At 34.6% G+C, this 72,089-nt stretch overlaps 2 protein-coding genes across 2 annotated transcripts; one reads left to right on the forward strand and one right to left on the reverse strand.

Annotated features, from left to right (window-relative positions):
• Positions 1 to 17,965: 17,965 nt before the first annotated feature.
• Positions 17,966 to 19,135, reverse strand: LOC128128881 (phosphoribosylformylglycinamidine cyclo-ligase, chloroplastic/mitochondrial-like). Its single transcript, XM_052767641.1, has 3 exons — positions 18,938 to 19,135; positions 18,725 to 18,856; positions 17,966 to 18,013 (listed from the first exon to the last, which is right to left on the reverse strand). The coding sequence occupies exons 1-3, from the start codon at positions 19,133 to 19,135 to the stop codon at positions 17,966 to 17,968; spliced, it is 378 nt and encodes a 125-aa protein (XP_052623601.1).
• Positions 19,136 to 45,072: 25,937 nt separating this feature from the next.
• On the forward strand, positions 45,073 to 47,078 carry LOC111881158 (protein SOSEKI 5). The gene is made up of 3 exons (XM_023877555.3): positions 45,073 to 45,658; positions 45,883 to 45,952; positions 46,067 to 47,078. The coding sequence occupies exons 1-3, from the start codon at positions 45,415 to 45,417 to the stop codon at positions 46,965 to 46,967; spliced, it is 1,215 nt and encodes a 404-aa protein (XP_023733323.1). The 5' UTR covers positions 45,073 to 45,414; the 3' UTR covers positions 46,968 to 47,078.
• Positions 47,079 to 72,089: the final 25,011 nt, after the last annotated feature.

Below are 72,089 nucleotides of genomic sequence, written 5' to 3' on the forward strand. Positions count from 1 at the left end.
TTTCATTAATGCCAGTGTAAGGAAATAAACTAAGTACACAAAAACTTCATTTTATTGCTATAAAGAAAATTGGAACTTGTCCTTACAATGCACAAAATGAAAAACTATATTTATAGGCATCTCCGAAGAGTAATATCAATCTATTAAATTATCCTAACTCCCTAGTAGTAGCTCCAAATTCTGACCATCGAACCATGTGACTAATAGTCTATTTCCCACTATCAGATTTAGCTCACTACGCTTAAGCTTCCTTCGTTCTTTTAGATCCTACAATACCATCAAAATGTGATCATCACATTATGTATTAAGAGTCTAAGAATCGGAACTTATGGAGTTAGATAATGGATGTACATGAAGTAGAGTCACACAAATTGAATTTACTATCTCTAAGATCATTTAGGTATTTTAGGCAGCTTTGTTTCCAATGTCCATTCAATTGGTAATAGAAAAAAATAGACTCATTGGGGTCAATATGTGGAATGATCTCAAAACGAGCATTTATCTTTACCATACGATCAAATGGGTTGACCTTGGCCGATCCCTTTTCATGTCATGGTATTTTTGAAGATTTCATCGAATTCTTGTAGCATTATTTAGATTCTTGTTGATTTCCTATGATCTTCACTGTCCCCCATAGGGTGGGCATCTACACACACTGATGATATGTCAATGGGACAACCTTCATTTCGTGGATACATGGTCTACCTAGTATAACATTATAATAGGATAATGTATCAATTACACAAAAACGTTGCGTAGAGTTTACCCCTTCTATGTAGATAGGTACATTTATCTTGTCGACTATGTGTTTGGTTTCGCCGCTGAATCTAATCATCACTAAGGATCTCCTAACTATTTCGGACTCCGAGATGCTCATTCTTTTTAACGCGTCCAGTAGTATAATGTTGACTAAGGATCCTCCATCGACAAGGATCCTTCTGACGAAATGTTTGGTGATGTAAAGAGTGATCAACAACCAGTCATGGTGAGGATCCTGAATGTCTTGTCTATCTGCTTCGTCAAAGGTGATCTCTTTCTCGTTTGTGATTGACGTATTCTTCCATGGCTCGTATTCTTTTTCTATTTTTGACACCTTGGCATACCTATTTGTTGCAGAATAAGAGGTACCACAAATGTCAGATCCTCCGTAGATAACATTGATTACGTTGCATCAACAGGAGGGGATCCTAGTTTGTCGAGGATCTTCTAAGGATCCTGATCTTTCTCTTTGGATCTATCCTTTCTTCTTCCAAGGATTTATTTTAGGTATCCCTTGCCGAAGAGGTAGTTGATCTCCTTCCTAAGAGTTATGCAATCCTCTGTGATATGACCAAATTCTTCATGGTACGCACACCATTTGGATTTGTCTTTCCAAGTGGCAGATATTTCTCCCTTTCTTGGCCATCTTGCTTTGTCTCTAAGATCTCGCATAGCAAATATTATACCTAAAATATCCACAGAAAAGCAATAGTCAATAATCTTAAGAAAATCTTCTTCGTCTCATTCATCTTCAAGGGCATTAACCCTATGATGATCAGGTTTGGAATATGGTTTGGACATATAGGATATTTGGGTCGAGGAGTCGGCCTTCCTATTGGGGTGATCGTATGAGCTTGGTGGGTTGCTCATCTTTTGGATCTCCTTGTCTTCTTCGAGCCTTATGAACCTTAGTGCTCCGCTCCTAACTTCGTCCATCCTTTTGCATGAAGTCATTACGAGGACTTCGTAGAAAGGAGAGTCTTTCTTTAAGTCCATTTTAAAGGCTTCAACTACAGTCGCGATGTCAATGTTGGGGATGCTCAGAGCTTCCCCGCCAAACCTGTTCAATAAACTCCTAAGGTATTCCTTAGGATCCTAAACCACTCGATAAAGATCACTAGTGATCTTTTCGAATGTTCCACCATAAGAAAATTGAATGTTAAATAAATTAACTAAGTGAGCAAGTGAAGTAATATAATAAGGAGGAACGTTAAGAAGCCATTTTAAAGCTGATCTTGTGAAGGTCGAACCAAAACCCTTGCACAGGCAGGCTTCCTTTAAGTGTGTGGGAATGGGGGATGATCTCCATTTTTTCCCTATATTGCGCCACGTGCTCCTCAGGATCTGTAGTCCTATCATAAGGCTTCATGTTAGGGATTTAGAAGCGTTTTAGGACTTTGACATAAGCTATTTTCGGAACACATCTTGAGATCCTGTGGCTTGTGGGGGATACTTCTGGTATAGGTTGGACCACTCCGGGAACGCTCGAGATCATTCGCCTTAATTGTTGAATTTCTTTAGCCATGATCGGGCTTAAACCTATATCAAGGTCCATAGAGCCAGTGTTAAAAGCATTATTATTTATGAAGTTACTAGGATCTTTAATATTAGGCGTAAGAGAGGTTTCATTGGGATCCCAGGTCACGTGAGTTTGTTCGTCAATACTATCATCCCAGACAGGAGCGGATGTTGGTAGTGAGGATCCTTTCTCTCGGCGATTTTCTGGAGGATCTCGCGTAGTCGAAGTTTAGGATCCTGGTTTGTAGGATCGAAGGTGCAGCTCCATGAGGTTTGCGGATCTCTGCCCTCATTATTTCCACTTCCTTGAGCACTGTCTTGTTATCCTCTTGTTGTTGAGTCACCTGTTGTTCCAAACTCTTCATCATGTAAAAAATATCGTTTTTGGAGACTAGTACCGGAGGATCCTGGGATCCTGGACTAGTGATTGGAGGAGTGTTTTAATTCGGCACATCATGAGTCTTTTGGGACCTCCAACTGGAGGTGGTGGATGGTTTTTGGGGGAAATGGGAGGAATTTAGGAAGAATATATGTTCGATTACGTAGACATGACTTTACGAAAGGTTTTGAAAACTACAGCCCCACGGTGGGCGCCAAATTGTTTTGGTCAAAAATTACACAAGTGAAACTCCACCAAATTGTATGAGAGGTTGTGATGTTCAGGATAAAGAAAGTATAAGATGATGATCAAAGTGACACAAGTGGTTTACAAGGAAAGCCCTTGATCCTTGCTAGGATCTCCTGCACAAAACATTGGGAGGTGATAATGATCACCTGCCTTGATGATTTTATTGATTAAAAATGTTGATTACAGAGATGAATGTGTAAATGTAAGTACAAGTGTCATGGATGAGCTAACCGTGTGTTTAGTGTGATGAATACAAGTGTTATTTATAGTCTAATGCTAATAACAAAGTCTGATAATTCAGGGATCCTCTGAGAATCAGCATATGCACGTTGTTTGACTTGGTATTCCGAATCTTTTGCCTGCTTGAAACGATTCTCTATTGAAAATAAGTCTTTTAATGACTAATTCTACACATGTGTCAATAAGAAATGGTATTATACTGTTATAGGTGTTAGTAAATTATAACGATAATAATCAGGGTCCTGAGATGTGTTTAAGAATCCTGAGGCTTTGAGAATCCAGAATGTGATTTGTGACATCCCCAATTTTACGGCCAGAAAAGACCGGTTTAATTTATGCTTTTAAAATGATTTCAGAGTAATCCTTTGATTTAAAGAGTTGCGGAATTTGTTCCCAAACAAAATATGATAAAATTTATCAAAACGATTCTCAAAGAGAACGTATTTTCATTAAATAATAAAACATCGGGATGTCATGTTCCGATACAGACCAAAAGCATAAACAGTATAAAATAGACCTTACAACAGTTATTTCTAACTACTTATCTATATTCCAAAATCTCTCGTCAAGTCCACCAACTTATAATCTTGTGTCATTACCTGTAATGCAAAGAAAACTGAGTGGGTCAGGCTTGGGAGCCTAGTGAGCATATAGGGTTTTCAACCCACAATAAATAATTAATTTAATTTCATCAACCAATAATAACCCAATTACCCATTCCTGTTATTCTCACTTTACGTCCCTAAGACAGCTAACATAAGGGACCTAGTCTAAGAATATTTCATCGGGGAGACAACACATGCTTCGGGGGTTCCTCAACAATATAAGTCAAATAAGGTAACCATGAGGGGGATGGAATACAGCGAATGAACACCCAAGTTCATTAACACCTACAGGTTATGAGCCTGCTAGCGTTCCACTGGATTGTTTAGAAAAGTCCGTGGTCGTCATCTAAATTCCGCTAGATGACTGGATTACAATGACATCGATGCCTCTCGTCCTTTTATCATAAGACAACTATCTACCCATGTTCTACCCAACATTTTATTAGATAAAATATACATTTTTAGACACAGTTTAAAACCTGTATAGTATGTTCATTCAAAACACATTCCAGATAAAAGATGAGGCACATAAACATAACACATATTTCATAGAGAATAAATCATATCTATGAGATTAGAAGATAACATTGATACACTCACATAACACATATACTTAGTACGTTAAATCGATACTTGTATAAAATCGTGCATTTGAAAGAGATTAGGTATCCCCTTCAAATCAAGACCAATATATAAACACATAACACGTATTTCATAGTAAATACTTAATATTTATGCGTTAGAAGAAAGTAACTACACACTCACACCAAACATATACTTAATACATTCAAACAATACTTGTATTAAAATCGTGTTTATGAAAGGGACTATACACTCACTTGATCAGAAGATGATCAGACGGCACTACGGCTCTAAGAGTAGTACTTCTTCAGTGAAACCGGGATCACTTCACACACCGGGTTTCTCGCGGACAGAGCTTCGACTCGGAAACTCTTTTTCTTCTCGGGATCTTCGGGCTTCGGGACTTGCTTCGGGTCTCGGGATGATACCGGGGCTTCGGGGGGTTAAAATAGGGCTTAGAGAAGGTATCGGGAGTGAGAGAGCAAGGGAGGAGCAACCAAAATCGGCTGACCCTTGATTTCTATTTATAGGGTGAGATTTTAGGGTTCACGTCGTGAGTTTTAAGGCTCACGTCGTGGGGATTGATCGTCACTGCATGCGTCACTCATCCACTTGTGTCTGACAGCTCCGGAAGGTCAAATCTTAAAATTCACGTCATGAACACAGTGTTCACGTCGTGAACTCTGACACAGTACCGGGTTTCGTGCCCCGAACTTCAGAAATTCATAACTTTCGCATACGAACTCCGGTTTCGACGTTCTTTATATCGCCGCGAAGGTGAGATTATGATCTACAACTCTCGTTTAGACTCCATTGGCTAATTTTGACTTTATTTTTAATATATTATATTACTTTTAGTAGGTCGGGACAGGAAAACTCCGTTTGAAATTCATAACTCCTTCATCTAAACTCCGTTTTCGTCTGTCTATTTTATCGTTGGACTAATATTGATGAGATCTTCAATTCTCTTTGAGAAAGTTTTGGCTAAATATCACTCGACCTCAATCTCGAGTGTCGGGCTGCATACTACTAATGCTGAAACTTCGAAAAATCATAACTTCTTCATACGAAGTCAGATTCAGACGTTCTTTTTATGCACGCTCTCGGTTTAATGTATTCTACGACTTTCATTTAGATCGCTAAGGACAAATATCTCTCTAACGTAAATTCACTATTTACGTCGCGTTGTGTCGTGTCGGTTCTGTCGCGAAACTTCGACAGGTCATAACTTCTTCGTGATAACTCGGATTTCGGCGTTCTTTATATGCACGGAAACCTTGTGACATATACTACAACTTGTTTAAGATTAATCCTTCTAAATAATCTTCCCTCAAAAAGTCATTTTTGATGCTTATCGTCTCTAAATTGACTAGCCCGGATCTATGGGCGTTACATGATTCTAGGATCCTGGACCTAACAAGAACATGTTGCACTTTATGCTTTTATAATTCATTAGTTCAAATACACTCTTGATTATAAAACATTCAGATTCAAAGCTTTAATCAAAAATCTTTTTACTTGTATGTATTTTACAAGGGCCAACATGTTGCATTTTATATTTTTATAATTGATGAGTCTAAAAACACTTTTGATTACAAAAACATACATAGTCAAAACCTAAAGAGATCACCAACATTATTATTGATGTATTGTTTTCAAATGTATGTATCTTTAGGTACGTAGGAACTGGAAGACACACCATGTGTGTTACGAAATAATACATTTCTTGTTTAAATGGTTGGCATATCTGTTAGGCTTTTTTTCATTTTGACTCACGTTTGTAGAACTTGTTCTAGTATCTATCGTCATTTAGATTGACGACAATGTAATCCTTCATACCAGATTTTTGGAAGAATGTAACGTTTGTACTATCCAACATTTACGTCGCAACCCCGATGTTTCCATCGATGGTCTGGGTGTGACAAGGTGACCCAACAACTGCACCTTGTGCAACCAAAACTCACATTTGGAGAACTTTGCATAAAGCCTTTCCCTCCTCAAAGTTTCCAGAACCTCTCACAAGTGCTCTTCATGTTGACCCTTGGTATTAGAATAGACCAAGATATTATCAATGAATACGATCACACATCGATTCAACATCAGCTTACACACCCAGTTCAGGACATCCATAAACGTTGTCGGTGCGTTGGTGAGTCCAAAAGGCATCACCATAAACACGTAATGACTATAACGAGTCCTGAAGTTCGTCTTTTTCATATCATCATCCATGACCCTCATTTGGTGATAGTCGGAACTTAAATCAATCTTGGAGAACCAAGATACACCCTGGAGTTGATAAAAAATCGTCGATCCTCGAAAGTGGATAATGATTCTTCACTGTCAACTTGCTCAACTCTCGATAATTGATATACATACGATGAGACTCACCCTTCTTCTTCATAGACATAATCGAAGCTCCCCATAATGAACTTCTCGGCCTAATAAACCCATTGTCTAGAAGCTCTTGCAAATGTGTAGAGAATTCATGCATCACTCGAGGTGCTAGGCGATACGGTGCCTTGGCTATCGGGGCAGCACCTGAAACCAAATCAATCTGAAACTTTATCTGCCTCTCAAGAGTCACTCCCATAAAATCCTCGGGAAAAACATCAAGGAAATCTCGAACGATAGGTACAACATCCACCGTCTTCTTATCTACAACCTGAGTATCCATAACATACGCCAAAAATCCACAGCATCCCTGCCAAAAGGTACCTTCTATCCCTCGTAGTTGAGCAAAAAATTGATCCTTATTGAGTGACCTCGCCATGTATAACCAGTTATCCCCCACTAGGGTTCGAACTCACACCAAATGATGCTCGGAATCAATCATGGCCTCATTCTGGCTTAACAAATCCATGCCCACAATAATCTCTATCCCTTGTAGAGGAATAGGAACCAGATATATCCGATACTTCTCGCAAAACAATTCAAGAACGCATCCCCAGTGGATTCTCAGAGCACTCATAGTACGATCATCACCAATCTCCACCTCCAACGAGTAATCCAACGCTCCCAGAGCGTCATCGAACATCTTGCTAAGAACAAGAGACACAAAAAATGTAACATCCTAAAAATTGTACAGTAAAGTTTTCATTTTTAATTCAACCATAAACACCATTTAGCCTTTTTAATCAATCAAAAGTATATTAGAGTAAAAATAGTTATCAGAGTACAATCCCAAAATTATAAAGTTGCGGAAACATGGGCGGATGCAGTGCAGTCACGTCGGGCCCTTACCTTTTGTACCGGAAGTACCTGAAACCATAAACATAAACCGTAAGCACAAAGCTTAGTGAGTTTCCCAAAATATCACATACCATACATGTCATTGGACCTAGCCCAAAAATTGGGCCCAACACATCATAATGGGCCTATCCCTCATATAACTGGCCCAGCCCGACATACCATGCAAGAGCCACAGAGACAGGTAGCATCCTACATAAAATACATTGGGCCTAGCCCTTCCTGAACCATGGGCCTAGCCCAACATACAAATAGGCGTATCTTATCATATAATGGGCCTAGCCCAACATATCATGCAAGAGTCACAAAGACAACTAGCATAACATATCCAAGTGGGTCACCATTAGTGCCTTCGACCAACGAGTACAGTGGGGAGACTCACCTTAATCACAAAGTTGACCATAGCTAACTGCTCTCCTGCCAAAAGACGGGTGCTCGACACTTCCTATCAATCCACACAAGGTAAACCATAAGTCTACCTTCTCAAAATAGAATTTTGACAAAAGTCAAACCAAGCCAAAAGTCAATGGTCAAAGTCAAAGTCAACAACCCATAATGTCAACTATCCACCCTCACGGCAGCCCTTGGTCACGTCGTGAGATCTCACTCGATCCAATTCCAACTCATCCCGACTCACCCTGCCTAACTCAATCAAGAAAAGTCAACGGAGCTGACCTCACATCGTGAGAATAGTCTAAAACAAAGTTCTAACTTTTAAGTCCTTAATCCATTAAGCCTTGCACTCCAACTTTCCAAAAGGTCTTCTAACTTCTTAATACACTAGAAAGTCCATGCTTATAAGACATATATGTCCAATACATGTCTATATCTAATTTAGGTTAAAAGTTGAAGAAAAGACATCCAACTTTCATGCAAGGTTTCAAAACTCAGCCATTCTCTAGAAAATACGTCCTAAGGCCCTCATAACCCATAAAGTTGCCAAATTTATGGTTTCAATTCATTCAAATTTGCACAACCAATAAGAAAAGTGGGACAAAACTTAGATCTAGCCTCATATAAAAATAAATATGGAAGCTTTAACACTTATAATCGTCCAGAAACAACTTAAGGCGATGATGATGATGATTCCTTGCAAGCCTCCACAAAGATCACTTTCTTCTTCATCTTCCAATCCAAGAAAGGCTCCAAAATGACCATACATCAATCAAGGATGGAGACTAGAGTTTTTATGAGGCTAAAGAGTGTTTGGGGATGCTAAGAAACCCTAAAATGAGTTTAGAGGTGTTTAAATACAAAGGAAACCCTAAAAGATCATGGGCTTGGGCTGCAGCAGTTCTCACGTGGTGAGCCTTTATATCTCACATCGTGAGACCATTCCCGAACAAAAGTTTTCATATGACCCATCTCACGTCGTGAGTCTCTATGTATCATATCGTGAGGCTTCTTGTTCTTCCAAAATCCAACCTTTTGACTCCTTGAAACCCTAATTCTATTAATCTTGGAAAACGGGTGTTAAAACGATTGGGTAGCACCCGAGTTGAAGAGAACATGAGCAGTCATACCATTGACTAAAAACGTCCCTAGTAACAAGAATATAGAACATAAGAATAAACAATGAAAGTAAGAAAATATATGAGAGATATACATACCCGTGACAACGTCTGGTGCAACTCGGGCCTCCTCGGTCCTCAAATGAAAAGCTCAACTCTTCACTACAAGAGCCTCCGCCTTGCCCTGGTGGCCATCTATGATCCTCAAGGTAGTTAGGGAGGGTGAATTCAGTATACCACTAGTAAGACTCATACATTCAACCCTCCTATGACCGACCTATTTGTAGTGAAAACAAATCAACGTCCTGCTGGTGCAATTTATGCTAATGTGTTATGTCTAACCGCACTTGAAGCAGCCATAACCTCTTGAGCGACAAACCCTATCATGCTTCTTTTCACACTTTCCATACTGGATCCGACCTGGTTGGTCCCTAGAATGGGAATCAAAAGTCATAAGATTCTTAGTTGGGCCCTCTGTTGTCTATACTTGAGATGGCTTCCGCTTCGACCAAAGCTCCAACTCAATCTCCCTTTCTCGGGTCTGTTAATCATATCCTCTAAGGTCCTGTAGCTCGAAATGCTAACAAAGTCCCTGATGTCATCCCTTAACATGTCATGATATCTCGTCTTCTTCATCTCCTTGTTTGCAACATACTACGGAATGAACAATGCCCTCTACCTGAATTTGGCGGTGATTTTCGCCATAGTTATGTCGTCTGACAAAGGTCCTGAAACTCTCTCTCAAAATGCTACACCTTAATAGACGGTGCAAACTCAGATCTGAACCTGGTAGCAAAATATGCTAAGTCATGGCCTCCACGGCCTTCGCTACTAAAGCATCACCAACCTCCTCCCACCAATCGCGAGCTCGATCTCTCGGAGGACAAGATGTAAACCTCACTTTCGACCCCTCAGGGCAGAAGCTCATCTACTGAGCACTCTCCATATCTGCAATCTATTATCTACTAGCAATGGGGTCCTTCTTCCCGAAGAACTCTGGAGCTCCATAACATTTTAGAAGGCGAGAGTTCATGCCCTGAAATGACCAACTGCAATATTCAGACGAAAGGTCCCTAGGCGCTCATGCATTAACTCCATAATTGTAACGACCATAAAATTTCAACCAATTTAAACATTTTCAAAAAATGACCCATTTTCATAAAACTATTACAAAAAGGATTTCAATACAATATTTCAGAGTCTTCCCAGAATCACATCACAAAACATAATCATGAGGAGCGGTATGATCACGCCTTTGCCTTGACACCGTCTCCTGAAGAACTTGAAAAACATTAAACCACAACTGTAAGCCCGAAAACTTAGTGAGATACCCCCAAAATACCAACCACATATACCATACACGCATAACATGCAATATCATAACAGAACACAGAACAGCGATGCACTTCGGGTCTACTGTGTGACTGGTCCGCCGCACCGGCCTTCAGTCCACCTGGTCCACCCTCCGAGTCTAACCACATACATCGAGTCTATAGTGTGATTGGTCCGTCCGCACCGGGCCTTCAATCCACCTGGTACACTCTCTGAGTCTACAGTATGACTGGTCCGCCCGCACTGGGCCTTCAGTCGGCCTGGTCCACTCTCCGAGCCTCGGCACGTCTGGTCCGCCCTCTTGGGGCCTATAGCCTATCCGGACCGCTCGCTGGGCCTTCGGGATAACCGGTCCGCCATGGGTATGTTGGCCTATAACACAAAGCAGGTCCCGCCTCAACCCAACCCCAGTCCAACAACCATGTGCACATAAACAATCAATCATATAGCATATCACATCCAATCAAACCGATCTAATATATCACATAGCATAACATCATCCTAACCAGGATACCGACCTAACCGGTCACTAGCATAGCATCATCCTACATACCAGGATACCGACCTTAACCAGGTCCCTAACATATACCATCCTAACTACCAGGATGCAACATAGCAAAGCAATAACATAACAAAAATACCCGGATCACAATCCGATAAAGGGACAGCGTTGGTGCCGTAGACCCTGTTGATATAGTGAGGATAACTCACCTCGCAACTGCCGACTGAACTGATAAACCCCAAGCTGCTCTGACCCTCTGATATGATCTCCAACACTAGCCAACACCAAAACTTTGTACTCAAAACAAATGCCAACAATTACCAAAATGCCCCTGGAAATCAACTGGTCAACCCTTGATCAAAGACAAAGTCAAAGTCAATCCCTGACTGACTCTACTCGCCGAGTCAACCCGATGACTCGCCGAGTCCCCATGCACAGAACTTCTCCAATCCGCGACTCAACTCACCGAGTCACCCCGAGACTCACCGAGTCCAACAACTCTGAGTCCTTTCACACTCGACTCACCGAGTCATCCCTTGACTCACCGATTCACAGCTCAACCAGAAGAAAAATTAGGACCTCACGACCAGACTCGCCGAGTCCAAGAACAGACTCGCCGAGTCCAAGGCTATTTGCAACCAACTCGCCGAGTTCCAACCCATCTTCAAGCAAGTCGCCGAGTACACCTTTGTGACTCGCCGAGTGCCTCTAGATCTGAAACCATATAGAGGCTTTCCAAGCCATGCATATGCTCTAAACCATATATCTACCCTTCTACAAGCCATCCATCACGTAAAGTGGCAAACTTTACATGAATCCAAGTAGATCTAAGCATTTTACACTCTAGGGTTTGGGTTTGGGACAAAAGGGCTTCATCAACCATTCAAGAACAGGGACTTTAATGCTCTCTAGACCTCCTCCATTCCAGATCTGAGGTAGCAACCTCAGATCTAACCTTCAAACTCGAAATACCACAAGCTAAACTTTCCACACACTCCAAAATGATGAATCTAGAAGAATAACAGCCCAAGAAATGAAGTAATACCTCAAAAGGAAGCCCCAACAGGAGAGAAATCTGAATCTTCGCAAAGCCCCTTGCTCCAAGTCTCTTAACTCTCCAAGATTTCTTCCAAAGGCTCTTCACCAAGGTTCAAATGCACTCAAATCCCTCACAATCGCGTCTTAGGGTTTTCTGGACTTCAAGAGAGGGTAAAGAGGCTGGGGAGAGGGTATAATGTCCTTTATATAGGGCTCATCCTCCGAAATTAGGGTTTTCTCCACCCAGCGCCTACTCACCGAGTCCATCCTGCGACTCACCGAGTTGGCCACTTAACACGCGACCAGAGTCACGACCCTACTCGCCGACTCCACTCTTGGACTCGCCGAGTTGTCCTTTCCCATTTACACTTTTAGCCCTTCAACTCTACTCTTGACATTCCGGGATGTTACAATAATCCCCTCCTTGGTAGTACCGAACATTACATGGGTCACATCTAAGATCCCGCACGTGATCTCAGACATGATAAACTCTTGTATCCTCTCAAAGATTGGTTCAACATCAACGCTTGAACCTGAACCATAACCAGAACCTCAGTTAATCACCACCATACTGAAATGAAACAATACAAAAAATTAGAACATACCCAAAGAATCTCTGACGCTATAAGCTCCTTGGAATATATGTAACTTTCCCTTATTCGAGTATGGATCCTGTGCTTCCAGTGGTATGAGCCCAATACTACCCTCCACGCCAGTCTGTGCTTTCCTTAAGAGTCATCATGAATCCTCTTAGTCACTCCACCATGGAAACTATCATAAGTCCTATACTAAACAACATATACAACGTACTACAAAACTTCCTAGGCTCTCCTAGGAATCCTCCTCTCACTCGCTCCCGTATTGCTAGGTATCTCTACCAATATTATTGGTTGCCTCATGCATGCAAGTTCTACACAATACAGGATCAAATAGACTTTCAAATAAGTGATTTTACCCTAAGTCCACAACCAAACAAGGAATAGGAAATAAGGTTAAATCAATCATTATAAGGCTATATAATCCAAATCATGTACAACTTTAAAACATACACTTAACAATTAACATTATCAATCTAGCCTTCAAGTAGCACATAACAGACATTTCCTTAGGCTATAAGGCATCACAAATTTCAAGCAATTCTATTATGCATTTCCTGAAGGGATCCTTAACCTATCCACTAGCATACATGTGACTCCAGTAATGGAATATGTAACATAAGATTCATGTATGGGTATTTTGGGATTTACTTACTTGAGCTCGGTTGATTTCATGCATCACACCCCTTCTTCTTATATAAACCTTTTTAGAAAATCATTTTTCGTTTCTTTAAAGATTTTTATTCGTCCTTAGTTTGAGTCCAGTCACACCGAGAAGTGTGCCTGAATCCCTCAAACCAAGTCTCTAATACCAACTTGTAACATCCTAAAATACAAGGTAAAAAATTTCATTTTTAAATTAACCAAAACATTCCTTCATTATCTCCAAAATATCATCATAGTATCAAAAGTGTTCCAACATAACATCAAAATAATAGTAAAGTCATAAGTGCAGAAACTTTAGTGGATGCCATGTAAATAAACCACATCCTTCCCTTTGGAACCAAATGTACGTGAAACATTAAACATAAACTGTAAGCACAAATCTTAGCGAGTTGCACAAAATACCACTCATACATAACATATATAACATGTGAATGTGGCAGTCCTCTCATAGTCTTACAATCACTCACTGTTGTAGCCCTCCTGCAGTCTTCATCGTTGTGTTCCTCCAATCGTCTTTCATACGGTTGTCATAGTCCTCCCATGGTCTTTCATACATGTGTCATGTTCCTCCACTACTAGAAAAACAGCCTTTTACGACGCTCATTGCGTGTCGTAAAAGGCTCAGACGACGTGCAAATGCGCGTCAAGGAAGGCCCTATCATAAAGAGAGACGACGCGCTTTTACGACGCTCATTTACGACGCGCAATTACGACGCACGTTTACGACGCGCAATGCGTATCAAGGAAGGTCATGTCATAAAGGAAGACGAAACGCATTCGCGTGTCGTAACCTTACGACGCGCGTGTTAATGACACGCAATGCGTATCATTAAAACCCCTGTCAAGAAAGGCCATGTCATAAATGAAGATGACACACATTTTTGCGTATCGTAAATTTAAATGTTTTAAAAAAATATATTTATATATTTATTAATTTTTAAATTAAATTTACTTTTACTGTCTCATAATAGAAATAAAATACCATATAAAAAAATACAATCCATTGCATAAAATTTAATGTCATACAATTCTATTTCTTACAATATATAAATTTGCATTCATTTAATCTACTTTGTGTTGCATACTAACAATTGAAATGAAGAATGCAACACTTGCATTTGTAGCATCTTATCTCTTTCAGCTTGAGCTTTCTTTTCCTCTTCTAACTCCTGAGCTATTCACTTTCATCAACCCTGTAAACACAACATAAAATCACTTGTCATTTTCATTCTACTTTTAAATTAATTCTTATTGGGACATTCTACTTTTAAACCTACCAAATGAGAACAACTAACTAAATGAGAACAATGAGACCTTTAAAAGAAGTGTGCATCACCTTTAAAACAAGTGTACAACTGTTTCAAAACATAGTAAAAGAAATCAATTGAGAAGAAAAAAAGTGTGCATCACCTTTAGAAATGTCAGCAGTGAAGTTAATGGATTCTGAAGAAGAAAACTTTGTTCCACTAAATGGTTTAAACCCACGTATATCAAAATTTAATGTCATCATAATGTAAGGAGTTGCAACATGAATTAACTTCATTTTAGTTTATGTCACGAAAATGAGGAGGGAGGATAGGTTGTTCACCCAAGTTCATGGCAAGACAGCTGGTGAAAAGGAAATCCGAGAAAGTAGTCACGATGAACAGATGCTTGATCTTCCGCAGGTCCATGCCAACTAACTTCATTGGTCACTTTCAAATGGCCTAGATCAATTTCCAAGAAACTGCATCCATGAAAGAAACACTGAGAAACCATTTTCAAAAGATGTTTATGGAAAGAGCTACACAGTGGTTGTATACACGTGCTTTAAAGCCTTGCAGTGGCTATATACACGTGATTTAAAGCCTTCTTGACCTGATCTGGTCTTGTAGAGTAGATTGGAACCACACTTTCACTTTTAAATTCATGAAATTTCCAACATTTTGTATATAGTTGAAATATTTAATTTATGAAATATAATATCTGAGTTGATTATATACATACCATGCCAGATTCTTGGCACATTTGGACCAACTGATGACAAAAACTGTGAGCAGCACCATCTGGAATAATTCTTGAGAAGTTGATACAAACCCAGTAATTAACAACACTTCCATTTATAACTTTCTATGTCATGAAAATAGTATAATATTAATTATATTATAAACAATTGAAATGTTATTATCCTAAGGTTTGTACACTTCCTTCTTTATTTGATAATTGGCAGCTTCCAAAAACACAATCACTAAACCCCGGCCAAAAAAGTTAGGGAGAATTCCGTATATACCCTTATTAAACGTTTAAATATCGTATTTGCCTGACCTAAACTCTAAATATCATATTTGCCATTATTAATGTTTTAAAATATCTAATTTGACCAAATCTATTTTTTAAATAGTTTTTATTATTTGGTAATCCTTTTTTACATTTTAAAATCATTAAAATTGAAAAAATAACTAAATGGACAACAATACCCTTACCTTCTAAATCACATGAATCCGTTTACCAGCTGTGACGTGCAAAGAACCATAAAATCTGAACTTGCATAGAAAACTCAGTCAAAACCATCCGATAAATCATTCAAATCTACAACTAGAACGAGATAAATCAAGACAAAAAGCCACTATGTGAGTTTTTACCTGGGTGGGTGCATTTTGTCCACTGCTGCTACCACCACCAACCTAGGTATAAAAAAAATTCAACTGAATCAAACAGTAAACAACCCCAGTGAAAAGAATTGAGTTATATACCAATTTGTTTACCTCTAAAGGGATTATTATAGATACTTATACTGAAGTATTACCTACAAAGTATTGAAAAGGTATTCTAATTGCTATTCTAATTGCTCCATGTATCTCTTCCTGTCAACAGTAGGAATTTTATTCCCCGAAACACATTTGGCATTTGATAGCAAATAACTCAATTTCCTTGGTTTTATATGGTTATCATTTCTATCTAAGTGCAATAAGCAACCTGACAAAGATATTATCTTAAATTGACCTTAACATCACTGTATGGTAACCTGCGGTTTAAATGAAAATTAGAAGTGCAGAACCAAAATTAAGTCTTTGCTTTGGAGTATTAACCTAATCGAATGACATATATGTAAAAGGCATTGTGAAGATACTACAGGGTTTCAAGAAGTCAATATTGTAGACGCATAAGTGTTGATTTAGTTGCCAAAAAAGAAGGGGATATATGGAAAAGGGAATAATTACCTGGTGCTTATTAACAATTGCAAGAAGGAAGCGATGGGAGGGAAAAAGGAAGATGTCTAGAGGCGAACGTCCACAAGTTATCATGAGGACGAATGGAAGACGAATTGAGGAAGACAACCAAAGCATAAAACCTCGCCGGAAAGATTCCTGCAATTTAAAAAGGAAGGGTATTACGGTCCATTAAGTTATTATTTTCAATTTTAGTGATTTTAAATTGTAAAAATGGTTTATTAAATAATAAAAACTATTTAAAAAACAGATTTGGACAAATTTGATATTTTAAAACATTAAGAAGGAAAAATATGATATTTAAAGTTTAGGTTGGGCAAATGTGGAAGATTCATGATGGTAGTTTTAAGTTGACACTTGTCTAATGCTTGGAGATCCATTAGAATAACCATGTTAAGTTGACATTTTAGGTTGACATTTTTTTTATTTTTAAATATTGTTATTTAAAAAAAGTAAACATTTCACCTAAAAAATTATACTATAAGGATAAAAAACCAAACCTGGATGTTGTAACCCTTTTTGGATATAACTTCGGTGACCAGGTTGAGAACTCCAGGAGCATTATTGACAAGAATGTTCACAGTGTGAGACTTATGACCAGTTAACTGTTTTATTAATATTAAATCTCAGTTATATATAGCCCATAAACTATTTGCTAAATAATGATTGATAAGACATTAATGAAAAATGAGAAATTGACGCATATCTTACATCTTCTTCATAAAGCACACCCCAATGGGGGTCAAGGACTTGATTCATTGAGAACCTATTGTAGTACTCCACATGATAAACTTAGCCCAAACAGAAAGAATGGCTAATCTTTTCTACAAATACTTTTTCCAGTAAAGAAAAACAAACATTAAACCAATAGTCTTACTTGCATACAAAAACAACAACTCCCAAAAGAATGAGGTAAGCAGGAGGTAAGATGTACACAAATAGTGAAAGAAGATACTAGAAGTAAAGCAGGCAAAGCTTACATGGGAAGGCTGAGTCCATATAGTTATTCTCCCATGAAAGTTAGCAATTTTTCGGACCTATTCACCGTTCGTGTATTTCTCACCTGGATATTTTTGGAATTCATTCAAATAAAAATTACAAAAAGAAAAAAAGTTTGAAAATATGGAATCCGTGAAATTTAAAAATAAATATACTTACGATCCAATGGCGAGCAGATAACAGATTACAATCCCGCATTGCTTGTGATTCGGATTTAAGTAGTGTTTCTTGTGTGTAGAATGTGTTGTTGTGAACGTTGTCTTTTCCTGGTTCTTCAACTTTAACATCAACTTCAACAACCTAAAAATACAAAAACACAACAGATGCTTGTGTCATATATAAGACTATTAAATGGTCTCAGTTTTCTTTAAAAAAATAATAGGTAAAATTCCAAACCTGATTGTATGCTTCTCCAGGCTTACAATCAACCGCCATGTCCATTCTAGCAACAAAAAAATGTTAGTGAACTGGTGCATATATTCCTGGTGCAATTGTAGTCCCATATTTTCTAACTTCTCATGGTTGTAATGCTCCTCAGCTTAAGATTCCAGTAAGTTTAACTTCAGCTTCAATCTTTCCATCCTGCAATTAAAAAAACAAAGCATCATTACTTATAATGTATATATATATATATATATATATATATATATATATATATATATATATATATATATATATATATATATAAACTGTTAGTTTCTTTTTTTATTGAAATAGTTATAAATAAAGTGACATGGTACCTGGCAAGGCACGGGAGCAAGATGAAGGTAACCATTCAATAAATTGAACTGAATCACGTGGAGAATCTCGCATAGTTATTCAATCAAAAAAATTCATGACTTAGAATAAAGATATACCACAAGGAACACTTTAAAGAACTTTTAATCATTTGGTGAACATATTGCCAAGGAAAAATTAATGCAGTTGTTACAGGGTTAAAAACTATAAATGAGACAAAAGCACATGGACCAAAACTGTTGCAACATGTTACATGGACTAAAACTATTCGAGTGACAAAAACTGTACAAGGACCAAAACTGTAGGAACAAAAACTATAGAAAATTAAAGCTAGCTATAGATAGTTTAACTGTAATGTCTGTTAGTGAACTAAGTAGAAAAAAAACAGAAAAACATACAGTTGTTCTTTAATAAAAAAATCATAGCTATCTAACCTCTCACGGAGTGGATTCCAGTTTTGCCCCCGGTAATAAAATTTAAAACATCAAACAATTCAGAACCATTTTTAAACTACTCAAGGGTAATGATGTCAAATTGTTTATTACCTGAAAATACTTCACCAACACGATACAACATCTCACCTTCTTCCTTAACTACCCTTTCAGAAACCTCTTTACTAACAACCAAAACCATCCTAATTCCCATATTAAAAGTCCTTTTCATTTCACCATCTTCAATCCCTCCAGCCTGAAAAGGGGCAAAACCAGAAACATCATTAGAAAAAAACAAATAACCAACTTTTTTTAATACCAAAAGAAACTTAAATACCTTTTGGATCCATTTAAAAATAGGGGGAACCAAACAAGAGTCGTTATAAAGAAGAGCACCAAGCCCTATACCGAAAACACGATAGATGGTATCTATGAACCCGCCACCTGGTATGTGTGCAATTCCTTTTATACCCTTATTGCTCGCCTTGCTTATGATATCAAGCACTTGTTTTACATATATTACAGCTGGGTCCATTGAGGCTTCCGCTAATATAACTAATTCTTCACCCCAGAGATTCTTTCCCAACTTACCTTTCATTTAAAAAAAAGATTTTTATTGTATTGTATGCACTTCATCCTAAAATTCCTTTTATTGACTTCACTTGACAGGTGGTTTTTCAATGTAGTTGGAGATCAAGGTGTCCAATATCAGATACCTGGTGGCAAACAGAGATAAGAGGCTTCATGGTACACCCTTTAGCCTTCCTTATACCTACAAACCAGGAACAACTAAAACTATACTTAAAGAAACACAAGATAATTGCTATAAAGTGTATAGACGTGTAATATGAACAATCAAATGCAGAATACAAGTAAAGTTTACTTACTGATGCTTCAAGTCATTTATGTAATCAGTAAGTGAAAATAACAAGATAAGGATTCCTGATACTTCAAGTCATTTAAAAGTCAAACATGTATGTGATCAGTAAGTCAAAATGACAAGACTTGTATATAAGCAAAACATACACCATCTGTTCCCAAAAAGGAGCGAAGGAAAATTAGCATAATATACCAAAATATGGAAAAACGTTTTTTTATATTTGTTTATTTAATTTTTGTTCCAATACGTTTTTCAAAAAAACATGAAGGAAGATGCTTTTGATACGTTTATTTAAAAGACATTAACAATTCTTATTCTGATTCTAGAATTGTTTAATTTAAGTCAGGCATTTCATCGAATGGCTAGAATGCATAAATTTTCTTTATGAATAGACGAGAATCAGAGCATGGAAAATGAAATTAAACCAAATCGATGATAGGATTGTATAAAGTAATGTAACAGATCTATTCTTACCTTGGAGTCGATGCCTATCCAGAGAAAGGTTAGAAGGCTAGTGAACAATGTTAAAGAATCTCAACAGATGTCGAACCCTAGAATGCTAAAGAACATGTTAAGTTCTAGAATGGTCACAAATGGTTGAAGAAATACGATGTAGGAGGTAAGATGTCGAGATATTGATTAAGCTTGTCGAACCCTAGATGGAATCACCAATTCTTAGCAACTCTTCTGGAAGTGAAAGTTGTGGTAGCCGCACCTCACACACAATGTGTGTGTGTGTGTCTTTTTCCTCCTCTTTTACGTTTTATGTGTCTTTGTTCCTAACTCGCAAAGAAATGGAGAGAAATCACCAACTCTTTTGCAAGTGAAATTTGTGTCTTGTTTTGTCCTTCGATCGTGAGAGAGAAAAATGGAGAGAAATTAAGATAGCTAGGGTTGCGAATGATCGTGAGAGAGAAATGGAGAGAAATTCAAGCGGGTTTTCAAAATTTTGGGTATTTCATTTCCCCCGTATCTATTAAACGCGCCTTTCATTAAAAATATAAAGCGACACTTGTAGAGGGCGCACATTTAAGATACAGCGCCCTCCGTGTTTTTAATTTTTTTTCTTTTGACACTAATTTAAGGGCACGCAATAATGCGTGACCTAAATCCTTAAATTTTTTTAATAGATGACACTTTTGTAATATCACTCTCTTTTGCGTAACATAAATCATTGAGTGTCGTAATTTGCGCGTCGTAAAAGGGTCTTTTTCTTGTAGTGCTCCCATGGTCTTTCATACAAGTGTCATGGTCCTCCCATGGTATTTCATGCTAAAGTCACAAAGATGGTTAAGCAACATACATAGTATAACGAGAAAACTCACCTCGTAGATATTAGCTAGACACAACAACTCTCAAATAGTGAAGACCGGTACAAAGAGACGCCTAAACAAAAATATAGGAATACCCTCTCAGTCTACACCCTAAAACCCTTAATTTAACCAAAAGTCACTAATGATCAAAGGGTCAATGGTTAAAGTCAGCCCCAACTGACCCCAACGTTGTGGCCACCTATTGACCACGTCGTGACAACATCAAGATAAAACAGTCGCAAGGACTTCCAGTCGCTACATCGTGGTGGCTAACCCACCACGTCATGGGAGCTGCTCTCATAGCTTAATGCATTAAGCTCGTAATCCTTCAAGCCACCCATTCATATTTTCTGGAACACTTTCTTACTAGGCATGCATGTCCAATGCATGTCTTGAGTTTAAGTTAGGCCAAAATAATGAAAATGAGGTTAAGATCTCATGCCAGGAATCCATAACTCAATAACTCTCCATATATGGGACAAGACACCACAAGGAACATCAATGATCCATAAATTTGCCAACTTCATGGAAGCCATACACTCAAACCAACCTAAACATGGAGGAAAATGGATAAAATCCTAGATCTAGCATGCTTGAACACAAAAGGTGGAGGCTTGAGGACTTACAAGAGTCCAAAAACATCACAAGAGGAGGAGGAGGAGATTTTCTTGCTGGAACAATTTACCAAAGACACCTTCTTCTTCTTCTAAGGACGAAAAACCACCACAGAAGCTCATAAGATCAACAATGGAGGTTAGGGTTTGCTCTAGGTGAAAGGGGGATGATGGAGGCTAAGGGTGTGTAAACCCTATCCATAACATCCCTTAAATAAGGCACAAAACCCATAAAAATTAGAGTTTTTCATACTGGTCGCCACCACGTCGTTGTCACGCACTTGTCACGTCGTGGTGTGCATAAATGTTGTGTGTTTCCTTTGGCCATAACCATGTCGTGGTGCATCCTTCACCACGTTGTGGCCACCATAAAACCCACACTTTTAATTCTTTAATTACCACAAACATAAATGAATTACTTGTTTCTAATGACGTTACTTTTCATGATGCAGCCAAATTGAACAGTAACCTACAGTAACCTACATATAAACTAATTGAAGAAGTTAGGGATTTTAGAAAATATGATCGAGCAAAACATCTGAACCTGGTACAGAAAGGGAAGCAATGAAATGATGACTGTTGAATTGACAAAATACTTGCAAGTGTTTAAAGGTTAATAAATATATATTATTCTTTACTTTGAATATCGACTATGTTTTCTATATTTTGAAGAATATGTATTGTTGAACCTTTGATAAACAATAGTTATGGTATGAAGTTTTAAAGATTAGTGAATGTTTAATAAAACAATATTATGGTTGAATAATAGTTATGATATAAAGATGAATACATGTAAGTTAATGCCTCATAATGTTAGTAATATTTTTCACATATTAGATGAGCTTAAAATTAAAATTTATATGTAAAATATTGTATTAGAATAATATTCTATGTTTGCCATTATAAAAGAGATATGTATGTTATTCCAATAGAATAACGTTATGTGTTATTTATTATCATAAATTGATTTTTATGTTTTGCTTAGAATTTCAGTCACAATTCAAGCTAATAGAATATTATATGTTTACCATTACCATTATAAAAAAGATATGTATGTTATTCTAATTGAATAATGTTAGAGTGTATCATGTTAAAATCATTAGACTATTATAATTTATGATGTATGACGTTGATAATCTAATTGAATAATGTTCTAAGTTTTCTATCAAATAGGTTGATTTATTAAATGAAAATAATGTGCATATTTAGAATATTCTAATAGAATAACGTTAGATTCTTTCTGTTTTCATAAATATATATGTAAAATATCATAATAAAATAATGTTCTTGGTTTTCAATTGAATAAGGTGATTTATTACATGAAAATAATATGTATGATAGAATAATGTTATATATTGCATGTTTTCATAAGTTATATTTATAATCTTTTTATAGAAGAATGTTATAGGATATTCAAAGTTATAAAAGAATAATGCCTAATTAAAATCAAGATTTTTTTAATACTCACTGATATGTTATTATTCTAGTAATCGTCACTAAAAGGCGTTGGTATATGTGCTTTCAAATTCCTTGTTCCCCATGGTTGTGTTTTTTGTTTGGGATTCTTATTACTAGGTTTTAGAGTTGTATTAGGAATCTTATATAGTCTCCTATATATAGGGATGTTAGATGATATTTTTATTCAATCTCTTTTCCCCATATTACCAACCAATTTAGCCATTATAACCCTTTCAATTACAAGAGATCAATTTATAGTGTTCTTCATTGTGGTTTTTCCCGATTTGAGTTCTCCACTAAAAATTTGGTATTCAATTCCGTTATCATTGGTGTGTTGATTATATATATATATATATATATATATATATATATATATATATATATATATATATATATATATATATATATATATATATATATATATATATATATATATATGGCTAGGTCATAATGTGGATGGTAAGTATTGTGTGGATGTAGGAATGAATGTGGACCAAGATTTTAAAATACATATTCTAATATAATGCATATTCTGATTGAATGAACATTTTGAAGAATAACAAATTTTTGAACCATGAATTGAAGAATAACAATATTCTTAAAGAATAATCACCTACTATTAACATTATTGAAGAATCTAAGGACAAAAAAACAAAAAAAAAACAAATTTTACTGTCACATTCTATAAAAATATGATGTCATTTTTTGAATTTTTGCCATATTCTATAAGAATACAATGCTTTATAGTAAGTCATTCTTGAAAAAAAAACTTCATTATATAAGAATACAATGTCATTCATGAAAGAATCTCCATTATCATTATTGTGTCATGATGTTACATTTTGACATGTCGGTGTGGTGAATCTCAGTTGTCATGAAATAGTTTATTAATTTCCACCAACCATTGTTGTTCCAAACAACCTTGCTACATTCTGAGTGGTCCTGAAACAAAACACATAAAAATAATGGAGATCAAGAATATAAATACATACAACTTGTGGCCTCTTGGACCAATAACATAACTTATAGATCAAAATATAAATATATAATACATGATTAACAGGAATCATAAGGCTAATCTGATTCATAGAATGGATAAGGCTCATATGATAAAACTAATTGTAACAGCTCTGCATAAAGTTTGAGATATTCTAATAAAGTTTCATAGGCGAATTTGATAATCTAATATAAACAAACAAGCAATTTGTTTCAAAAATTCTGATACAAACCAACTAATAATCAATATAGAAAGTATAAAAAAAATGATGATTGAACTGAAAGCATAAGATTACACAGCAGAAAAAGAGGAAAAAAGAATTGAAGAAACATGAACCAACACTTCTTTTCACAAATTTCTCATAACAGGGAAACAAAATCATATACAAGTCACATATTTCAGATAGGAAATTAAAGAAACATGATTCCACATAGGAAATTAAAGAAACATGAAACCAAGAAAAGAAGAAAGAAAACATCAAAAAAGAAGAAATGGCGATAGAATAAAGAAGAAACGCACCTGTAGATATGTGGTCGAAGGTCTACGGTGGGGTATGGCGCTCCAATCGTAGCTTCACAGGAGAGAGGAGGCGCTAGTCGAAGGTGGTTTAATAAATCTCGATGGAAGCAGGAGGGATAAGATTTTGTGGGTGTCAATGGAAGATTCAGTAGTTTTTCAAATAAAGTAATTTGCCTAAATTAAAGGGTAGATAATTTAATTAGTTATTTATTAAAATTAAATAATATATAAAATTACAATTTTTACCTTATTCATGTTTTTGAAATGTTTGGTTCATATTAATCCATACATTCATATAATATTTATTCATCCGTATTTAAACCTAACTCTCTCTCTCTCTCTTTCCATATATATATATATATATATATATATATATATATATATATATATATATATATATATATATATATATATAGTAAATTCATAATTTTCAACCTCTTTCCATGTTGATATTTGAAAAAAATCTTCGGAAAATATGCACCATATGCACATCTTTCATTTTCTATATCAACATCTTAGATAATTAAGACATTTTACAAAAAATAATATCTAGAAAAAGTTTTAAAAAAATGTGCATATATGCACAAACTCAAATATGCATGATTTTTCAACCCTTGTTTTAAAGTATGCATTCTATCGAAAAAATAAATAAAAATATGTAAATTCATAATTTATTAACATCTTTTCATATTAATATTCGAAAAACAAATTACGTAAAATATGCACCATATACACATATACACAAATGAAAATGTGCATATATTCACATATGCATATGTGCACATTAATGTATAGATAAAAAACATATTAAGAAGTAAAGATGTTGCTATAAAATGTGATTTGTTGAAAAAATAACTAAAAACAAACGTTTTTCTACAAATGTGCATATAATGCACATTTTACATTATATGCATTTTTTTTTAATATAACTATAGGTAGGGGTTAAAAACATGATAGATTTATATATTTTTAGTTACTTTTTTTGATGGAAGATAAGTTCTAAAAAACGTTTTTCCAAATGATGTACACGTGATGCACATGTTACAACTTTTTTTTCAAATATCAAACTGAAAGAGGTTATAAATGATGAATTTACATATTTTTATTTATGTTTTTCGATATAAGGTAAGTTCTAAAATAATGGTTGAAAAGTGATCTTAATAGTCCTAAAAAAATTAGCGATCCTAATGGATCGAACTAATGTGTGTGTATATATATAACTAGGTTCAAGTATTCTAACAAATTATTGTACGGATATGGTATGCTATGAGAATTACTAAGATAATAAGTTGTTTAGCAATGCGAATATGTTCAACCTTACAAAAATATCGTCATTTTCATGCATTCTCGCTAATTATTATTTATTTTTGTTCTCACACATCGTTTTTCACTCATTTTCATTATGACAAAATACGACCCAATAAACATTCTGACAGAAATGAGAATAATAATAATAAGTCTATAATAACCTTATAGTCGATTTAATTAGTAAGAATGTGTGTTAATGACAATAGTTATGTAAGATTGAACGTATTCGCATTGCTAAACAACTTATTCTCTTAGTAATTCTCATAGCATATGATATCCGCACAATAATTAGTTAGAGAATAGAATAACCTAAGCCTATATATATATATATATATATATATATATATATATATATATATATATATATATATATATATATATATATATATATATATATATATATATATATATATTGGTAAAAGATCAAATGAGAACCATTAAAAGTTAAGAACTCTAAGAACCACTTTTTTAGCTTATTATTAAGACAACTTTTATGTATAAGATACCAAACATTCAAACACTCAAACTTTTTCAAACTCCCTCATCAAACTTGAAGAACACTCCAACCTTACTCCAGTTACCACCACCACACCACCATCGTACCATCGACATATCGTCGTCGCACCACCGTCACCGCCGCCTCCTACCTCCGACAAACTATTTCGACCAGATCTGCATGCACTGACCGGTTCCAAATCTAAATTTTCAACTTCAGATCTAAAAATATCTCCACTAGATCTTTGATTTTCTGTTCCAGATCTACAACCTCCGGCAAGCGACAAAGATCCACCGCTATCATCAACGATCGTCACCGCTGCTATCGTCATCCTCCGATCTCTAGTGAAACACCATCAGATATGTCGTCTCCTTTGATTTCTCTCATATCTTTCTTTTCCTCTCTGATCTTTGGTGAAGAACTTTTATATCTAATGCAGATCTAATGTGTTTCAGGTTAGATCTCCAGTGAAACATTATCGTCTTCATCGCACTAGAGGTCACTCGCACTAGATTTATCATCGTTGTTTACATCGCTGCAGGATGTAAAATTTGTCTGGTCCAGATCTATGATTTCCACCACCAAATATGTCTAGATCTGTGGTTTCATTTTCTTCTAGTTTTAAGATCTGGTGAAAACATTGCCAACTTGTCTCCATCTTTTTCTCTCTTATCTCTAGTAAAACACCACCAGATTTGCATCAGGTATGTTAATTTTTCTGTTGATTGTTTTTGCTTTTGTTAAGTTGTGAATTTAATGAAATAATCTCTCTTTTTTTGTTTACTTTTCTTAATATTAGTTTTGACTACTATGAAGTTGTGAATCAAAGTTTGTTTTTTTATTTGTAATGATTTTTCCATATAATTATTGTTCATAGCTTAGGTTTTTTAGTTGTTATGCTATGAATTGAATTTAGAATGTGTTATAATGCTAGTGTTTTAAAAAATAATGTGAATCCAGATTTTTTAAGTTGTGATTTGTGATGTTTAAACGTTTTACTAACTGTTTAGTCCTGTTACTATTGGTTTTAAATGTTATGAATAAAGAAATATTTGTTTTAGGATGTGAATACATGATTTTTAAAAGTATTAAATTGTGAATATATTATTTTTTTTATAAGATTTAAGCTGTGAATGCATGTTTTATATTTATTTTTCTACTTACATTTGTTATAGATCTCTATGATGTACTTTTTTTTAACATTTTTTCTTCTGTTAAGCTGTCAATTTAATGTTTTTATTTATCATTTGTTGTTTTCTTTTGCTGGTCTTGGTTATAACTAATATTAAGTTGTGGATTTTTTTTATTTAAACTGTGAATTGATTGTATTAAGCTACAAAATTTTAATAAATTTTATGTTAAAATATGAATTATTATGTATAAATGTTTGTATTAATGTTCTTGTGAATATATTTAGGTTTTGTGTTGTATAAACATTTAAAGATGTATTAGTTTTTATAATTATTTTGCATTAAACTTTAAATAAGTGAACTAATTGGTTTATTAAATTGTGAATAAAGTATTTAAGCTGACAATTAATAATGATTTTATATATATACAGATCTGATTTGGAAGGAATGATGAGTGCGACTGTGACATATATGATTGGTGGTGGTGGTAGAGTTTGAGTTTGACTTCTATAAATATGTGAATTAGTGTAGAAGTTATTGTATTATGTTCTGTTATAAATTTTATGTATTAAACTAAAAATAGACTCTATTATAAATTTTATGTTAAATTATGAATGAAGTTATGCATTAAAATATTAAATTGTATATTAACAAATTAATGTATATTAAACTGTAAATAAAGTATTTTAAACTGTGAATAAATCTTATACACGATATTTTTTGTAAGGAAATTTGTAATTAAAAAAAATTGTCAAGGAATAATTTTATTTTTTATTAAAATTTTGTACATTTGGCTACACGAATGAAATGTTATGTGTTAAAAAGTATTACCAAAGAAGTGATAATTACAATGTTTGTTCTATTAAGTTATAAATACGACTACAAAAAATGTTATTTAATTTGGTGTTAGTCTAGCGGCGGTCCAATGGTGGTCCGATGGAGGTCTAACGACGGTCCAACAACAAGTGTCAATTAGTTGTAAACTAAGGAATAGAAAAGTTTGTTTTAATATAATATTTATGTTTGATTTGTCCAAAATGTCTTTAATGAAAAAAAAAATAATTAGAGTTCTTAATCTTTTTTGGTTTTCATATGAATCATTCCATATATATATATATATATATATATATATATATATATATATATATATATATATATATATATATATATATATATATATATATATATATATATATATATATATATATATATATATATATATATATATATATATATATATATATATATATATATATAAAAGGACAAGAAGATCTCAAGTCTCAACAGCAAATTCTTTCAAGAGTAGCTTTTGAATGAGGAGTGACCACCATCGAAGGTCAAAGTATTAGTTGGAGTCCGGAATAAAATCGAAGTCAACTCGCTTTGACCGCTTTGCATTTTTCACACTTGTTTAGTTGTTTTTATACGGCAAACACCGTCCATCTGGTCACGAGATTCGAACCATCATTGACGACTTATTTATCATTTTATATATTTTTCATCAACGGCGTTTTCTTTGGGGATGCTTTTGAAATGAGTTTGATTTAAACTAAAAGAATTATGATTTAATGAATTTGGAATTTTAAAAAATAATATATTGTGTCGCGTGAAGATATCATTGTAGATATAAGTGATAGTGTTAAAATTATGTCAAATGTGGAGAATTGACATGAGTTTGCCCCGAGATTGACTCTACTACGAGTATTAGATGTAACAAATTTTTATAGTAGTACTAAGGATGAAATTTTACACTTGGAATGAGTGAAAATAAACCACCAAGTATTGAGATAAATGATATAAATTCACAAAGAAGTTACAAAGACACTCAACTTGCACTCGATGTTTTGATTCTACCTTAAGTTTTGAAGTTCTTATTAATTTGACTCGAGATTATTATTATTATTATTATTTGTAAACTAGGCGAGATTCCTAACTATTTTTATGTTTCACGTTTTTATTGAGTCTGTTTTATTCTCCTTCAAAAAGAGTCACAAAAGACGAAGGGTATGCGTAGGTGTCATTCTTTTGAACTTGGATTGTTCAATCATAAGTCGAACGGTTCACAACAAAATGAAATGGACTAATTGAATACTTAAGCCGAATTCAGAATGATTCGCAGATGCACGTATTTGGCAAGGTATTCACAAGTTGTCTAACACAAGTATTCATAGGATATCATAGTTGAGTAATTAACATCTCAAGATAAGCTTCGGAAATGATTTATGTTTATGATACTTACAATTTTATGAGGCTTTGAAGTAGATACTTTCCAAATATTCGTAAGCGTTCGCTAAAATTTTCGAGAGTTCTTAAACGATTTGAATTGTGATTTTCTTTAAATATTCTGGATTCCAAGCGTATTAGTCTACCTACAACCAAATCCAAGCTTGATTGTGCATCGGTCTAACCATAATTAAATATATGTGACCACTCTGCATCTAGTTGTGGTTTGGCCCATGCACAACCAACTTAGCTAAGGTGTTTGACCTAAAACTTTGCGCTGTATTCATATTCGAGGGTTCGAGTTTATATAAAACACTATATTTGTAGGTTAAGGAATATACATAACCTACGGGAGTAAGTCCTAGGCTCTAGTCGTGCTTTTCTAAGAAAGTACTAGTTCGTTATAAGCAATAGCTCTGATACCAATCTGTCACACTCCTAGCCGTCGGCGGAAACGCCGAGGTGCGCGACGTAAATCAGTAATCACAGTTATTGAAAATACATTAAACAATACAAATATAATCTTCTATTATTACCGAAATAGAAATTACATTGACAATGACGATTGCTAAATCGTGACACACGCCTAACAATCCGGCGTTTACAAAGGTATAATATAAATAACGGAGAGTCTTTTGAGTGAACACTTTTGACCTGCTAAATGACATGAGAATATATGCATTAAGATACGTCACCAAAATTATTGGTGAATTCTACAGGTTTTGACATAAAGTATTTTCATAATCAAAAGTGTTTTATAAAATTTAGCTAGTTGACAAGCTTTTATAAATACTTACTTTTCTATCAAAAGTATAAAATAAATGGGTTATAAAAATGTATTTTTTACTCATTCATAAATACCATTTGTTCAAATCCAAAAATACAAAATTTGGAAAAAATACACATAAATAAATCAGACTTATATCAAAATTATACGATTTCCATAACCAAAATGCTTTTTATATAAGGACTTTGAATGTCAATTTATATAAAATAAAGTCATATCACATTTTGTGAAAACATAAAATGATCAATTTTACTCTAGAAACCTTGTACAAGCATTTGTATAGTTTATATGTAAAACTCATCAGTTTCAAATTTACGAACTTTGTAAAATCCTGTCGTGATATTATTTAAGTATTATCTTACTTAATTTTGGAACTGACACTTAACCAATTGAGCAAACTCCTCCCACATAAATATTGTGTTCTCGTACAAGAACAAAAGGCTTATATAAATAACTTATTAGTTGGAAGCCTGGAAGTTATTAAACCTTAATCAGTCATGTCGTAATATGTAACACCCGTAGATCCGGGCTAGTCAATTTAGAGGCAATAAGTGTCGAAAACAACTTTTCGACAAAAGATTATTTAGAATAAATAATCTTAACCAAGTTTTAGAATATGTCACAAGGTTTCCATACATATAAAGAACGCCGAAATCCGAGTTATAACGAAGAAGTTATGACCCAACGAAGTTTCGCGACAGAACCGGCACGATACCGTGAAGCGTAAATAGTGAATTTACGATAGGTTGAGTTTTAGCCTTAGCGATATAAACGAAAATCGTAGAGTATGTTAAACTAAGAACATCGATAAAAAGAACGACCAAATCTGACTTCGTATGAAGAAGTTATGATTTTTCGAAGTTTCGGATTAGCAGTGTACAGCCCGAAATTTGAATATTAGATCGAGTGATTTTTAGCCGACACGACCTAAACTAGAATCGAAGATCTCGTTAAAAGTAGCGTAACGAGAAAATGATGGGCGAAAACGGACGTCGGATGAAGAAGTTATGAGGATTTAACGGACCAATCCTGTCTCGGCCTGTTAATAATATAAACTTTAAAATAGAGTCAAAATTAGCCGACGGAGTATAAACGAAAGTTGTAGAGTACGTTCCTGCCTACGCGTGGATATAAAGAACGTCAAAAACGGAACTTGTATGTGGAAGATACGAATTTTTGAAGTTGGGACTCGAAAATGCGAAACCTGGTGCGAGATTGATGACGTGGCGCGATCCCAGCCGTACCTTGCTCCCCACGGTCCTCACTTCGGATCTTGACACCTGTCCTCGCATACGCCCAACATTCGCATCGGACGCCCAACGTACGAGTACGCCTCGCGTACGAGGCTCGGAACGCGCAGCGGTCTCGTTTCTCCCTCGGTCCACATTACACCACAATGACCCAGCCCTTTCGCGACACGTGTTGTACGAACAAAGCACTACGCCCAGTGTAGGTCCGAGGTACGACCAATGTACCGAGGCCTCACAGGCTATAAAAGGAGGCCGAGGCAGCTTCATTTTTTCACACAAAAATCATTCCCTCTCTAGTTTCTTTCTCTCTCTAGCTCCCTAAACAACTCCTAAACCCTAGGGAACCTCTCTAGCACCCGAAGGAAGCCCCGAGGCTCCCGTAGTCCCGAAAAAAAAGGGTCTTTCGGTTTTGAAACGCTGCTCCGAGCAAAACCCGGTTTTCTTTAAAATCCGTTGTAAGTGAGCTACGCTTACGCAACTTTTAATATAGCTTTCAAATAATTATAGTAATGTTATTAGGACTTTAAAATAATTATTTGGGCTATTATTATGAGTTATATTGAGTGTTATTTGACACTTATATAATAAAAATAATAACTAGGCTATTAATTTGTCGCAGTTATCGTTAGACTAAACCCTAGTGTTATTGATACTAGGTTTTACCGAAGGAAAATTGTTTTGAGAGTAACGAAGCGCTGTCCGAGTGCTGAGTCACAACCTAATCAGGTGAGTGCATAGTTACTTTCAGCTTACACATAGATATGAAGTATTTTATATAAATTACGTGTTGTGTGTGCATATTATCTGTATACTTGCTATCTATGCTGGATGAACGATTTTATACACGTTTTAAATGATTTAAATTGTATATGTATTTTATATCTACAAAATGTGTTGGGTAAAACATGAGTAGATGTAATAGTTGTTGTGTGATAAAATAAAATAATGAGAGCACTCGTTATAGATGTTATTGACGATCCAGTCATTTAGCGGAGTATAGATGACGACCACGGACTATTCTAGACAGTCCAGTGGAACACTAGCAGACTCGCAACCTGTAGGTGTTTATTCGAACTGTGTGTTTATTTGAACTGTGTGCTCACCAAGTGTACTCCATCTCCCACATGGTTGCCTTATTTGTCATAAATTGCTGAGGAACCCCCGAAGCATGTGTTGTCACCCCGATGAAAGTCCATAGACTAGGTCCCTTGTGTTAGATGTTTTAGGGACGTAATGTGAGGATAACGAGAATGGGTAATTGGGTTGATTGTTTAATGTTTAAACATAATAATTATATTATTGTGGGTTGAAAACCCTATGTGCTCACCAGGTTTCCCAACCTGACCCACTCAGTTTATTATTATCACAGGTGTTGATATGAAGTCTCATTACACCGAGAGATTTAAAGAGATGTAGATCACTAGTGTAAATAAATGTAAGTTCTGTTTATGCTTATGTTTTTGTATTGACGATGACATCCCAAGTGTTTTGGGAACAAATTCCGCAACATTTTTTATTAAAAGAAGTACTCTGATTTTTAAACAAAGCATAAACAAAATCGGTCTTTTCTGGCCGTGAAAATGGGGATGTCACATAATATTAATTAAGTATTATATGACTTAATTTATGGTATTGACACTTATCGTTTGAGTCATAAACTATTCCACTACGTACAATCTCTTTTAACTAGTTTAAGTGAACAAAAACCTCGTATAAACCCAATATCGATTCTATATGGTAACGAAACAAAATTGGGATTTTATAATGAACTTATAACCGAACTCGTGACACTACACTTTTTTGCACCGAATCCATAATAGGGCATGCTAAAGTCATTCACCTTGTTATAGCACATGGTAATGTTCAGTGAAACTAAATGTCAACGCCTAAATTCGTCTCGTCAGGCATTAGTAGTAGCTAGCAACTCCAGACGGGCGGTTGAACCGTATAAGATCAATAGTATGACACTTATACCTGTTGTCAGTCATTCCTTGCAGATTAACGATTATAAAAATAGAGGGTTTTCACAAAGACACACAATCTTAGTATACCCAACAACATAGCCCAAATGGCTTAGAAAAAGAAACTATCTCATATGGATTTAGAAACAACGTGACGCCTACAGAGAGACCCTGAAGTGTTGGATCCTAACAATGTATCTAAGCATCCTAGTCCTAAACTTCCCGTTATAATATTGTTGAATATTTATGATTTTTTTGTTTAGGAATAATATTTGATTGATGTCTTTTAGTATTTGAGATACGTAAGACTTAAAGGATTTCCAAATTTCTATTGTCTGTTATGACAAAATTTGGCCAACATAACGACTGCTTTTATAATATTTCCTAGGTTTCAACCAACGTGAAACCAACAATTCTCATGATATTTATAATTCACATGATCAGTACGATACAATATTTCACAAATAACGACACTGAAGAGTTTAAGTCGATAATGTTATTTATTGCAATAAAAATTCATAACTTATTAACAATAAGTTATATTTTTATAATTAATATAAAAATATATTAATAAATTTTACATTCATTTTTACATAACTTATATATATATATATATATATATATATATATATATATATATATATATATATATATATATATATATATATATAAAGTTAATTTTGGTAATTTTAACTATTAATTATATATTTTCATAATCTTGGTATTTCCATCAAATATGACAATGTACTTTCATTATATACTCGAATAATATTTTTGGTCATTTTTATATATTTTCATGCTTCCATGAGATACTTTAACTTACACATATAAAATCATCATTTTGTGACTTATAGTATCAACATGTGTTAATATATCCATCTAGTTATCATCTTATGATTTTTCTTAATAATTATATTCATATTCACAACAAAGTATAAGTGTACTATCTTTTAGCAATCTACTTTAACTTAATGAATTTATTAATGATTTATCACAATTTTAGATTGCTATTTCATAAACTTTTGACCAATAATAAAGTATGATGTTATTTTGTATATAAAACTTGAAAATCATCAAACTTTAATAGACACACATATATTCTCCCCCAAATATGAAAACTATAAATGAGGGGTTGTAGAAATTCACTTTCAATGCGTGATCTCGATTTGTCTGCAGTTGGTTCATTCATGTGAATCTTCACGTGAGAAACCACATCTTGACATCTTTTTGAGTTAAAACAAGGCCCGAGACTATTTTCATAATATTCTAAATCAAAAGGACTTGTTTTTAAGTACTTTATATTTAAAACGATTATTTTGTAATTTAATTAACATAAGGGACTGATTTTGATCAAGTATTTCAAATGAGGGTTGTTTTTAGGCAAAATAATACAAACTATGACTTATCTGTAACAATTTATTAAAGCAGGGGCCGAACTGATCATTTAATAAAGATAAGGGCTAATTTTGCCAAAGTGATACAAAATTTGGGGAAAGGTCTCTGTCTTCAACGATTGGGAAAGGAATGGACGAAAACTGAGGATGAACGAAGGCAGAAGTCGAGGGAGTGTTTCGGCGGTGGTTGAGCAAATCGCAATTAGGGGCGCTGGTCGATGGCTGTCGCTGACGTCTTCTCCCTTTTTTGGTCCGATTGGTAGCAAACACAAAAAAGGGAAGGAATAGATGTTTTGTGACGGTGAGGGAGGCTACTCCGACAACCTTCTTTGGCTTCCTTCCTTTTGTCGTCGGTAATAATCACAAAGGGGTAGGGGCGTTTGAGTGGTGCTTCTCGAAAATAGAAGGGGTGTTGTTGCCATTTTCTGGTGGTTCATCAGCACAACACAAAAGGGTAGGAGGTGGCGATTTTTAGCGGAATGGGGCTGAAATGGGTGGTGGTTGTGCTTTGGCTCGCCGACAGCTGCCTCCGACGGAAAAAGCCCCCCGATGGGAACTGTTTTGGTCACCGATGGGTATCAGCAAGTAGAGGGTGTTTGGGTGGTGTTCCTTGGCTGATCGTAGGGGAGATGGAGGGTTGGGCTGGTAAGGGCAACAGAAAGAGTGGAAAGGGGTTGTGAAGGTGGCGGTCGGCGGTCCTTCCTCTGAGTGACGATAGAGAGAGATAAAATTAGATTGGGAAATAAAGTATTGAAGGTGGAGATACATCGGATTTACAAAATTGATCTTTTTATATATTTTGAGAAGATTAAATCAAGATTTCTAAGTACAAATCAAAGATCCTCCATGATTGGTGACATCATCATGACGTCATTACCCATTGCATCGATCCTCGTGCCATCATATCCTCTTATAATTTTTTTATGAATGTGTCTGTTTATTGCTCTAGTCGTGGCGATTTAAAAAATTCAAACGGAATTCAATTCCAATATACCGAACTCCGTGAATTAACGTTTAAATTTTTGCGATTAATTGATTCAGATTCGACAGCTTTTACGAATCCGATTTTGCTCGAGGCTTAAAATGTGATAAAAATAAAATAAAATAATAAGAAACAATCTGAGTTCAAAAACATGCTCAAAAGCAGTTTACGAGGTTCGTAGCTATTCCAAACGAAGCAGTGCACAGTTCATTTTAGGAAAACCAGATAAATACTTATTTTTACAACTTAAAAGAGACGTAACTTCTACATACGATCTCCGTTTTGGATATTCTTTATATCCACAAAATCTAGAAAACGTAATATATTCGAATTTCTTATCCATAACTCTCATATAAACTTAATGCAAAAACGTTTTTTAACGTCAAATAAATTTAATTTTTGATGATTTTCGATTCGATCTTCAATGATAGATGGTTTGAGCAGTTGAGATGTGTTAAAAGTAATTATGAATATAATATCTTTAATATACATTATAAACATAAAATTACATACAATTGGTCCTTAATACATAGCGGTTTGTGGTGGTTTGACCGTCAAACTCTGACCAATTTTTACCAACTGTTACAGATAACACCCTACCCGACCCCTTATCGAGGCGAGTTACAGAATCTGAGTGCTCCCCGATCACTCCCTTACTGAAGCGAGCAATGTTGTAAGACTCGGCCAAATCGGTAATTAATATTTATAATATACTTAATGATTTATTGTTTAACACACACACACATGTGATTATTACTACATACTACATATAAGTGAGACCATTGTGTGTTTTTCAGTTTTTGTGTATTCACATTATTAGGTTTACATAATCACCACTTGGTTGGGTGAGATTTGTATTAATCAATATATATTTGAGAGAGTACAACAAACTATCTAGATTACAGGATATACAAAAACAAATCCTATAAACCAGGATAAGCTAAATTAATTCTATTACACCCTCTGCAAGCGACAGAGGGGGAAGTCCAACTCGAAGCTTGGAACGAAATTCTTCAAACAGAGGCCGCTGAAGACTTTTGGTAAATATGTCGGCAAGCTGAAGGTGCGTAGAGACATATTGAGTGTGAAGCTTTCCAGATAACACTAATTCTCGAATAAAGTGGTAATCAATATCAATATGTTTAGCTCGTTTATGAGAAATTGGATTTTGACTATGAAATAAGGCACTATGTTTGTCACATAAGAGAGTGGGACGTCCAGAGGGCAGAACATACAATTCATGTAGAAGATGAGTAATCCATATGATCTCAGAAGAAGCATTCGCTAACGCTCTGTCTTCAGATTCGCAGTTAGAACGATACACAATTGGTTGTTTCTTAGCACTCCAAGATACCAGATTGCCACCAAGAAAGATAGAGTAGCCATAAGTAGAACGACAGGTCTCAATACAATGAGCCCAATCTGCATCTGAATAGCCCAAAATAGTAGGTGAAGAAGCACAAGAAAAAGAAAGACCATAAGAAATTGTGCCTTTGACATAACGAAGAATTCTTTTAACAGCTTGAAAGTGATCGTCCGTTGGAGCATGTAAGAATTGGATGACCTGATTGACAACATAGGAAAAATTAGGACGGGTAATGGTGAGATATTGAAGAGCTCTGACAAGGGATCGATAAAGTGTAGGATCAGAAAAAGGAGTGCCTTGGCTTGTGAAATAAGTGGAAGTGGAGAGAGGAGTAGAAATTGGTTTGGCATCCAACAATTTAGCTCGAGTAAGGATATCATGAGCATATTTAGATTGACTAAGAAAAAGACCAACATCATGATAGGAAACTTCAAGACCAAGGAAATAACTCAACTTGCCAAGATCCGTAATAAGAAATTCTTTATTAAGTCGAACAATGAAGGTACGAATGATAAATGAATCATTTCCAATAAGAATGATGTCATCTACATACACTAGCAGATAAAGAATTATCGAGTCCTTTTGAAACAAAAAGAGAGGGATCAACTTGACTGCAAGAAAAACCAATGCTTAAGAGAAAAGAGCTGATTCGTTGGAACCAGGCTCTAGGAGCTTGTTTAAGGCCATAAAGAGCTTTCTTTAACCGATAAACATGATTGGTAAATCGAGAGTCAACAAACCCCGGTGGTTGCTCCATATAAACTGTATCCGATAAATTTCCATTTAAGAAGGCATTTTTGACATCAAGTTGATGCAAAGGCCATTTGTTGAGAACAACAAGAGATAGTATAATACAGACTGTGGAGGCTTTTACAACAGGGATAAAGGTAGCCGAATAATCTAGCCCGGGTACTTGAGTAAAGCCTTGAGCAACTAGACGGTCTTTAAGTTTGTCAACAGAACCATCAACAAGAAACTTAGTCCGAAATACCCATTTAGAGCCAACAATATTAGACCTTGACGGTCGGGGCACAAGATCTCATGTGGAATTTTGTGATAGAGTCTTCATTTCATTACACATGGCAGCATACCATTTTGGATTCTTAGTTGTGGATTTGAATCCTTTGGGTTCCTTAGAAGCAAATAGTGCATGATGAAGAGTCGAGGTAGAGAGGTAAGAAAGATCGGCAATATGATGAGGCTTGTAAGTTCCAACCTTTGACCGGGTTACCATGGGGCGACCATCTGCGACAGATGGCATAGAAGAGGGTGGTGAGGGCACCAAAGATGACGTAGACGCTGAAGATGATGAAGGCGTCGAAATTACTAGTGGAGACTGAACAGAAGGTGCAATTTCATGTACAGGATGTGAATTAGAGGACTGATGGTTTGCACACAAGTCACAAGGAGTACCAGCAATAGGAACAATAGATGGCGTAGGTACAGAGGAGTTGACAGGTGGTGATGACGGCATGCGATAGTCGTCGGAGTAAGTGGATAAAAGAAGATTTGCAACTGGAGTGGTGGACTTGTGACTAGAGAATGGAAAGTCAGACTCATCAAAGTGAGCATGCCAAGTCATGTAAATTCTTCCTGTAGACAAATCGAGGCATTGATAGCCTTTATATTGAGTATTAGACCCATTAAAAACACATCGAGTACTTCTTGGTGCAAGTTTGTGAGAAGAGTAATCTCGGAGATAGGGAAACAAAAAACAACCAAAAACACGAAAATTCCCATAATTTGGCTGAGTGGAGAAAAGTAACTCATAAGGAGACTTTTTACCAAGAAGTTGTGTTGGTAGACGATTGATAATATAAGTAGTTGAACTGGATGCGTGTGTCCAAAGAGTGGCTGGAAGATGAGAATTGAACATCATTGCTAACCCAGTTTCAGTAACATGACGATGTTTTCGTTCCGCTCTACCATTTTGTTGAGGTGTGTGTGGACAGGATATGCGATGGTGAGTTCCATTGGTATTGAACAAAGATCGAACACGAGCATTAGTGAATTCAGTGCCACCATCGGATTGAAAAACTTTAACTTTTCATGAAAATTGTGTTTGAACTAAGGCAATAAACGATTCAAGCACATGATAAAAATCTGATTTTGCCTTCAAAGGATAAAACCATGTGAACCTGGAGTAATCATCAACAAAAATTGAATAGTAACGAAAACCATCCATAGATTCAATAGGTGATGGGCCCCATAATTCATAGTGAATCAAATCTAAAACATGTAGAGAATGTTGTAAATTCAAAGCAAAAGGCAATCGTTTACTTTTAGATAATTGACAAGAGTTGCATACGTTCGGTTTTGGTAAAAGAGAAATAATGGATAAACAACCATTCTTATTTAAATTGGAAATAATGTCATAAGAAACATGGCCTAAACGACTATGCCAAATTTCAAAAGATGCTTGTAAACGTCTTGAGGTAAGTTTTGCTAAAGAAAACATGCTAAGCTTGATCCAAAACATATAATCCATTTTTATGCCTTCCCTGTGCCAGAGTTTCCTTGGAATGACGGTTCTGAATGGTAAACATAGGATTAGAAAACAAAACATCAACTTCATTATATTCTGTAAGTTTGCTAACATAAATTAGGCTTTTGGTAAGTTTAGGAACAACAAGAACATCAAACAAAGATATATTCGGAGATCTATGATGATTTCCAATATGAGAGATAGTAGCATCATGACCATTACCGAAGATTACAGAGGCATTACCAGAGTAAGATGCAGCATTAGTGAGATTTGAGGAGGTGGGAGTCATGTATGCAGAGGCCCCAGTGTCGACAAACCAATCGGGTGAAGAAGTTTGACATTGAGCTTGAAATGCTTCAGCAAGATTCGCATCAAGAGGGCGAGCATCAAAGGCCTGTAAATCTAAACATTTAGTTGCATAATGTCCATCTTTTCGGCATAACTGGAAATGAGGGGGTCGTCTAGCACCACGCCCTATACCATGTCCACGAGAGGATGATTGCCCTCGGCCCCTTGTGGAAGTGTTATCAGAAGAGTTGTACGTTGATGTTGTATTGAAGGCAATCGGAGCAATAGTTGTATCATTAACAAATTTGAGAAACATCTTGTGACTTTCAGCTTAAGAAACAAGATCATGGAACTTGGGGCGTGGAGTAAGCAAGCATTGTGTGGTGGAAAAATGTTCAAAAGACGAGCCAAGTCCACAAAGGAACCCGTGAGACTTATTATCTTCATCAAGAGGATGACCAATAGCTACAAGTTGATCACAAATACCCTTAAATTTACGAGAAAAGTTAGTGACAGTAGAAGTACCTTTCTTGAGATAGCGAAGAGAGTCCCGAAGAGTGTGGGTACGTTCAAGTGAATAATGTCGATATGTGTTCTCAAGGGCAGTCCATACATCATGAGAAGTATTGTGATCTAGAGTTTCAGCTATGGCTTCCTCAGAGAGGGAAGATTGAAGCAAAATTAGTTCTCGTAAATCTATAGCAACCCAGGAGGTATAGGCTGTATTTGGAACTGTAGTGTCACCGGTGGTAAGGGTGGGTGGTGGTTTGGGAATAGTTCCATCGACATAACCAGTTAGCTGTTGATATGATAAAAGAGGAAGCATTTTTTTGCACCATAGAAGGTCATTCGATGATGAAAATTTAATGGTGAGCATGTGGAGAATAGTAGAAAGAAGAAGATGGGAGTCATCGTTTTTAGAAGATTCACCTGTCATAATGATGATGAAAGGGACGAAGAAGAGAGATGACGACTAGGAAAAATTAGGCTGATATCATATTAGGTTTACGTAATCACCACTTGGTTGGGTGAGATTTGTATCTAATTTTGTTATATATTTCAATCAACTTATGATTTTGACATATTTAATTTCCTTAAAAATATTTATACATGAATTACCGAATCCGAGTACTCATCGAATACTCCTAAGTACTCGTTATTCGGCAGTCGGCCGAACAGGTACTAAGTAGCGAATTCTACAATCATGTTAGTTGCATTGGCTTGATTCTTAACTATTTATGACCATTAAATTGTTAGGACTAGAGATTTATCAAATCCTAGGGTTAGGTAATATTAAATGTTTATTTTGATTGTGTTAGAGAATTATTGTTATCCATGTTATGTTTGATTTATTGTCATGACCTTGATAAGAATAGTTAGATCACATTGTTCATAGTTGAGTTCATTTATATGGTTTTTTGTTCTCTAATTGCATGACCATTGGAATTAGATGTTCATTAATCATTGACACTATGAATTCCGACCAAGATAACTAGTCATAAAATTTGGTAACCAACTCATTAATCCATTGCATGCTAACGAGTCAAACATAGAAAACTAGGGGGCTCGTATTTTAGTGAAAATACTTAAAATCTACAGCTTTAAAAACAAGTTCTTTGTTTTCGGTTGCTTTTTAGTTATTTGAAATTGACGTTAGAAGTTTATGAACTTTAAATTCAGAAAAAAAAAAAAACTATTTATAGTATTTTCTTCAGTTTAATTATTTGTTTATTGATTTGATTCGAAATCATATCCATTCCCCATGAAACTTTTTCTTACCTTGGATTATATTACTTCACCATTAGGTATACTGTTTATTTGTGTTTTAAAACTAGTTAAAATTCGATATAATTCTATAAATTTAAAATTAGTCGTATAAAAATAACATCAATCGGGATTTTTACAACACTTACTATACTTAGTTGAAAAGATTAAATTTAATTCAAATTAGTAAGTATCTAATCTAATTATTCGTACCTTTCACTTACGAGCTTATTGAGCTCATATCCATCACTATGGTCGTTTCAATAAAATCTTCATGCGATTTTCCAAACATAAACATCATCAAATTGTTCCTTGTTTCTTAATCTCTTTAAAAGCCCCAACTTCCCTCTTCATTTTTATTATCTTTTATACGAATATATCTTCTTGATTCGATCTTTAATTTATGTTCTTCATTAAGGTATTCTTTCTTTAGATTAATCGTCCTTATGCACAATAATCCGCTTCACCGTTTGTTCTATTTCAAGGCATTTCCGATTAATTATCATCTATATAATTCAAATCTCATCTTATTGGATTTTTTTGGGTTTTATATGATTTTCTATATGCGATTTTTTATTAAATTTTGTATTGGGTTATTTGACTTGAATCATCTAGTGTAACATCTTTAGGGGTGTTTGGCTTTCTTTTTAAAACAATTTTTAAACTTTTAACTTTTTCAAAAAGTTAAAAAAAATCTAAAAGATATTTGGTAAAATAGAAAAGTTTTTTTAAATTAACTTTTTGTCATGAACAAAAATGAGCCTTTTTAAAAGTAATGAAATTTCGACTTTTGACTTTTACCTTTTAAAAGTCTTAAAAGCTAAGCCAAAAACATTTTAAAGACCTTTTTTTAGAAAAAAATTCTTTTAAAAAAAATCTTTTTTACAAAAGGACTTTTAAGTTAAAAAAAGTAGTCACAAACACACCCTTAATTTGGGTATGAAATTTTTGTCATTTTTAAACAAAAATAAATTCTATTGGAAATTTTATTTAATTAAAAATAAATAAATGATGACATGATATATTTAATTAATATTATTGAGATTTCAAATGAATAAAAAACTTATAGAAAATTACTGGAAAAAAGTTTGGAAAAAATTAGATTATTTTGGAATATATAGATAAAGGATGTGTTTGGTAAAACTAGCTGGTAGCGGGTAGCGAGTAGCGTTTTGTTAAACGCTACGTGAAGTAGCGTTTGGACGTGGAGTGTTTTGTTTAAACTAAACGCTAGAAGCTTATAGAGTCAAACAAGGCTTTCAATTCAAAACAAAACATTTTATCAAACGCTAGAAGCTAGATGCTCTTAAACGCTCCGTGCCGAACACACCCAAAGTTTGGATTTAACCTTGGAATAATTATATTAAAACATATGGGACATAAAATGCTAGAAAATGGGCAGGGAAGGACTAAGAGATAAGTGGATAGTTAATTGTTTTGTTGTAAGTTGTGGTTGAAGAGCAAAATAAGGAACTTCAGGGGTTGTTATGGAAATTATCCAGGTAAAAGTTAGCTATTCTCTTATTTTTTGTAATCATTCATTCAAATGATATGGAAAGTGTTTAGAGCTTTGAAGATGGCAATATCATGTTCCCATGGTGAAGATGATGCTTCTTTGTTGATGTATTGAAGAATCAACCCTTGTTTCTTCATTTCATTGCCTCTAAAGGTAGGTTTTCCTCCTAATCTCTTCATTCCATTATATATGGTTTTAAGTTGTGTCTTCAAAGTCTGATTTTTATGTTTCAATTAGTGATTCAATGAAGTTTTTAATTTCTATCTCAACTGATTTAGATGAAATTTTGTATTAAAATCTAGAGTTCTAAGTGGAAATAGAGTTAATTATCCATTTGTTGTTAACCTTATGATGATCCCTTAATACAATTGGTGTTATGTGAGTAATTGGTGATTCCAATGGTGATTCACCATTGGAAAGGAATTGAAATGTTTCTAAATCAATGTTAACTTAAAAATTCATTTTCTTAACATTTTAAACAACATTATTGATTTCAAAAACATGTATTTGATGTGTTAAAGGTGATTAAAGGTCTATTAATCCGATAATCCTTCTTTTAGAAATTGAAGACTAACAGCTCCATATTGGAAATTAGAATCATGTATTAAGAATGGAATATGGAATGTAAAGATAGAATTAAAAGTAATTTAATATTTTAACATGATTTAAGGAATATCACAAATAAATGAGGGGTCTTAATGAAAGCCATGTTTCTAATGTTGAGACCATGTCTCTATTGTTGCTTCTATTGAGTTTTTGATATTTCTAGTCATCTAATATCCACTTTATATATGTACATCATCATGTTTATCACTTCAAGAATTGTTTTAGAAGTTTCATAATTATTTTTAAGTGCTTAAAGAGTCCATTGGTGTCACACTTGAAGCACTGGAACTCATAACAAAGTATATTGCCATGATAAGAAAAACTATGAATTTCTAATGCAGGGACCTTGTGGTTTTAATGTTCTAATCCATGTGGGTTGTGTGACCTCTGAGAATTTTAACATGCCTTTGTATCTTGATCTTTTGGGTTCAGTTTTGCTTCCGTTTACCTCCATTGGTACTCTAGTGATAAGTATTGAGTGTTTTGGAGTCATTGTGACTAAGGAACGTTTGGTAAACATAAATTACTTAATAACAAGAGTAAAACCAAGTATTCTTATCTATAACTAGTTTGTACATGTCCCTATATTATGTGTTATGTTTTGGTTTCTATATTATACATCATCTTTTGGCTACACTTTTGATATTACATATGATGTATCGATTTTGGCTTTGATATCATATGACTTGATTTTTATGCTTACCAATGTTATGTGATTGCCTTCATGACAATCATTTTTGAATATATATTGTTTTGATAAAAATTTATGTATAGTTTTGAAAAGAGTTTTGAATATCCTATTTGTACACATACATGAGTTGCCATATGATTTAAGATCCCGTTATTTGTAAGCTAGAGGGTCGTGATTTTCGTTAAAAATTTGATAACTAACTATTTATATAATTACAAATGTAAAGCATACAGTTTAAATATGATATTTAAACTTTACTTTATACTATTTTATGGGCGATATACATAATATCTTTTATATTTTTATTTCAATCTAATCAATGTGTGTAAAATATAATTAATAAATAAATAAATACCCTCATAATGATTTGACTTATTTAATGAATCTAAACATTTTTTTGGGATAGTTTTTAAACAGCTGAGAAATTATCTTGTAAATCAAATAAAGTACCAAAATAAGCAAAACATTTAGGCTGTTAGCCTATGAGCCAGACCTCAAAGAATACCATCACAAAACGCCGTACAATTTTTAATTCACAATGTACAAACAGCTAAAGCATACTCTTTCTGGATTCTGTAATTTAAAAACAATAGGTTGCACCAGTGTCCAGTGCAGAGTAGCCACGGCCTTCCTCAAGTCCTTTTTTGTTTGGTAGTCTGTCGTCTGCATCGGCCAATTTTGAATTAATCGCACACCTTCCCTCCTTTCACACACACACAGAGACACATATAAACACACCTCTCTTTCTTCCATTTTCACCCATTTCCAGAAGAAGATTTTTTTTCAATGGAGGCAATTTCGAGGTCCGGGAGGACGACGACGGAGCTTCACCACATGTCTAAGAAATGGAAGGATCCTAGAAGTGCTCAACGCAGCCCTGAACACACCAAAGTTTGGACCGAACCACCTCCGAACAATAATAGACCACGTAGAGTCGCCGTCGTTTACTATCTCTCCAGGAACGGTAACCTTGAACATCCTCATTTTATCGAGGTTCCTCTCTCCTCCTCCGACGGCCTTTATCTGCGAGGTGAGTGGAAAAAAAAAATTAGCAGCTGTTTGTTATTTGAGTTGCTCGATAGAGAGGTTTAAGGAGAATAAGCTGTGATCTGATGTATTTTTATAGATTTGGTGAAATCTTCTGGATGTAATCAATCGCCTCGATTCTCTCTGAGGCGAAGGAATAGCTGCATTTAAGTTATGTTATGAGATAACTTTTTAATCTGCTGAAAATATTCTGCAAATGTCTTGCAGATGTAATCGATCGCCTGAATTCCCTCCGTGGAAAAGGAATGGCAGCATTGTACTCATGGTCTTCCAAAAGGTTAGTTCAACGATATGTTTAGATCCTGAAAATGATTATGACTCGTGAGTTTCTGGTTATACGTATGTAATTACCGCTTCCTGAAAGCTAATTCATTCAAATTCTGTGTTACAGGAGTTACAAAAACGGATTCGTATGGCACGATTTGGCGGAGAATGATTACATTTACCCAGCACATGGCCAAGAGTACGTTCTGAAAGGATCGGAGCTCGTTGTAGCCGGAGGAGCCTCGTTAAACTCCAAATCCGAGACACATGTGTCATCCATGTCGAAAAACACGCTATCGCCGGACTATGGAAAATCCGGTGACGATGATTTCCCGGTTGTTAGGCGTAGGAGGAATCAGTCATGGAGCGCAATCGACCTCCACGAATATAAAGTCTACACCGGCGATTCCTCCGCCGGTAAGCTCGCCGCCGACGCTTCAACTCAAACCGACGATAAACGCCGTCGCAGGAGATCAATAATCAGAGAAGAAGAAGAAGAAGAAGAAATCAAAGAAGAGGAATCAAAAGCATCGTTTCACGAAAACGAGAGTTCAGAACTGAGCAGAGAAGAGATTATTTCACCACCGCCGTCGGATTCAAGCCCGGAAACCCTAGAGTCGTTGATGAAAGCCGACGGTAAGCTCCTAATCCTACGGCCAGAAACAGAAGATCACAACCAGAAAACAGATCCAACGGCCAATAACAAGATAAAAGCATCATCCGTCCTAATGCAGCTGATCTCATGCGGTTCGATTTCCTTCCGGGACTGTGGACCGGGCGCATACGGAAAAGACAACCCGGGTTTTTCGTTGGTTTCACACTACAAGTCAAGGATGCTGCCACGTGTGAGAAACACCGGATCAGAGGAAGCAACAGTTGAGGACGCTGTCGTTTTGAGGAAAAACCGAAGAATTAAAAAACAGATTGTGACAGAGGATAAAGAATATTTCAGTGGGAGTTTAATTGAGACAAAAAGGGAACCACTTCCAGCTCTTAAACGATCCAATTCGTACACTGGAAATAGGTAATTTATAAATTATAATTCCATAAATTTTCAATGGAATTATTAGATTATAGTTTTACTAATGTGGTAGATTCGTAATTTTTAAATATATATGTGAATTGGATCTTTTATTCGATATTTATTTGCATGGATAGTAGCAAATTAATTATAAGAAAAATTAATAATTATAAAATAGAAAACGTTGACTGAGTCTTTAAAGTGTTGCTCCATGTGATATTGCCAGCTGGATCCGGACAATTGCAAGTTTCGGTCTAATTTGGGTTTTGTATAGTGTGTCAAAAAATGAAGCATTGCATAAATGAGGTTTTGTCTTCTTGACACACGACAGTTGTGGGAAATAATTCATGTCTTTTCGACTTTAATTGTTCTATATAATAAAGCTACTTTTTATTTAACTTTCTTTATCATTTATTTTCAATGCTTTTTAGTTTTAGTTTCAAATGGAAAAATAAATATTCCCAACTCATTAATTGTATTCCTTCTGATCTAAAAATCTTATGAGGTTTCGATGTAATATATTTTCTTGGTTGGTTTTATATATTGATTTGCATTTTTAGTTTTTTACTTACACTTATTACTTCCAAGTTGTTGGTTGTTGAGTTTCAAATATTTCATTATTTATTCTTATTGTCCCACAAATATAAAAAAAGAAGGAAATATGTATCTAACAAGAAATACAAGTTAACTAATTTTCTAAACTTTTTTTTTAGTTTTCTAATGATTGAGATACGAAAAAACATGTTAAATTATTGATAGTATTTCCAAGTTGACCTCTAATGTTGACATTAAAACGAGTTGATATAATTACCATTTTAAGATTCAGTAAGTTATATAACCAAAGATGGTTATTTGATAAATTTTTGAATAACCATGTGATGTTGGGCTTTTTAGCTTTTAAAAATTTGATAGCATGTGTCGTATTTGTATTAAAGTTTCTTAAGCTAATATGGTAAATCTTACTTGTTAATTTAAAGATTAAGATGGAGATTTTACATGTCGAGAGTCATCTATAAAAATAATTTTTCTATCTCATGGATTGATCATAGACGTCATGAGACCTCCCTCTAAACTTATTCCTATGGATTTTATTGTTGTTACTACTATTAAGTTTGTTTCGGTCTTTAATATGCATTTGCAATTATTTACGGATTTGTTTTGAGAACGAGTACCTAATTACCCATGATTAGTCGAAATTCTAACAATTTCAATTCATGTTTACGTGTTACGGTGTTAGCAAAATAGCAACTAAAGCAAAAAGCCTAGATGAGATTTTTCAACAACAACAAAAAAAAGAATGGGGAAAAGATTAAAATTCATTGATAGTATAAACTGCAAACTGGTTCAAATAAAGAAATAAGCTTATCAAACAGTGTAAAGATAGAAAGAATGGTTATTAATTGATTTTAGAGTAAATTGCTAGACCTGACAACGGAGCGGGTTTTGACCCTGATCCACTCCAAACTCATGCAAAGTTTATGAGTTTCAATCATATTTTATGATTCGTTTACCCGTTAAAGACTCATACGCTTTAACCATTTTATTAAAAGCGTTAGGTATGAATCACTATCGATCCAATTTATTTATTACTCGTCTCTCAAGGAAACAAAAGAAGTATTGCTCTAACTCTAGAATTCACTTAAATTTTTACTTGAAATAATTTAATATATACTTATATGTGCCTATTTTTTTTTTCCAAGTGATCAATGAGTGAGTGGATCCATTGGACTTTAGGTTTTTTGAAGATGCATTTTGATGTCTACATTTTTTATGTATGTTTGCAATAGTAGACATTTGTTTTATTTTTCAAATATTATTTATTAAGCTATAATTGAAGTTTGTTTTGGAATGAATGTTTTCTGATTTTATTGATTCTTGTTACATGTGTTGTAATGCACAATCATAACGTAATCTTAATAATGTAATGGGTCGGATAAAAGGGTTGAAAATTCATTGATCCGGTGGATAAAGATTAGATTTTAATTATTCAATACCTTGTAGTTTATGGGTCAGGTTTAGATCAGCAGTTGAAAATTTCTTAATAGGTTTTGATCAATGACGATCCACTTCAAACTCACTCAATTGCCGGGTCTAATTGCATGTGTGATCTTGAAATGTCATGGTTAGCATTTTTTATTTAATATTTTGTATTGTTCTTCTCATTGAAAGTTTTTTTGTTTAAAACACTGTTATTATAGGGTTTTTATCGAAAATCAGCTTATGTTTTCTTTAGTAATACTTTTTATAGTTTATATGTATCAAAATAGAATTTTCAATAAAAAAAGTTTTGATTATTTTTTTTTTATAATGTTTGGCACGACACAACTAGCTGATAAGCTAACTTATTTTTCGAGTTTTTAATGTTGTCGTGCTTGGCAAACCAAAAAATAACTTATACGCTAGTTTTTTAAAAAACTACTTAGACTAGCTTTTTATGAACTTATTTAAAAAATTCGAATATATCCTTTAATTAATTATAGAAACAAATACTTTTAAATGTCCTTTTATGTAATTTTATATATTTCAGCTAACTTTTCAGCTAGTTTTACTAAACGTCATTTTTTATCGGCTAGTTTTTCAGCTATCAGGTTAGTTTTTTCAGCTAACAACTAATTTTTCAGCTAATACGCCAAACAAAGCCTAATATAATAAACTTATAAGTTAGTTTTTAGTATTTAACAATTATGTTTATATGTGTAATAAACAAATAACTTATCAAAAACTCTTTAAATAATTCATAAATCAATAAGTGAAGATGAAGTATTTATCAAATAGTTATTATTTAAATCAATAGTTGTTTATGAAATATTTTTTTTCGAATTACTTACAACTTTCTGTTATAAACTAAAAACCTTTCAAATAAGCAATACAAACACCCCTTAGATAGGGGCGAAACTAAGGGGTATCCCGGGGTAGCCCGAGATACCCCTCAAAAAAATTTCGGTAGTGTAATTTTTTTAGAAAAAATTTGTTATATGTAGTATATATACGCATCCCTTCACTTATAAACACAAACAAATTACTAGTCTACTAGTTAAGGTGCTGACTTATCGAAATAAAGGTTTGAGGATCAATTCTTGCTTCTTACAAATCCTTTGTTTACATATCTTTTATTTTTCCAACTATTCTATTCTTTTATTTTCTCAACTATTCTATCACATCCTCAAACACATGTAAACTTAGTTATTTTCATCTATTATATAAGCTTGTTATCCTCATGTTTTATTTGATATCTACTTTAAGTCTCACATTGATTCAAGTATCAAAAGATACTTCAACTTCATGTTTATATAACAACACTTGAAGTTAGCTAATGATTCAATTAAGGTTTAGGTTTAAAACCAAAACCAAAGCGGAAAACACAAGTACAAATTAAAAACCGAAACACCTAACCAATGGTTTTGGGTTCGGTTTGGTTTTAAAAATTTCAAAACTGAGGCTGTCGCTTTTGGGTTCACTTTTAGGAAAAACTAACCCAACCGGCCCCATACTTAGCCGTTGCGGTGATACCCCGGAAAAAAATTGGGGTACCATTTTGCTTTGAGCTTTACTCCGCCACTGCCCTTAGATCTATGGATTTAACACGTTTGTTTTAATATGGTAAATTAGGTTAAATTTACTAGATTACTCGGATCATATATCATTAATATGTTTATTATTTTATTATTATTTAATTATTTATATATAAAACATTATCACACAATCTAATTATAGTGTATTAAAATCACAAGTTATAATAGTTTAAAAAATGGTGAAAAAGTATAAGAGTCACAAATGTCATTCTCCAAAACAATTTGTCAAACTAGAGTTTAACAATCACATCGAAGTCAAATAAGTACAGAATCTTAATTAAATTTGTTAACTTTATACCAAACAAAATCAACCTACATATTACAAACCGAAACCAAAAAGTTCGGTTGTCAATATCTTTGATAGGAAATATATGTGTCGAAGTAGTATCCTACATTTTGAGTAGTCATAGCACAATAATAATACGAAAAGAAAAGTAAGATTTTTGGTGGTTTTCTTGAAAGGGTGTTAATGTATATGAAAAAGAAAAATAAGATAATTGAGTAGTATTATAATTATATGTTGTTTTAATTTGTAACTCGAATTATATAAACTGATCCAACGGAATTATAATTGGATCGGATCAGATTGAATTTAAATTTAGTTTGGACTATTCGGATCCATGTTTTGAAAACCAAAATCAATTTGGATTTATTTAATTGAATCGGATCGAACCGATCTATCCAAACAAACACCCATACCATTAGGAATGTCAATCACGAAACACTATTCATATTTTGGTTGTGACAAGGTTTTTACCATAGACATCATTAATGAAATTTTACTCAACAATCATTAGGCTTCCATTGCTAATGCCAAAATAAACCAATGTAAAATACTATTTAACTAACTTATTACTAAACATAGAATTTTTAACAAAAACTTCTTATTATCTAGTTAACTAATATTTCCATATTATATTATTCAACTACCCTATAATTGAATTATTTTTTTTTTAAATGTATAAGATTAAAATTCTCCATAGTTTCAAGAGGTCATCAAGAATGCCTATTTTTAAAAACATATGACTACAATTGAACTATCTATATATCATATTTTATTGTGTTGAAAACTTAACTATATATTGATTGGTAAACGTTTTGGTTTAGTGAAAATAAATAAATTTTAAAGTTTATGTTAGATACAAAATAACTATTTGTTATGGGAAAATGCGAGTAGGATGGCACGGAAAATGCATGTGCAGTGAATTCCCAAACATACGTACTATACTAATAACTTGTAGGTCTCTGTGTCTCAACATAAAAACTCGGATCTTTATTTTGTCATGTCTCAAAACCAATGCTTCTACATTAACACCTATCAACTTCCAACTATTTTAATAGTCATTACTCTCTTTTAATATGACCTTTTTAACTTTTAGGTAATAGTATGATATTTGGTTTATAGATTTGTTTTTTCTTTGGTAAGAGTCGGATATTTTTAGGAATTAAGATAGGGATATTCACATAAAAAACACTACTTTTTTTTTTAACATTTTATTCTAACATTACCTTTTGATATGTTAAGGCTAAAACTTTATATATATATATATATATATATATATATATATATATATATATATATATATATATATATATATATATATATATATATATATATATATATATATATATATATATATATATAAAATAAAGATCATGTGAGAAGTGTTTTTTCGGTGATGACTCGTGAGGATGCTTTAAAAAAAAATTTTAAAAATACAATCATAAAATCGAGCATAATACTATATTAGAGAGAAAAAAATAGGAATTTTTTTTTGATCATTAAAATTGAAGCATTGATCATTTTTATGTTACATGATTCAATTTTTATGATCCATGATTCAATTTTAATGATTCAAAAAAATTTTCTAATTTTTTTTCTCTCCAAAATACTACTATTCTCGATTTTATGATTTGTATTGTTTAAAATTTTTTTATGGTGTTCTCACCGAAAAAGAGTCATCACCTATATATAGGGTTAGGTTATTGTGTTCCAACTATCTATTGTGTGCATGTATGATTGATTGTGGACCAATTATTTTAGTTATTTAAAAAAAAAAAATTAATGCAAATTACATGTTGAAGATATAATGAGTATTAATTAAATATTCAACATTTAATATGCATTAATTACTTTCTTAAAATAACTAAAATAATTGGTTTGAAGATATAATTAATACCTATTATATCTTCAACATGTAATATGCATTAATTACTTTTTTAAAATAACTAAAATGATTGGTCAATCAGTCATACATGCACACAATAGATAGTGAAAACAAAATAACCTAACCCTATATATATATATATATATATATATATATATATATATATATATATATATATATATATATACACTAGGTGTAAGACCCGTGTACTACACGGGTTTTATTAAAATAAAAATTTAATATCAATATTCAAACATTAAATTTAATATCAATATTAATTTTAGAGCTCTCATTAATTATGACATTTATTACATTATAATATATCATTCTTTTTCAAGGAAGCATTTATTTCTCTCAATATTGTAACTGAAATAAGTTATGATATGTGAACAAATTAGAAAATTACATGTGGAAATAAATAAATTCTAAAAATCTATTAAAATGTCATGTGTCCAAATAAATGAGGTAATGACATGTGGCAGAAAATGGGTTTTTTATTTATTAGTATATATATATATATATATATATATATATATATATATATATATATATATATATATATATATATATATATATATATATATATATATATATATATATGGAAAAGTTCAACAGGGAACCATAATTATAGGTTTCTTCAAGGAACCATTTTTTTTTTCAATTTATAGAGCTTATTCTTTATCGGAAAAAAAATCTAAATATATCTAAATTCATATATTAACATTGTGAATGTGAAAAATATTTTTCGGATTCACCGTGTGAATCCGGATTCATGTTGTGAATTTTCGAAGATTCACATTGTGAATTTGACGTAAAATTTTTTTTATATCATTGGAAAAAGGATAAAAAGTTATGAATTTCTGTATTTTTAGTTTTTTTTTTATAAAAAATAAGTTCTAAAAGTTGAAAAAAAGATTGGTTCCTTGGTTAATTATGGTTCTCTATTGAACCTCACATTTTATATATATATATATATATATATATATATATATATATATATATATATATATAAAGTAAGATTCAATAGATTACCATTATTAACTAAGGAACCAAACAACCAATTATTTTAATAACTTTTAGAACTTACTTTTTATAAAAAAAAAACTAAAAATACAGAAATTAATAACTTTTATCTTTTTTCAAATGATATCAAATTCGATAAAAAAATTTATTTCTTTTTTTCGTTAAATTCATAGTGTGAATCTGCGCAGATTCACAATATGAATCTGAAAAATATATAACTATTCCCAATGTAAAGTTATGAATTTCAATAAATTTAGTTTTTTTCGATACAAAATAATCTTCAAAACTTGAAAAAATATTTGGTTTCTAGAGAATTATTAATAATAGTTATCCATTGAACTTTTTCTCACACACACACACACACACACACACACACACACACATATATATATATATATATATATATATATATATATATATATATATATATATAAAATAACGTAAAAGATTTTTAAATTTACCAAATGACTTCTAGCTTAACGGTATCTGGTGTTGCCCACCTTGAGATTGAGGGTTCAAGGCCTGTCATGGATATAAATGGATTTAAGAAGTAGTTTAGGAGTAGGTTATATTTGTCGTTTAAAAAAAGATTTTTAATCTTAAATGTTTTTTTGTAATTTCATTGATTATATACAACTCAATACATTTTAACATTTCTTTCCCACATTTAAGAATATGGAATTTGACAATTCAAAGTCCGGAATAATAATAACATAACCAATATACGACCATCAAATACGAAATATGGGATTACCGTCTCTAAAATGGCACATTGATAATGAAATCTACAAAAATTACCAAACCTAAGTAGATTCGAATACAAGGTCATAAAAGGTGACATAATCGCATATCTTTAATATGAGTGAAGAGAAAGAGTGATATTCTTCAAGGGTTTTTTGCAAGCAAGAGAATCTACAAATTATATTCATCCGACAATGGTTCGTGGTCATTTCGATAAATGCAAAAAAGTTGAGTCATTTACTTTAATATGCAAAAGAGCAAAATACAAAATACAAAATACACACACACACAAAAAAAAAACACACACACACAACCAATTGTACATGCATATTCCAGAAAAACTCATATAATATGTTTTATGTTAAAAAAAACTTAATTTTTACCTTTCACAAAGAACCAAATTGCAGGTTTTTAAAAAATGAGCAACTAAAAATCCGATGTAGCATACATATCCCTTCCATTTGTTCAATGGCATGTAAAGAGCTTGAACTCTATATTTATTTTCCTATCTTTTTTCTCAATCGTGTTATGTATATAGAACTTTAAATTTAATTTCCCCCGTTAACTAATTGATTTTAGCCAAATTAATATCGAGGTCGTAATAGAAAAACAAAATTGTACGCCACATTACGTTTTAAACGATCATTTTTCTTAAAAACCTGCAAACTAATTTTTTTAAAAGGTAAAAATTTATATAAAGGGTCTACTAAAAGTAAAAATAATATAATAACTTTTCTATTATACATATATAAATGGTTGTGTTTTAATAAATTTGGTAATGATCCCGTTTATGAATATCCTTATAATTTAATTTATATGGCTTGATTAACTAGAACTAGAAAAAATATTGAATTCTTTGGAGTATAGGAATTCCCATGTCTTTTCTTATGAGTATCATTTTCTTAACATTTTAAGTCAAAAGTGATATGAAATATGGTTAATACAAACAAATGACAATAGAAAACTGACAAAACAAATCTTGCAATTGTATAAATACATAAAAGAGTCAAACTGACAAAACAAATCTTGCAATCGTACAGATGACAATAGAAAACTGACAAAACAAATCTTTCAACAGCTGTAGACATTAAAAACAAATAGTCTTTTTATTGTAAACTGCAGACATTTGGTCCATCTCTTCTGTCACTGATGCTTGTAGATGTGGTCCTCAAAGTGCAGACATTTTGACTTAAAAAAACAAACAACACCTAAATATTGAATTGCATAATCTATACCACAAATTAGAAAAAGAAAAACCGAATATCAATCAATTCTCTTTACAAAATCCGACAAAGAATTGAAGATAAATCAATTCTCCTTCTCTATGTTTCAAGATTCTTGGAAAATGAGAATTAACCACTACTGAGTCATTTGAGTTTATATATATATATATATATATATAATATATATATATATATATATATATATATATATATATATATATATATATATAGGATTTGGTTGATGATCACTTATTGGGATTGTTTGGCTACATTAGAAAGTCATACAAATTGGTCTATATCAAGATCAATATTTTTATTTGGAGGAATCGTCAATACATCGTCTAATATGTGTGTTTGGTTATTGTTTCATAATAATGTGGCCTATAAATTCTGGCTAATCAAGTAAATAAGATTTGTATCTTTCATTTGATTGGAAAATTGTTCATATTATACACTTAAATGATCATTTTGAACATAAATAGAGAGTTTAAAAAAAATGGAGAGTTAACAAAAAAAATGCACATTGTATATTTTAATTATTTTAATTAGTATACACTAAGGGTGGAGGGAGTGTTCCCTCCCAACCTATCGAATACACTATCACATCATTTTTGTCTCTTTTTTATATTTATCTTTCTCAACCCATAACATACGGAAATCCTATCTTTTTGAACCCACTCAACCCATGCAATTAAAAAAAATACAAAACAACTAACGTACAAATTCTAAAACACATGGTACAAGTTTAAAACACATGGTACAAAGGAAAATAAGAAAGAGAAAGTAGAGAGATGATGAAGTGGGTTAGTGAAACCAATCAACCAACTCGTTGAAGCGGGAATGGTACCGCAAATAACTCTATTGCTAATTAAGATTTTACCTTTGATTGATTTGTATTTTTTTTAATTGAGTGAGTTGAGTGAGTTCAAAAAAATAGGGTTTCCGTGTATTGTAGGTTAGAAAAGACGAAAAAAAATAAAAAATAAAAAATGATGTGTCAGTGGGTTCAATGTGTTGAGAGAGAATGACTCCCTCCTCCCTAACTCCTAACTAAGAGATCATTTCATAAAATAAAAAATGGATAAAAATCACAAAAACTAGCAAAAGATGGTTATTTATGTTAATATCTCGATTTTGTATATTAAAAAAAAATAATAAATATAAATCAAAGCTATATCCAACGAAATGGTAATTTTAAAAAGTTGGAATGAAAAATGTGTTGCCAAATTTAGAAAGTATGGGATCTATTTCAATGCTTTGGAAAATGGAGGTGAACGAATATGATGGTTTTACCGAGGGACAGTTCCCATGGAGATAACTTGCTTGTTACGGCACGTTAATGATTTTCTTGTAATTTGTTCATTTTATATTTCCTACTTTTGCAATATCGATATATGAATTTTGACCAACTAAATTAAACATGTTCCATTTATATTAGTTGCGACAAAAATACAAAATAAGTCAAAACTTTTGAATATTTTATATGGATTTCATAATAGTAGTTGAGTTCCCTGAATACTGTTCTTCTAAATAAATAATTATAAATAATTTGGTGTTTACATAAAAATTATAATTTTAATCATTCATTAAAAAAATTGCTTAATATATTAGCATGAAAAACTAAAGTTTTGATGTTGAATTCCTTGCATGAGACATGATTGATTGATTTTGTTGACCATTGTTACATCCCAGAAGACCAGGTCAACGGGTTAATTTGGCTATTGTTTGGTTCGAGTTAGTGGCTTTTTAAAAATAAATAAGTTAGTGCTATGGTAAATCATTCGAAATTAAAGAATACGAGATACTTAGATTATTACTATTTGAAAAATTAAATATTTATATATATTTTTTTCTTTCTATTTATTTTCTTACTATTTACTATTTAATGACATATGAATATATGGATTTTTTTTTCTTAATTTCTCTTTTTGATTTTGATATTTATATTGATCCACTAGTAGGATGATAAGTAAAAACAAACACAACCAAACTAAATCTAATTATCTATTAAAAAAACAAAAATACAGAAATGATCTTTATGGTATGTATTTTTCAGAGAAAATGTCTAAATTTTTTTTTTTAAAAAAAAGGTGAAATGTCATTTTCAGCTAATTTGTTTACAATATTTGTCTTTATCTAAAAAGACTATTATACATTCTTCTTTATCTAAAAAGGAACCTCTCTCTCTCTCTCTCATTATTTACCCTTACCCCAAATCACAAAAGCTATCAAAAGCCAAATTAGAAGAGGAAGCACCAATCAGACCCGACAACCACCATCGTCAACATCTGCACCAAATCAAAAGGAAACCAAAACCAAATTCAAATCTATACTTATAGTTCTTGATTTATAATGAATATCCCACAAAAAATCCTAAACAAACCCGATGAAACCAAAACCAAAGTTAAATTTATACTTATGGTTCTTGATTTATAACGAAAATCCCACAAATAATCCTAAACAAACCTTATGAAATCTCCATATATCCATCACACAATATGTTTTGATTTTAAGGAGAAGAAAGACTTTACGCATAAGGTTTCAGATGAGATGTTTTTTTAAACATAGCTTTATCAGTGGATATAGTGGAGGAAGTGATGGTGAAATTCGAAGATCTCAAATGGGTTTTATGGACTTGAAGCAAATAAGGTTTTTTTAAAATCCGATCTTGGCATATGAGGTTTGTCTATGTCTTTGCACATCGGTTAAAATCAGATGAACCTTGAATATGATCTTGATATTTAGAGCCACTCTCAGCCAAAACAACGGTAGAGATTGTGAAATCGCACACAAAGAATCCAAAATGATGGGGCGCGAGGGATTTGAGTACACGAGTAGATTGGTATTGTATGTGAGCACGTAGCCTTGTAGAAGAGAAAGTCAATTGTTATATGGAAAGTGTATGAGATATGAAGAGTAGAGATTACACCCTGTTGTTAGATGCTATGGTGATATCATTGACCAAAGAAAAAATTAGAAGATAAAGGAGATAGATGTGTAGATATACAAAGAGTTGCAACAAAGATCATGATTGAAACTTAAGAGAGAGTTTGTAAGAATGTTCCATTGTTGTTGTGTTAAGAGCTAAGGAACTTGAGAAGACGAGTGAAGACTTCTAAGGAAGTAAGAGATGAAGAGTATGTAGTGTGAGAGGACATCTTGGTAGTGTGTCCACAAGATAGAAAAAAAAGAGGTGTAACTCCTAGAGTGAGAAGAGAAGACTTGTAAAATTATCTAGATGTGTTATGTAACAATTTAGTTGTGAGTAACTATTAAATAAAGAAGAATGATTGAACCTTATGTGTAATAAGGGACAATTAGAAAGAGAGTAAGAAGTTGCCTAAAATGGTGAAAAGTTTGTGGACTCATGAGAAGAGTCTAAGGTTGGGTGTAGAGTCCCAGTGAAAAGGGAAATGACCTAACATTTTTTAAAATGAGAAGTTAGAAACATTGGGAGTGTGTGACTTCCCGATGTAAGAAATGAGTGGTATGAGAAAAAAAACATCTTTTAAACGCATCGAGTATAGAGTAGGTAAGAAAAAGTATGAAAGTCATGGCAGGTGGCTAGCTTGCTAGCAGCTGAAGGCTAAAAAAAGATGAATACCGAAGAACCCTCATGTTGAGAGTTTGGCTTGTGAGAAGAATGGGTAAAGATAATTATGAATAAGGTAATGAAGTGGTAATATTGGAACTAGGTAAGTATGGTGTGTATGTAGTGTATGGGTGCTATAGACACATGGTACTTATTGTGAATCAATTGAATCATGAAGTTACCCGAGGATTAAGTGGTTTGGAATGATAAGCGCTAGCATGGTAAATTGAGAAGAATTTACTATGTAAGATAGAGAAACTTATGAACCAGGGAATGGAATGGTAAAATTGAAATTATATAAGTATAATGTGCATATAGTAGTATGGGCACTACAGGTACAATGCACTTATTATGGTTCTATGGAACCATTAATCTACATGATGATCGAGTGGTGGGACAAGAAAGACTAACACGATATTGGAGAGAACTTACCATGTATATATTGAGAGTTGAAGTCATGGGAGAAGTAGAAAGATAGATGAGAAGGTTTAGTGCACGTGCATTAAGAGATTTGTAGGCAAAAAGAATGTAGTTAGATACAACACTTTCGAATGAAAGTGAAGTGGTTAGATGTAATACTTCACTAAGATCTAGAAAAGAGTTATAAAATTTGAAGTATAACCACTTATAGAGTTAGAATGGCACAACGGAAGTGAAATGGTTTAGTAACTTACCGTATAGTAGATGGTTAAGAAGTGGGTGGGTTTGAAACCACACTTATGAGAAAAAGAATGAAAAATGTAAGTTTATGCACATGGTTGTAAAAAGTGGGACAAAAAGAAGAAAGATGATGTTAAGTATGCAATATGATTGCATTAGAGTAGATAGATTAGTATATGTCCCTTAACAAGCATTTTTAGTGGATAAATGAAGAGAATTTGGCCACTACATTGAAAACGCAAAGAATTAAAAAGTAGAATGCTATTTTAGGTTATGAGGTTAAATAAGAGAATAATCTTAGAAAAGAGCCATTAAGTGAGAAAATGGATAAGGAAGTTAAGAAAAGATTTTGAGGATGAAGTTTCTTTAAGGAGGAGAAATTGTAAGAACCCAAAATTTAGAGAGATTTGACTTTTAGTGATATATTAACCAAGAGGACAAGATGGTTATTTATGAGAATTTAGAATATTTATTATGTTGTGTGTTAGGCATGTCAAACCCAACAAATAAAGGGGTACGATATACTCCTTAAGAATCCCACTATATTGCACTAAAAGGTAGTACAAGGCAAGTAGGGTCAATCCACAGAGACACGAGATAATTAGTATATACCTCTTTGCGCAAGGTACTATGGTCACCAATAGTAAAGAGGGGGTTTAGAATGAAATGACTAAACAAACAAATTAAAAACACACGTAATCGGCTAAATTAGTGAATTAAGTTCATATTTTTGTAAGGACTCCAACTTCATGTATGACAATCCAACAATGCGAATCAAAGATGACAAGACATTTGTTTCATTCTATCTAAGTTGGTACTTGAAAGTGTTAACAAGATCTAACACTTTCCATTCACCGCATTAATCAATCAAAACAAGCTCTTTGATTAATCCTAACCTTACTAACCTAATCTAAACAAGATCTTAGAATTAGATTAAAATATTGCGTTAAGCTTATTGTGAATGTTCCCAACAACACCCAATACTCCTCACAAGCTCGGGAGCGTAAGAATGTGTGAAAAGATTTACACTAAATTCATTCATAAGAAATCAATTTAATGCTTGTTACTTAGTTCAATTCACAAAACAATTACGGATTTTGCAAAATGAACAACTTGAATGACCTAACCCTAATTCAAATGGCCAATAAGAATCATTATTGGAATCAAAGATTCGATTGAAGTAAAATCAGTTTCACTAGATAGAAATTAAACACAAACATCATGTCATTTGATTTGATTCACAACCAAAAAGTCAAAACATGAAATTGGAGAAGTTAGGGTTCTAGTCACAAATGGCTAGAACAAGATTATAAGTTTAAAAGATGAAATTAAGTGCTATAGTGCTTACAAAGAAGAATTTAAAATGTTTCCAAATGATTAACGGACAAACCCTTGCTAAAACCTTCAAATTCTCCTCTCCAAAAGTGCTCTTCTATGCTCTGATATCCCCCAAAATGACCTAATTCTCGACATAAGGAAAATAGGAAAAACTGCCAAAAAGCAGTTTTTAAGTCGAACACGGCCCGTGTCGATATAGAGTAAATCAACACGGGTCGTGTTGAGTGAAAACACACCCTTCAATCCTCGATTCCAACTCTAAAGTATGATGTTCAAAAATGTTCATCTGGACCAACACACCTCATGTCCAAATAGGCTAAATGAACACGGGTCGTGTTCAGTGAAGTCAAAGTGCCTGGAATGGTCAAACACGCCCCGTGTTGGAATTCTAGGCCAAACCCAACACGCCCTGTGTAGCCCTCTGGATGCTCATCCAAACTTCATTTTCCTAGTTCTTCCGTTTTTTTGCTCGATCATCCCACAATCTTTACCAACGCTCCCCGACACCTCCAAAAGCACGCTCCAACCTCCAATTTACTTGAAAATGACATTAAAGAGTGCAAATAAGGTTGTTCCAGAAATTAACCTAAATATGATGAAATGCAATAAAAGCAAAGAACAATTATGCTAAAAACATACATAAAAAGGGCTACAGGTTGTGCAAAAAGGTGCACAAAATGCACCTAACATTGTGACTTAATGAAAATAGCCAAGATAATTTTAAATAACTTAGATGAGGTTAGATGAGTAAGTCCAAGAGAAGAAATGAACGAGAAGATGCATTTGGCCAAAAGGATAAAATGAGAAGTTTTATGTTTTTAGGCCAAGTTTGTGACTTAATATATTAAGAACCGTATTAATTCAGTAAGTAATGAATTAAAAATGCTATAGAACATATCGCTACATATGTGGGGATATAAAGATCATAAAAAATGAGTTTAATATGAAGAAGTTATGCACGTTAAAAGTTGGAAGAAAAAATTATCCCAAGCTGGAATGGAATCAGCCACGAAGCCTAATGTAAAGCAGTCACCGCGGTGTGGGGAAGGCTTTAGAACGGCTTGGTGAGGCAAGACATTGATTCAGACGAATTCTTCATCGTAAGTAGAGGGCAAAGTACTTTCCCGCGACGTGGTGGTATGGGGTACTGTGACGTGGTGGTCAAAGTAGGTTGCTATGTGGGAAAGGACTACGACTTGGTTAAAGGTTGACCGCGGGCAACTTACGGACAACACAGCGCGGTAAGGGGCATGATCGCGATGTGCTTGCTAGATTGATTAATACATCAGTTAGGTTCATTCTCGTCATAAGCACCCCCAAACCCCCTATAGCCAAGCTCCAACGATGTAGAGGTTTAAGAAGGGTCAAGTGGTAATATTGGGTGTTCATGGATTGAAATAGACATTGAATTCTCCTAATGTACTCATCTTTTTCTTCCTTTAGATTTAAGGGCTTTAATGGTGATTTGTGAATTTGATTTAGATATGAGAGATTACTCTTGGGAAGGTTGTTATCGTTGTCATTGAGAGTGTTCAGGAGCTTTAAACAAGCTCTATATATGATTTCCAAGGTGAAATCCATATATGTGAAGTTAGAGTTTCAAACCCTAACTTGGGATATTAATGATTGACGCAATAAATTTGAGTTTAATGAATTAGGTAGTATGGGATACTTAATTCATTGATTGGGTTGAATTTAGAAGTAGAAAATGAGAAGATTAAATATTGGTCTTTTTAGTGATCATTTTAACAATGAGAGCTATTAAGCTCTTAATAGGCTATGACCTGTTCTAAGGGACTTGACATGTTGTATGAATAGGCCTTGACCAAAGAAGATGGATCAAGATGAATCAATTAAAGAATGGAGCCAAGGCTAGTTAGTCTTTAATAACTAGCACGGTGAGTTATAGTTCTCACTCTCTTTCTCTAGATAATGTTATATATTGTTATGACATGCTCATCAGGGGATTGGTTGTTCGTTGACGGGTTTGTCCAAGAGCTTTTCCTATGAACACAACATAGAAGAATTGTTACAGGACGACTGGGGGTTTTTCAGGCGCGTCACTCCGACGATCAAGTTAGTCCTTAATTTTGAGGGAGATTTTAGGGTAAAGTTGATGGAGAAGAAGATGCATCCCTTCCTTGAGCCAGAAGAGATCCTTTTTATACCTGTTTCTAATGGAATGAAGGGACTCACCCATGCAGGAGTGAGACGTGGCACCCTTTCATTGGGAGGTGTATCCCCACGATAACTAATTGTCAGGTGGCGTCAGGTCTAGGCGTCACCAAGCTACTTGTTATGACCTGATTGGTTGTGAAAGAATGAGAAGATAAAACGACATATTCTTTCCTCGTGAGGAGAAGCGGGCTACCATCTCAACGCTGGCCTACTCGAGCCAAGGTCGGGTACCGGCCAAGGATAACGCTTCGTTATTACTTTTCGTTAAGTTTAACGTGGTCGCGTACGGTAACGTTACCAAGTCCCTTATACCAGTAGGATTCTACGTTTGTGACGGAGTAGAGTCGTTATGGTCTATTTGTAGACACGTGGTGGGCGGTTATTGCTAGTTTGTGCGGTTGTCAGGACGAAGTCGCCGTTCTTCGACGGTTTCATCATGAGACAGTTCGCTACGCGTTTAGTAGCATTTAATCCCTTGTTTCTCCAAACGTTTCCTCCTCACTCTTTGCCTTTCTCTTTCTACTTTCTTCATTCAAAGAACCTTTTCGAACTTTTCTTTGCATTCTTGCATGGCTACCGATCGTCCTTCTAGAAGGGATCTTACTGCTGAAGAATGGGAGTCTTTTCAGTTCCAATTTGGGTTTGTCCCCAAACATGGGGTTCAAATTCCTCTTCCCGATGTGTTGCTCGATATTCCTCTCGAGGGCAAGGTCGGCATTCGAATCTCCTTATTCGAGGTGGGTCTGCGTTTTCCCACTACGTACTTCTTCAATCTTATCATCCGTGAATATGGGTTTTCCATGAGGGTGCTGACGCCAATCGCCATAAATAAGATAATGGGTTTTGAACTCCTCTGTGGTGCCTTAGTCCGTCTGCCAACTGTCTCGGCGTTCAAGCATTTTTTTTCAATGCTTCCACCCAGTTTGGGAATCGAACCCTTTCTCGTAGGCGGGGAGTCCCTACCCTCATTCATGATAAGAAATCCAAGAAGAATTGGCAGGAGAAGTTTTTGTGGATGAACAATGATCTTGTGGTGCTTAGCTACCTGAGGACTAAGGCGTATGTCGACCGTGCTCCAACACTCTTTGGTGCTGACAAAGAACTAGATGATGTCCTAAAGAAGATCAACATCAATGGTGAGGACTGGCTCGACTACTTCTTGGCCGCTGGCGGGATGAGTGCCGCTTGGAGGGCTCGTGGGAAGATGCCCGAGTTTTTCGTCGATAAACAAGGTATGATGTTTTTCTTCTGTTTTTTCTTGCCCTCCTCCCCCTTTTTTACTCGGAAAAGTGCGTTAAAATCAACGTTTTGGTTAACCGCTTCTGTCTTTGTTTTGTTGCCAGGTGTGTTGGAGGTTATTTCCTTGGAGAAAGCTCTTTAAGGTTTATTTGACGATGCTCTTGAGTGTCGCAACGTCGACCTTGTAGAGACTCTTCCACCCCCTGTTTATGGTCAGGGAACTGAGGTTATTGTCGGTTTGGAAAGTTCTGTTGGCACCGACGAGGATCCAGATCTGCGAGACGTTGTTGTTACTGGCACTTTTCAGAAGGATCTTGCCCATTCCCGGTCCCCAAGGAGTCTCCATCACGTCAAGAGGGGATTTGCTTTCTTGGAAGCCTCTTTCGGCGACTGTGTTGAGACAGTTAGCAATGAGACCCCTCTGCATAATAAACATAATCTGAGTTTCTTGCAAGGGGGTTCAAAGGGTTCCACCAGTGCCCCCAATGAAAGTCCTCCGAAACTGCTGGAAGGGGCACACAACAGGTCGACTGAACTGCCCAGTCATACAGAGAAGGGAAACACTGACATGACCGACCTTAATCCTATAACTGGAGAAGCCAAGGCGAAAACTGGGTCTTCTCCTTCCCAGGGTCTCGTGTCAACTTCTTCTGGTAAAAAAGGCACTGCCCCCCTTCTGCAGGGTCTCATTCAGGTGTCTACATGTCATCTTGAAGCCTAACCCCCAGAGACCTCGTGTCCGACCACGAAACTGATCTTGAGTGGTGTCATCATGCTTTTCCACCTGCCACACCTGAAGCTTTATCCATTTTAGCAGATGAGCATATGGCCGACGGTCTTCGCTATGCAGCCGCCCAAAGTGTCATCTTACCTGGTTTCAGCTACTGAGCGCATTTCCTACATAGACACTATCCAGTCTCTGGCGGAAAAAGTGAGCATTGAATGTGAAGAGCAGAAGGCCCAGGTGGTAAAAATGGAAGTCGACAAGCACAATTAGGAGGCCCAACAAGAGGTGGCATTATGCGAGAAGGAAAGCTTGAAAGAACAAGTGGCAAAGCTAGAGGAGGAAGTGAAGCGCTTGAATGATCACGTGGGGATCCTAACCTTGGAAAACACTGACCTAAGCAGGCGAACAACATAGTTGGAGGCAGACCTGGTTGGGGAAAGTGCTGCAAGTGGGGTGTTGGAGAAGGGTATTTTATGGATCCTTCACGATAGGCTCATTCGGGTGGTGGACAGGCTGATCAAGAGCCCATAATTTCTCCAAGGTTTGCTTCACGTACAGGCAGCTTGAATTGCGGTAAGCATGGAGCCGGGGAAGAGGGATTCAAGAGAACTAGTGGTTGTCGGGGAGTTTAATCCATAGGTAGAGGTGGATGTGGCCCTAAGACTCCGAAGATGGAGGACGCCATTGCGGCGTTTACGAAAAAAGATTTTGCTAGCTATCTCCGACTTGGCAACACATATTTGGTCGGGCTCCGTGATCCTTGTCAAGATCCTTAGAGTGATGGGTTAGGTCCTGACCTAAGCTCTCCACTCGGTAATGGTAATTCCCCTGCCCATAAGTAATGTTATTCTCCTGGTTTTTTATGTAACTTCTTTGAACAATATTTTCTCTCTCTCTCTCTCTCTCTCTCTCTCTCTCCCCCTCTCTCCCTCTCTTTGTCTTTGCTGCCCTTAGTGGCAGTCCTAAAGTCCGGGAGTCCAACATTTTGACAATGTTTGCTTTATATTTATGGATGTGAATGTTTCCTATTATCGCATACACTCTTTTGTTTGATTACTTGGTAAATGGTTTATGTTGGCGATTACGTAGTATTTATGTAGGGCTTGCTTAAATCCTTGGTCTGAGTCCTTTTACTTGTGGAATCTTTGAGTTTTACTCATGCTAGTCTTTGAGAAATATGTTTTGACTTGTTGCTTAAAGACACTAGGTGTAGCCAAGATCATCATCTTGAGGCTCACCTGGCTGTGCTTTTGTCATTAGTGGAAGAGTATGACTCTTCTACACTTACATTACATGTTCTTTTGCACATCTGTTTTTGGGAACGTTTTCTAAAATGCGAGTGATGAACATGCTCTGGGGGAAAGGTTTTGAACCTTTTTTTTTATATAAACCCCCTGGTTGCCTCCTTGTATCGATTTCGCTCATGTAACGTTGGATGATCAGTTCTTGTTGTCACATGGTAAATGTACACAACCTCTTTATTTTATCTTTCAAGATTGAAAATAAGGAGCATCTGAATTGCTCTTTCTCTTTTTTCTAGTTTTATTGTTGGAGTGTTATAAAATTGGAAGTGGTAAAGTAATTTTTTCTGGTTAAATTTACATTCAAACCTAATATACAATGCCTTTTCTAACATTCAATTTTTCTTTGACACTTGTTTTAAGAATAGAAATGACGCAAACTCTGTGCGTTCCAAGTTCTTGGGATTTCACGACCGTCTTGGGCTTCCAGTACGTAAGCGCCATTCTTATGGGCTTCCACAATTTTGTATGGTCCCCCCCAAGTGACATTGAGTTTACCCAATGGCTAGGCATGGCTAGACTCATTTTTCCTTAGCACCCATTCTCCAACTTTGAAATTCTTGACCCAGACTTGGGTGTTGTAATAGTTCTCGGTGTGCGACTCGTACAATGCTTGGCGCATCTGCACAACCTCATGTTTTCATCTAGCAGATCAAAGTCCTGGCGTCGCCCTTCTTCATTGGCTGTTTCTTCAAAACTATCTGTTCCCAATAAGCCATACACTATTTCTAATGGGAGGACTGCTTCCGTCCCATAGGTTAGGCTGAATGGCATTTCTCCCGTGCTTGACCTTGTCGTGGTACGATATGACAACAGCACTGTCGGGAGCTCATCCACCTAGGCGGACTTTGATCTGAGTAATCTCTTCTTCAGACCGTTGACTATGCTTCCGTCTAAGGAATTGACCTTCCATTACACCGAAGGTACACTTAGCCTGGTTTAACCTCATCTGCGCTTTAGGTAGCATTTTAAAAGTTTCTTCCTCATCATGGAGTAGAATTTCTTTGCTATGGCTTTTGATTACCATATCATCAACACATACCTTGATATTTTTGCCGATTTGATTAGCGAATATCTTGTCCATTAGTCTCTGATATGTAGCGCCCGTGTTTTTGAGTCCAATCCTGTTGATCTCTTGTACACCCTTGAGGTTGTGGGGAGTTTCGACTCGAGGAACTCTTATATTTTGGTGGGATTGGGCAAGATCCCTTCCTTGGATATCTGATATCCAAGGAATTGACCTTCCACTACACCGAAGGTACACTTAGCCGGGTTTAACCTCATCTGCGCTTTAGCTAGCATTTTAAAAGTTTCTTCCACATCATGGAGTAGAGTTTCTTTGCTATGGCTTTTGATTACCATATCATCAACACAGACCTTGATATTTTTGCCGATTTGATTAGCGAATATCTTGTCCATTAGTCTCTGATATGTAGCGCCCGTGTTTTTGAGTCCAATCCTGTTGATCTCTTGTACACCCTTGAGGTTGTGGGGAGTTTCGACTCGAGGAACTCTTATATTTTGGTGGGATTGGGCAGGATCCCTTCCTTGGATATCTGATATCCAAGGAATTGACCTTCCACTACACCGAAGGTACACTTAGCCGGGTTTAACATCATATGTGCTTTAGCTAGCATTTTAAAAGTTCCTTCCACATCATGGAGTAGAGTTTCTTCGCTATGGCTTTTGATTACCATATCATCAACATAGACCTCGATATTTTTGCCGATTTGATCAGCGAATATCTTGTCCATTAGTCTCTGATATGTAGCGCCCGTGTTTTTGAGTCGCATTTTCTGATATAGCATAAAGTGCCCTTCTCGGTATGAGAGGCTCTTTTCACATCATCCTCTCGTTTCATCTGTACCTGATAATAACCTTTGTACGCGTCGAGGAAACATTTGAACTGAAATCCTTCAAGCGATTGGACTTTTTGATTGATCTCCGGGAGAGGATAACAATCCTTTAGACATGCGTTATTAAGATCTGAATAATCAATGCACATTCTCCATGATCCGTTGGCTTTCTTTACCATAACAAGATTTGCTATCCATGCCGGGAACATTACTTGCCTGAGTATGCCGACACTTACTAGGTCGACGATGTGACAAACCATTATTTTCGATATTGTAAAACTCAACCAAAGTCAAACTCGGGTCATCTAAGGTCAAACTTATTGTTTTGATCTATCTTATTAAGTTTATATTTAAAAATCTCTATGTGTTTAAACCTTTTATTAGAAGTGTTACAAAAATTGGAAGTGAATTGCATAAATTCGAGAAGTCTCGCTAGGACCGCAAACCCTCACACGGCTTCAAAGACTTCGGACCAAAAACTCGCCTCGATCCAAAAACATGCGAGACCGCAAACCATTTTTCGCCGAGAACCCTCGACAGCAAACTAGTCTCGTTCTCGGATTGGATAAGGACCGAAATCAGATCAAATTCTATCCTTGGCACACACTCCAACATGATTTCACACCTTTCAATGAACATATCACATCAATTTTGACCTTATAAGGAGGCCAAACCGAAAACACTTCCTCATTCTTACCTCCTTTGGCCGAAAACACACCTTTTCTCTCAAGATCATCAAACCGAGAACCCCTTTTCTCTCTCAACTATCATCCAAAAATCATTTGGATCTCCTTAGGATCTTGCTAAGAACACCAAGTGTTCTTCATTTCCTCAAGCAATCACCTTCCTTTTTCGTGATCTGCAACCGAAAACGTACACACCTTCTTGGTTTCACCAAGATGACCAAGATCACACCACTTGAATCTTTATGTGGCCGAAAACCCAAGGCTGGCTGAAAACGCACTGCAGCCTTCCAAATAGCTTCTAACACTCTTATTTTGTAAATGAAACTTACAAATTAGGCTATTTCCTTAACATACTTGTCATTATATTCACTAATTGTATACATATATATTACATGAAATGCTTTTAGGACTAGTTTTTGTCACGACATCTAACTTGTGGAAAAACATCCTATATCGAACCTTCAATCGAATCACTCACATAAGGTGAGTTCATACCCCTACAATTTACCCTTTTCAATGTTTTTAGGGGGAGAATACAAGCAAAACACAATATAATTGTGCTAACACTTACATGTGAAAGCAGACAAACAAAAGAATTTTTATGTTTATAAATATTGTTAAAATCATTTTCAAACTCTTTTAAACTAGTTTAGATTTCTGTTTATATCAAAATCATATTCATTTGTATATTTATGTACAATTAGGCTTTAGCAGACTTAGGACTATTGCTAATACCTTAACTCCTATTCCTTGTTTGGTTGTGGGCTTAGGGTAGGATCACTAGTCCGACTGTCGGCTAAATCATAATTATAGATGCTAAATATATACATGAGTATTAAATTAAACTCATTTCAAAGACATATTTAACTCACTTGCATATGCTGAGCAAATGGGTCTTTTCTCCAAATCATTTACAGTTCAAACAAACATACCAGTAAACTATAATAGGTATAGTTTAGAGAATCAATTCATACTATTTTATAGATCAAAGAAACATTTCATGAATCAGTACATGCATACTATTACTTTTCATTACAAAGTACACTACTCATTTACAAGAATAAGAAACATATACATACTATACGTAAAAAAGTTAACTAGAATGTGAAATACTACTTCATGGTACTTAGCAACATTCTTGCTAAGTCATGTTTTATAACCAGAGTCTCTTGGAGGGAGAACGTGAATTTGTGTATAGATCTGTACGGGACTGAAAATCCCGCACCTTGGCTGTTAGCTACAGTTGGGACCGGCAGGTCTACGAGTGACAAATGTGTTGGGTCTAGAAGTGTTGCGTCTTGGGCTCGGTCCTTAGCCCAGTTTTGTTATCCGGTTTAGGCCTGTCCAACCGTGATTATTTCATTAGGGTTTAGTATTTAAGGTGCATGCATACATCCTTACTTGATGGATCGCTTTTCATAATAATTTCTTATTAATTGTACTACAAACCCTAGCTCGCCTCTACAGTGGAAGTTCTTCATCGAGCTCTGCTGAGGCGTGACTACATTTGAATCATTAAGCATTATTTAATTCCATCTTGTGTTTTCTATGCTTGTTTGTTTGTTTTTCTGATTAACCTGTTGAAGATCTAATCGATCTAAGAGTTTTTTAACTCATCAATTGGTATCAGAGCAGGAGACTGTGTAATTCATACACATCTCTTTTGTTGAAGAAGATCTTAGGGTTTTTCCGCTTTGATATATATTGCTTGAGCCGTCATTCTTAATTGATGTAGTTCATTAATAATCGATCTTACCTTAACGTTATTTACAAGTCTGATCTTAAGTAGGTTTTTAAACATACATCGTCATGTCCATGGATGATTCCCAGTCAAACCCAATCAATATCTCCAATAGCATAGGATCGACGACGATAATTCCCATACTATACACTCAAGATTATGAGGTATGGATGCATCACTTTTAAGACTACGTGATTGGTTCAGAAGACAATTGATACTTGATCTCGGAGGTGATAACAGTTGGTCCATTCGCTCATTCAAGCACTTCAAGAATTTTCAAAACTCAAAAGGAGTATAATTAACTCTTTAATGATGTGAAAGACATACCCCAAGATGAGAAAGTGAAGTTTCAGTGCAACATCAAAGCCTTAAGGATGATTAGGTTTGCTTTACAATTGGACACGTTTCAATTGGTGAGTTCATGCACAACAACGAAGGAGATATGGGACAGGTTGAAGGAACTATATTCCACCGATGAAGATCTTGAACATTCCATCCAAACTTTATTGCTCTCGGAATTTGGTGACTTTAAGAAGAGGCCTAAAGAGAAGCTTATTCAAGCTTTCGATTGCTTTAATCATGTCCTTAGTAAGATGATAAAGCATGGGATAGAAAGGAAAGTCATTGAAGAAAAGGTCACATTTATGAATGGCCTTAGAACCGAATGGACGGCTGTGGTGTCCACTGTGAAGGCACACAGACAATTCATAGCTTACTCTCTTGGAAAGCTAGTGGGAATATTAAAGTCACATGAGAGTGCAGTGACTAAAGAAACGAACGTGGTTTCTAGCATGGGGTCATTAGCTCTAATCTCCAAAGGAGAGAATGCTGTTGAAGAAGAAGAAGATTTAGATCTTTCTGAGTATGATCTAACAAGTGAAGATTTTGCTCTAATGGTGTCTAATCCCAAGAAGTTCATCAAAAGAAGATTCCCAGCCAACAAGAACCAAAACTGGCAGGGAAGCTACAGTGCTGAGAAGGTGAATGAGGAACCGAAGAGTGCTCCTCAGTCTGAAGAACCAAAGAAGGAAACAAAACTTGGTGGCGACTCAGGCTTTAACTGTCACTATTGTGGAGGAAAAAA

This window comes from Lactuca sativa, chromosome 9 (genome assembly GCF_002870075.4).
Source record: "Lactuca sativa cultivar Salinas chromosome 9, Lsat_Salinas_v11, whole genome shotgun sequence".
Taxonomy (NCBI): domain Eukaryota; kingdom Viridiplantae; phylum Streptophyta; class Magnoliopsida; order Asterales; family Asteraceae; genus Lactuca; species Lactuca sativa.

Excerpts from the sequence above, each read along its gene's own strand:
- LOC128128881 (XM_052767641.1), bottom strand. The coding sequence starts at position 19,135 with ATGGACCCAGCTGTAATATATGTAAAACAAGTGCTTGATATCATAAGC. Across the intron at positions 18,857-18,937 it reads TTTTTAAATGGATCCAAAAG|GCTGGAGGGATTGAAGATGG; the intron begins GTATTTAAGTTT and ends GCCCCTTTTCAG. Across the intron at positions 18,014-18,724 it reads TGTTGTATCGTGTTGGTGAA|GATGGAAAGATTGAAGCTGA; the intron begins GTATTTTCAGGT and ends TTTTAATTGCAG.
- LOC111881158 (XM_023877555.3), top strand. The coding sequence starts at position 45,415 with ATGGAGGCAATTTCGAGGTCCGGGAGGACGACGACGGAGCTTCACCAC. Across the intron at positions 45,659-45,882 it reads CGACGGCCTTTATCTGCGAG|ATGTAATCGATCGCCTGAAT; the intron begins GTGAGTGGAAAA and ends AATGTCTTGCAG. Across the intron at positions 45,953-46,066 it reads TACTCATGGTCTTCCAAAAG|GAGTTACAAAAACGGATTCG; the intron begins GTTAGTTCAACG and ends TCTGTGTTACAG.